Genomic DNA, 55,772 nt, shown 5'->3' on the forward strand with positions numbered 1-55,772 from the left:
AGAGATGTACTTTTGTGTGTTTTCATCTTTTTTAAATTATAATTATTATTTAATTATGACACTAAGGTTGATACATTTGACCCAAAAGGCTAAATTGTTGACTCACCACTCAACAAGAAAACAACTCCATTTTTATGTTGGTTTTAAATTTGTATTTTATTTCTATCATCATAAAAATAATAATTCTTTGTCATAATTAATGTCCATTTAGTTCATAATCAGAATTGAAATGGTCTATTCCCATAGTTTGTTTGATTCGTACAGGAATCGAAATGGGAATCGGAACCAACTGGAATGGGATCTCATTCCCAAGGAAAGGGGAGGGGATGGTCATTCCACTAGGAATGAGATTGAGATTCTGATTCTGCCCAACCAAATAGTTGGAATTGGAATGACTCATTTTGATTCTGATTCCAGACTCCACCTATTGCGCCCCAAAAATGCCCCACAACACATCTCAACATGCATTGGAAACATCTCCCATAATTGTCATTGGGAGATGTTCCCAATACGGATGGTATTGGTTGTGAGGCGTTTTTGGGTGCATTATGTGGGGTGCAGATGTGAATTCCGCTTATGGGTTCCAACTCCCATGTTTCTTAGTTCTCGCCAAGGTTTTAAAAACTGATTTAGAAATAAAACCATTTTTTGCCACTAGTTTCCGGATCAACAGTTCCATTGTCCAGGTCAAGTTGTCCAAACGTTTCAATTTTATAGCTCATCCTACCCTTTGGGTTGGTATATTAGGGTAGGATGGAATATAAATGTTATGAGAAAGGGGCATGAGAACAAGAGTGAAAGGAAGGTTTGTGATGTCTGTTGGCTCAAAGAAGGATGAAGAGGAGGAGGAGGAGGAGGAGGAGGGGGGAAGTAGAGGTGTGGGTGACTTGTAGCAACAACAGAGACCTACAATGGCAACGGCGACGTTGACTTGCAGCGATGGTGCATCTCTAAGATCTCTCTCTCTCTCTCTCTCTCTCTCTCTCTCTCTCTCTCTCGATCTCAATCTCAGATTTGAGACTGGTCATGCTTCTCTCTATTTTCCTCTACTTTTTGTTGTTTTATTTTTTTGAAAATTTTAAATAAGACATATTGTACCGCAAATCGCTAACTGGGTCGAATGGTTCAATGATTAGATTGTTCAGGTCAAAGAATTTGTTGACCAATTCAATGGTTATTAATAAAATAACGGTTCAGCACTAAAACGGAATTGGTACCTTTACCAATTTCTAATCCGAACAGCCCGCCTATTCGAGTCAACAATGGTTTGAAAACACTGGTTCTCACACAAGTGTGTATTGTATATTCGTCAGTGAGCATCAGAGCAATGCAAGAGTTCAGATTGGCGCCCCATACACATATCTCAGTGTGCATGAGGAGCATGCATCCCTTGTACTTGTCATGGAGAGATGTTTCCAATACACGGTTGGGTAGTGTCATCAATGAGTTGGGTCTAGGTTGGAACCAGTTGGAACCAAAACTGACCCAACATGATATGTTGAGGACTCATACCTGATAGGGTCTGTAATTTTTGGACCCAGAACCAAACCGATTGGTTCTCGGGACAATTAGGTATGACCCAACAAACCCAATTATAATAAATATTTATGTTTAATATACATTAAATATTCTATATATTATATGCACAATATATATATTTAATTAATTTGTTATTTAATATATTGTACACTATCTATCTATCTATATCAGGTTGGGTCTGAATCGGTTCGGGACTAAGTGGAACTGGTTTCGACCCGATAGTAATTAAGACCTATATGAGGACCCGGAACTGACCCGTCGGTTCCAGTTACTAAAACCAGAACCGGCACAATCAGGTTGGACCCGACCAATTGACAGTCCTACGGTCGGGATGTGCCATATTGTTACGGTTCAAAGCAGGCTTAGCCTTGCCTACGCTTGGCAGGCTTACGTTAGGGACATGCCCGTCATTTTCGCCTATAAGATTTTTGGGAGAACTAATGTCGTCTTCAGGCAGACCACCAAAAGCTTAACGTACTCTTTGAGGAGGGGTGGTCGACCTCCTTGAGTGCTTACCCTTGGCACTCCTAGACCATCATCCCCTTGCGGGGCGGCCCTGGTTAACGGCTAGCATGGCTACCAGGGTTCCTCATGGGCGCACATTTGCTCATGGGGACAGTGTTGGACCGGCACTGCGCTGCCGACACTCAAGGGAGGCTTGGCATGCGGGCCTGGCTCAAGCATGTCCCTTCACCTCGCCAGCCCCTTGCCCAAGCTGATTGAGCTATCCCGTTGCCCCTAGCGCACGGGTGTGTTCCGGCCTAAGCGGTTGCCTATCATCATGGCACACAGGTGCCTGTCATCATCGGCATACAAGAGACCCTACACATCGGTGCCAAGTCACCTCATCGGCGCATGGTCGCCTTCCATTATGGTTGTCCCCCTTTAGCACGTAAGCAGCGCATCCCATGGACCGGTCTGAGCCAGGAGAGTGCCCCGGCCATTGGACTTGAGGTCATGATCCAGTGCTACTGACTTTGGTGGAGCCATCCCATCGGGCAACTCATAGCCTCTAAGCGCATAAAGGCTTGTCCTGGCCTGCCTTGGCCAGGACGCCGCACGGGTTTCTTCCGCTGTAGAATTACCCCCGTGACAGTTGGTATCAGAGCAAGTTGACTAATTGCAACAACAGTTGGTTTTCAGCAGATTAGCCCAGAACCAATTGAAGCGGTCATTTCGACAAGCAGTATTTTGTGGGGTGCAGTCCCTAGTCACCTCCACCCAGGATCGAGCATAATTCAGATCAGACCTGGCAAGAGGCCATTTCATAGTTCGTGACCCCATTCCAATGACACTAAAACAGCTTCCCTTGCGGTTGCAGACGCTTTGGCTGCTGTCCTCATGCGGTGGCAGACGCGTGAGCCTTGATAGGAACGTGGGTACACTGCCCGAGCAGATTGTTTATGAGGCCTATCAAGAGGCCATTCAATGTTTGCGTTCCCATTCCAATGACCCAAAAACAGCTTCCCTTGCGGGTGCAGACGCATTGGTTGTTGTCCTCATGCGGGGGCAGACGCGTGGGCCTTGTTAGGAATGTGGTTACGCTAGCCGTTGGAGCATGGCGGCCCTACACCGGCAAAGTATCAAGTGGACATGCTCAGTTTTCAGGTTGAACACTTGCAGCAGCAGAAGCTCATCACAAGGCGAGTGCATGTTCGGCAACTCATGGGTAAAAGTTGCCACACTCGCGTTTGAAGCGGTCAGGTCTCCTTGAGGCAGCAGCAGTGGGGCCCCCTCGGAGTGAAGATGTAGCCCGAGTCGGCGAGGCGAAGCGTAGTTTCGAGGGCCCAGAGAGCATAAGCCATGGCTAGGTTTGAGTAACCTGAATCGGCGAGGTGAAGTCTGCAGGCCAGCATGGTGAAAGGGTACTCAGCATCCATCGCCAACATGAGGAGTAGACCTATCAATGTGTTCGGTAGCATCACTGAAAAGCTACCAAGAAGACGGTTGAGCCTTGAGGTAAGATGATACATGGGGCGGACCTCTGCGAAGCACCACACACATTTCTTCGAGGGCCCTTCCTTCACATTCAACGGCATAGCCATTGCGCGGTTTGAGTAACCTCGACACTGGGGGTGAAGTCCAGGCAGGCCGGCATGGTGAAATGGTTCCGTCCCCATAAATGGACACCAATATAGGCAAGACCCGGGTTGGCCAGGCGAGCCCCGAACTGGCTGAAGAGTGGATGGCGCGGGACTCAAACGCCCATTCACGGAAGGAGTCATTGTCGATGACGACAATGAATTGAGTGGGGGAGCCTGTTACGGTTCAAAGCAGGCTTAGCCTTGCCTACGCTTGGCAGGCTTACGTAAGGGACATGCCCGTCATTTTCGCCTGTAAGATTTTTGGGAGAACTAATGTCGTCTTCAGGCAGACCACCAAAAGCCTAACGTACTCTTTGAGAAGGGGTGGTCAACCTCCTTGAGTGCCTACCCTTGGCACTCCTAGACCATCATCCCCTTGCGGGGCGGCCCTGGTTAACGGCTAGCATGGCTACCAGGGTTCCTCATGGGCGCACATTTGCTCATGGGGACAGTGTTGGACCGGCATTGCGCTGCCGACACTCAAGGGAGGCTTGACATGCGGGCCTGGCTCAAGCATGTCCCTTCACCTCGCCAGCCCCTTGCCCAAGCTGATTGAGCTATCCCGTTGCCCCTAGCGCACGGGTGTGTTCCGGCCCAAGCGGTTGCCTATCATCATGGCACACAGGTGCCTGTCATCATCGGCATACAGGAGACCCTACACATCGGTGCCATGTCACCTCATCGGCGCATGGTCGCCTTCCATTATGGTTGTCCCCCTTTAGCACGTAAGCGGCGCCTCCCATGGACCGATCTGAGCCAGGAGAGTGCCCGGCCATTGGACTTGAGGTCATGATCCAGTGCTACTGACTTTGGTGGAGCCATCCCATCGGACAACTCCTAGCATCTAAGCACATAAAGGCTTGTCCTGGCCTGCTTTGGCCAGGACGCCGCACGGGTTTCTTACGGTGTAGAATTACCCCCACAGTGACAATACGGCGCCATGTTAATTCGCAAAGCGGAGGGGGAAATAGAGCTATAATGGCGATTTGAAATTTTGAACATTTAAAGAGAAATCAAACAGCTACCTTGAATCGGCCAGCAAACCATGACAGAAGATATACAGAAGAGGTTTCGTTCAATTACGGGCAAACTATTCCATGCTCCGAAGCCAAAGAAATCCCGCCAGGATCTTCTATTCTCTGGATCTCTCCTTTCTTTCATCGAATTCGTCTCTGTCAGGATGGTAAAGGCTGTTTCAATCACTTATAGTAGCTAAACCAAACACGGTTTTGATTAATCTTGCTTTGTTTCACTACTGGTAGCTCACATGGAATTGAACCTTCAAGGGGTAAAAAGCGCGGGAATCCGGCATTGACTACGTCGATGGCCGAACTGAACTCGGGAGAAGACACAGTGGGAGGACTCGAGCGTTCCGCCATCCATGTTGGGTCGGCGCAAGCTCCGCTTTGCAGACTGTGGCATCGAGGCGATCTTATGAAGAGGTTAGCTGCATTCAAGGCGATGACGTGGTTCGGCAAACCCAAGGTTTGATTTTTTATCAGTCTCTCTCGTATCTACTTTTATCCTAACAAGCGCAAAATATCAAGATGTTTATGATTATTAATAGTCTTTTATTTGTTGATCAACTGGTGTTGAATTAGGAGTTTAGGACTACGTTATGATGTTTTCTCAATGTCTTGCTTTTCCTATCCTACATTCATGCGAACACAAGAAATGGTGTGGAATTTTTAATCTTGGAGTCTCTCCAATTCAATTATGATACTCTACATTGGATTGGAGTTATACTGTTGAGTTGGATTGCCCAGTGCATTCGCAAGGTTATCTCGGGGGTGAAGGACATTTTCGTTTCAAGTGCAGTGTGGCTTGGGTTAAAGTGGAAGACAGCTGATTTCGATTGCATATTCACTTCTCGGTTAATGATAGAATTGGAGCTTGAACTTTGGCTCTGATGGGCGTATGAACTAATTTTGGTTTAGGACGATATAGAATTCTTGTAAGTTGATGTTAGTTATACTTGGGCCTTGTATGATGGTGGTGACTGGTGGAGAACATCATCAATGAATATGAAGGAGACCTTGGCCAGGAATATGTGGGTCATTTGTTTGCCTGAGGAAGCGTCACCTTAGGCATGGTAGTTAGGGCAGGTGAAGGCCAATGATACTGCATTATGATGGGGGAATTGGTGCGTTTTTTAGGAGATTATTATCTTTTTTGAGGTTTAAGGCTAAACCTGGCGAGTTTGACTCAACAAGTGGCAGGAACAATGGGCGTCTGTACCACACTGGATCACATACTGCGGCATAACAGATTCAGATACGTGATCGGTGAATAGAAAAATATTGAAGGCAATATTTTAATTGTGCAGATTACTTTAATACAGAACTTCTTATTGCTTAGCATACCATTGCATTTTTAGTTAGCAAACCATAGACAACTGAAGCAAGATCAAGAAGGGTTGAAATCCTATATCGATCCATGTTATGCTATTTTAAGTATATGTTGTTCACCACAGCAGTGATTGGTGTGGAGGTATCAAGCCGGAACTACAGAAACACCCACGGCCACACACATGCCGATGCGGGTCCGCGACGGAGTCCATAACGTGCGACGGACCTGCAATGAACCCATAACCCATCAAACACCCATGATGAGCTCGAAGCCATTGCGGACCTGCGATGGACGAAAACATCATCAACTAAAGTCGCTCGTAGAAGGACATCTAGCAAGACACGTCAGACCAGTCCTGACATTGCCCGTGCCACGTCAATACAGGAGACCCGCGAAAGGAAGTAGCACACATGTACTTTGAGAGTTCTCAGACAAAAGGAAACTTCGTCCTGGAAAGGTCTCATGAGACACATGGCAAACCCCCCATCAGTGTCCCCCCAACAACCGACACCAAATTGAAGATCCCCTTTCCAAATAGGAGTCAAACCCTTTTTGGCTCCTTCCCTTCAGGGCCTTGGGATATCCCCTTATAAAAGGGGGTGTGAATCATAACTAACACACAATTCTGTCAATGGAAGATCATAGTCTACCTTTGTTACCCAAGACTCTTAGCCTTTCTTTGCCCTTCAAGGAGATTGCTGCACTTAGCCTTATCACACCACTTACAGCTATAGTTAACAGCAATTAAAATAAAGAACAATAGATGCCATCAGTCTAGTTACAGAATATTCTAGCTGAACAAATATAGTCTCACAATATTCCTCTTAGGTTATGTATGGTTTGAAGGAAAAAATAGGGAAAGGTAAGGAAACCTATACCAACCAAACACAACATTAGTGTTTCTTCAACATTCTCATGAAATTTTTCAGAAGGGTCAATAAGAGTTATCTATTTGACTAGGCTATCAGCGTTGCATTTCAACTAGAGGGTCTGGACCAACAGTATTTTTTATGGTGTCACTTTCTAGTAATCCTGTTTGGAGGGAGAAAAGTGATAAAGAAAGAGTTGACTGTCTACTCAACTTCTTCTATTTTTTTCTCTTTTCCATAGTTAAGTTCTTTAGGTGCACTGTTTTTATCTGATGGAACAGTTAATGATAATATTTTCCATGTTACACAGGTAACAAGTGCTGTAAACTGTGCCAGGAGAGGTTGGATCAATGTAGAGATGGACATCATGGCTTGTGAGGCATGTGGAGCATGCCTCCTCTTTTCTACTCCTTGGACACAGGAGCAAGGTATGGTGATACTGTTAGCTATTGCAAGCAGTATGACATCTGGAAAATGTACATCAAATATGGCTTGTCTGTTTACTTAATATTGAACTTATCATTTGTTCTTCCAGTTGAAAAGGCTGCTGCAGTATTCAGCTTAAAGTTGGATAATGGACACAAACTACTTTGCTTGTGGATTGGCAATGCCCGTAATGAGACACTAGTACAGTTTCCACTAAACCTGCTACAGCTTTGGTTGATGGGTACAGGAAACATTCTCATGCACTTTTGGGACTTTTAGCCCTTCATGTGGTTTCATATTCAGCTATTGGTTACATGAGGAACCCACAGTTGGAACACTTTCTGGAACAATATCCTATGTTAAGGGAATTGATGAGGAAATTTTGTTTTTTACCTACTTATACCATAGAGCTTCTTTGTGACTGATCATAGTGCTTCTGACTAGGGCTTCCCCTCCTTTGTGTGTGCTTTTTTGAGATGGATGGTAAAATAGATTTCTATTTGTCACCTAGACTGAAGTAGAAGATCTTCTTTTTTCATGTGAGTCACTATTTTCTTCATACTATTTGTTTGTTGTTAGCATTTCTATGATACAAGTAGTAATGTCTTCCACTTCATAGTTCATATTGACTTGTTTTTTAGTAGTTCTCAATAGACATACACAAGTACACAACCCTGTTTTGAATTACTGAGTTTTAAATTCTTACCATCTTTTTTGATAGTAAATAGAAATTTTATTGAAATAAAAAGAAAACAAAATCTCAGATGATGAGAAATCACTGATACAAACTGAAGTAAAAGAAGCATCTCCTACCACATCCCATCAGCACTGCAACTCAATACAACAATCTTCTACTTAATTATCAACAAAATACCACAGAACTCTTACCCATACAAAATAACAAACCATTCCACAAGCCAAACATTCCACTCCAATCTAAAAATCACCCCAACAGCCCAACCTACCTGATACGATCTTGGACCCTATGCATAACACCTCTGGAAAACCTGCACCCTCTCTACCCTCAACAACAATATTCTACTCTCCCCTTACCATCAATTAAAATAACCTTTAAATTCATATAATCTGGAGAAATTTCTAAGTTCTTATTTCAATAAAAGTGTCACGTGTATGTCCTTGACAATTTTCAACGTTATCCATTTACCATGGGCATTTGTGTTCATATTCTTGCATAAAACTTTCTTTGTTTTCTATTGCCTTTTTTTCTTTGAGTTGAAAATGGACTTGTGTTCATAGTCATATATATTCTTACATGACTGTTTTGTGTTATGTTCTTTACCTTCCCAAACAAAAATCTTTTACAAAAAAAGGACATGAGTAATGCATGTCACTGATAGTATTATCATGAAATCCATTTATCACCTTCCTCAACTAGGAAGTTTCTGATTTTTTTGGAACTGAATCTTCTTTTTATTGCTTGAGCTGAGACCTGCGTTATTTTGCACGCTCAAAAGCTCATCAGTTTATGTGGATGGGAACCTCGATCACTATCACTACCTTACATGGTTGAATGCAAGGATCTATCAACTCAATCTGCAAAAGATTTGGAGTCTTCTTACAAAATGCTAATAGACATAGTTCTAGGCTTCTAGCATTAATGTCTACCCACGATCAGGTCTTGATGAGGTTGCTGATGTGGTTAATAATTCCCCAACTATTGGTGGACATCTTTCTGATCCAGACTCTGTTGTTCTAAATTGTGGGCTTTGTGGGCCACTGTTGGACTATGGCTTTTGCTATGGTTCCACAGCCTTGGGAATTATTGAAGTTAGTTCGATGTTCAGAAGTCATATGCCGAAATTATTCAAGTAATTATGATGAAAATGCAATTAGTTATGTTATGGGGACTCCAACAACCCATCAAAGGAAAGATCAGCCAGTGACCTTAAATTTGGCAATTGCAGGAGGTCCCCCCACCAATAAAACAGAACTTCAGAGTAACTGTTTTTTTGCCCATTATTCACCTGACATTTAAGGGCTGAATTCTCTCCTAGTTGTGATGTTAGACATCATGTTTTATCTAAATCGTCATGCACAAATGAAGAAAATGTTCAATTCAATTCATAGAAAAATAATGTCACAGCAAGAAATAAGTGACATTGACATGCTCACTGGACATAATACTCAGCCAAAACTTTTGGAGACATCAAAAGACGAAAGAAATGACAATAGGAATCGCCTTTCAAGCGGTGGCATTCAATTATCATGTTTGAATCAGGAGTCCAATGAAGTTGGGGTTGCACCTGCCGATGAGAATAATCATGACATATCTCCAGAAGATGCTATTGGGGAAGTACTTCCTTCTGTGCAAGAAATTAGTCCATCCAAGGATTCCAGGATGGGCGATGCAATTGAGAACATACAAAATTTACCACCTGATGGAGATAGACATGTTGTCTTGCCCAGGGATACTGAAGATGTGGGAATAATTAATTCAGAAAGAATGGTTAGCATTAGCTCTGAAGCTAGAGTATCCATTACAACTTCAGATGCTAATGGTACGGCCGAAACAAATAAATTAAAAAGAATAACTCATTGATGATGGTTGCAGCTGAGGAGGAAAATGAAGTTTTGAGCCACGGTTTTGGCAAGTCAAGCTGTTCTCATTCTCTTGTCATCACATTTCATGAATTTGAAAATGCTTCCATTCTCTTTGTTATGCTGTGAATTCATGCTTTTTTAAATCTTAACTTGTGACATTTTCTATGCATCATCTGTAAGCCAATAGAGATAAGGATAGCCTAAGAGTCTTGAAGCGGATCAGAAAATGCTTTAATAGCCAGAGAAATAGGTTACAGAAAGGGTGTTGAAAGGAGGGAGGAGGAGCTTCAAGCTGCAGGAGAGGAGGTTGAGTCGATCCTGATAAAAGAAGATCTAGAGGTCAGGACGGTGTCAGGGGATGAGGAGGAAGGAAGCCAAGCAGATGAGAATAGTCTCATTTTGTCTCAACAAGCTGATAAAAAAAGGAGGGGAACAAAGTGGAGCTTATGAGTTTGGAAGATATGGAAGTTAGTATTGGAAACAATTTAGGTCTTTTCTTTTGGGGAGGTGAAGAGTTTGCTAAAGAGCTTTCAAAGTCTTTGAAAAGAAGAAAAGGGAAGAGAGAGCAAAAGAAACTAGGACGGAAGCATGATTTAATTTGGGATGAGGACGATGATGAATTTGATGAGGCGTTTGATCCTGAAGACTAGACAATGTATGTGTTTGGTTCCATGGGCATTTATGGATAGGCTGTTTATACGTACTTTTTCACTTTAAACATTTATTTGTACTTTTCCACTTTAAACGTTTCCCGTTTTTGTTGTTTGGTTGGGCTTCACTTTAAACGTTTTTTACTCTCCACCTCAGATTAATACCCATTAAAGTGTGCCACATCAGCATTTAGTTTCAAGAAACGCTGGGGTGTTGGGGGAAACAAGAATTTGACGTTTCCCCAAATGCCCCATGCACAAAAATCAAAGCGTTTCAGTTTTCTACCATTTATTTGATAGACGGTGAAACCAAACAGTTGTTTCTTTTTGCTTCATATGCAATAAACACCAATGCCTATGTGGCGCTGATTTGGCGGCGTTTTTTCAATAAACGCCCACGGAACCAAACACAACCAATGTGTAAAGTGGGGTCCCCTGTTTTCTTTTGTTAGTTTTTGTGTCTTGTAATCTCTTGTTGCGGTATTTGGTTTGGGTGTATTCTTAACACCCCTGTTTGGGCTGTATCTTGTTTTCTTTTCTACCTATATATATATTTTTTTCATTTTATTCTTCAAAAAAAAAAAAAAGGTTACATAAAGGTTTGGAAAAATAGCTAAGTCTGGAAGAGGTTGGAGAACTGATGGGTTGCAAGGATTGAGCTCAAAAGGAATCAGAAAGAATGTGTAAGTCCTAGGGATGGCAATTCTCCCCATCCCCAATGGGGACCCGACTTTCCCAACCCGATGGGGTTGGGGATGGGAATTGAAGCCCCTGCTCTGCCCCAACCCCGATTATATATATTAAATATTATTTATTTAAAACATTATTTATAATTTATGTTTATTTTAAGTAAATTTATTTTTCAAAAAAATATTATTATCTAAAAAATTTTGTGGATTTGGGTCCCTACGGGAGCTTGTCCCCGTCAGGAATCGGGGATGGAGGACAAATTTTATCCCACGCGAACATGGATGGGATGAAGGTTAATTTTAGAATTGGGGTCAGGGACAGGGAATATGATCACTGCCCCGTTGCAATTCCTAGTAAGTCCCCCAATGCTTGGCTTGCTTACCTATTTATAGAATCTACAAGGCAAGCTTCGTGCATGGCGGTGCAAGGGTTGGGACATTCTTAGCCTCAACTGCAACTGTTGGGAAAAACATATCCCATCTTTTTTACATGTCCCTGCGGACCACATGATTGTTAGAGTACTTTTGCCTGAGATAGCAATCACGCATCTGACACCTTCGGAGAGGCTCTCCAGTACAAAAGCTTTGTCTTGGCCTCATGAGATCGAATGTCTTCACGAGATCAACAAGTTGTCTAGCTACCTTGCACTAGGTTGACGAGGTCCTGCCTTCAGTGCCTTGCGAAGTGCTTCTTTGTAACTGGGGAGGTCCAATCCCACTCAGCCTCGTGAGGTTTATTCATGAGCATGGAGCAAGGCTAGTCCAGTGAGGTAGTTTTCACCCTGTTTGTGAGTTCTCTTTTTGCGATGTCCCTGCAGTGCGATTAGTATTGCTTGTGCGCCAGCCTCGTTACAGAATTGGCCATCACTTGCACTAAGCCTGCAGTATGGCTGACCTTGCATATGTGTTTTTGGCTGCAAATTTACGTCTTTGCCCTATATATAACAGAAGTTGTGCAATTCCGTTTTTTGATTCATCACCATAAATCACTTGTCATCATTTCTTGGATCTTTGAATATATTGAACATTTTCAGTTTATCACCATAAATCACAACTTGCCATTCTTGGACAAACGAATGTATTGCTTATTTGTTTTTTCTGAAATACATCCTGGCAAGTTTATGATATCAAATAGCATTGCTTTGAGTTTAGCAATCTAGCAAGGTCTGAGTATTAAATAGAATTTGGTTCGAGGGGGGCTTCTTTTATCATCATAATCTTCTTTGGCATTGAATTAATGCATTGTTCTGGGTAAAATTTTATATTTGAATGTGTATTTTTCCCTTACAAATATTTCTTAGCAACCTTATTCTATTTAATAGCATCGTCTTGTGTTCAGCAATCTAGCACTGCATGCATGAACAGTGGGTTTTGATAAGGGACTAACTCTTTTCTTAGCAATCAACTAATCATTAGAAGGGAAAACCCAACCATGAGGGGTATTAGAAACTGTGCATATGAAGGGATTCATCATGGGAAAAAACAAAAACCAAATGTCAGAGGGAAAAAGGAACAGAGATTTGGCAGGCAGGTGTTATTTATGCTTTGCTGGTGGGAAGGATGTTTTCCATTTATGCTTTTGTTGTTGTTTCTCAAAGTTCATTTGGGACTACTTCAGCCTCTTCAAACTGGATATATGGATCCCAAGATTGCAAAAAGAAGTTTTTATGGCTGGTTTTGCATGGGAGCAGGAAAGCAAAAATTACTTGGAGCCATATTCCTTTCGTGACTTGTTGGGAGATTTGGAAAGAGCAAAATGGGAGGATCTTTGAAGGCCAATCAAAGAGCAAGAATCAGTTTAAAAGAATTGTTGACTGAATTTTAATCTTTCCAGAGTTTGCAGGCGTTGATAAAGTGTCCTTTGGGAAGTTCTGGAAATGTATTAAAGGATGTTTATGTTAGAAGGTTTCCTTGTATTGTATATTCATTTTGTGTTCTGGATTTGGGTGATCTCTCATTACCAGTTGTATTCCTTTTTACCAGTTAATCAATTTTTTTTTATTTATTTAATACCCAAAAAAAGGAATGCAAGAATTTTTTTTTTGGAAAAAGGTAATGTAATATTTATTCAAAGACAGCACATACAAGCTGTGATCAGACCCAGAAAGGCAGACTGATCGACACAGCAATTACATACTCCACCAAGAACTAGACAAATTACAATTTCTAAACTCCTCAGAAACTGGCACCCAAGAGATTAACTTGCCCATAGCTTTCTGAATTAAATCTTCTGGACTTAAGGCCTTATTATAGAAAAGCCTACTATTCCTTTCAGACCAAATGGACCATAAGACAGTGCTAGGAATAGTCTTCCACACTAACTTCCTTTTCTTATTAAGACCTTTGATGTTCCAGCAACACACAAGCTCTTTAACCGATCTTGGCACGTTCATGGAGCAGAAAAAGTGATTCCACAACTGAGAAGAGAACGGGCAGTGTATGCACAGATGGTCAGTAGATTCAGAATTGTTCCCACACAGGCTGCACGAAAGGTCCAAAATTTGAATGCCTCTTCTCACAAGATTAGCTCTAGACAGACATTTATTCAGAACCATAGTCCAGATCAGAAAGTTGGATTTAGATGGGCTAATAGGATTCCACACCTGAGAACATGGGAAATCAGTGGCACCCTTTCTACAAAGTTTGGAAGCCAATGAATTGGCAGAGAAAAGGCCATCTAGATTCCACTTCCCGTACCACTTATCTTTTGAGCAGAAATCGACCTTTTGATTCTGAAGAATAGTCAACATATTCATTATCTCTTCAAGCTTCCAGTCAAAAAGATTCCTTCTAAAAGTAGGGGACCAAATACTGAATCTCCAGACAAGCTGCAACACTCAGCAATAGAAGCCTCTTGATTAGATGCACACTGAAAAAGGAGAGGAAAAGACTCAGCAAGAGAACCATCGAAGCACCAAGGATCCTTCCAAAACTTGGTTCTACTACCATTGCCGACCTTAATTGAGATCCCATCAGCAAGAACAGAGAAGTTCTTCATTATCCCTTTCCACAGTGAGTTTCCCCAACTGGGAGGAGGATCCCTAGTTCTCCGGTTGCCCCACTCCACCCCATATTTAACAGCAATGAGGGATCTCCACCAAGCATCATTTTCACTCGCAAACCTCCAAATCCACTTACAAAGAAGGGCAGAATTAAAAGTTTTCAACTTTCTTATACCTAAACCACCTTCATCCTTAGGGAGACAAACTTGATCCCAACTAACAAGATGAATTTTTTTCTCCTTCTCCCAACCCCTCCAGAGAAAATTCCTTTGAAGTTTTTCAAGCCTTCTTGCAACTTTATTTGGGATAGGGAAAAGGGAGAGAAAATAGGTAGGTAAATTGGATAATGTGCTCTTAATCAAAGTCACCTACCCCCAAAAGAAAAATATTTTGCCTTCCAAGATGCCAATTTTCTCTCAATTCTTTCAATAACGGGTCCCAAATTGAAGACAGCCCATAACTCGCCCCCAGATGAAGACCCAAATATTTAACTAGAAGGGAATCAATCTGACAAGCCAAAATCTCCACACAATCAACTAAGTTGGAAACCTGAACCACTGGAATGATTTGACTTTTATTCCAATTGATAGATCCAATTGCAGCACCAGAGACCACCTCAAACTATGTTAAGAACCCAAGAACAAGGTCCACTTGAGAGGGAGAAGCATCCACAAAACATAATGTATCATCTGCAAATTGGAGAATGTTAACCTTCTCCCCCTCCGGAGCAATTGCAAAACCTTCCCACTCACCAGATTCAGCAGCCTTCTTACAAAATAGAGTAAGAATCTCCATTACATAGATAAAGAGTAATGGAGACAAGGGATCACCCTATTTAAGACCCCTGGAACTATCAAAGAAGCCTGCAGACTGCCCATTTATTGAAACAGAAAATTTAGGAGAGGTGATACATACTATAATCCAGTTCCTCCATTTCTGCCCAAAATTCATGTGCTGCAACACACATGAGAAGATGCCCAAAATTCATGTGCTGCCAGAATTTTTATTGAAGAAAGACGACACTCTATAGAGAGAATGACAACTAATGTTTTGGGAGCTAATATTCAAAGCATGGGAATCATCTATATCTCACAAAATCAAAGTTAATTTTGATTGTTGCAGCCTTGTTAACTTAGGCAATTCTGGTATTGGAGAGATATTCAGAAATTCAGCAGGTATAACCCTTACAACCTATGCTGGCTCAAATGGAAATGGTTACTCTAACTATGCTGAATGACTTCTGCTTTTTTACCAAAAAAAAAAAAAAGATCCATGGCTATATACCCATAGCATGTGGGAAGTAAATCACTTGGCGTCCAGATTGATTATTTCAAAAGGAGCTACTAGGGTTGTCTCTTTATTGAGGGTCTGACTTGGGAGGCAGACTGTTGTTCTAGAGTCACTATTATTTTCTTGTATGTGCTTTCAACCTGCTATTTGATTTCAGTTAAGCATGTCAATTTTCTTTAAAAAGAAACAAAATTTCCTATCTCTTATCAATAAAAAAATAGCTTTCTACTTCTGTACTTTATATGATGCTCTTGTCAGTTTTCAGCAAGCCTGTTTCTGAAAAGTAGAAGGGGACACTTAGGGGAGGTTTGGTTCGCTATAGATAAGTAACTTTTCTACTGATATCAATCGATCATCAGTAGAAAATTACAAAAAAGTATGTTTAATTCCCTTATCTAAAAGACCTTTCATAAGTAAATTTAAGAAATTGGGCTAAGTGGAAGAAACTTCATAACTGACAATAGGCAACTTATGTGATAAGTTTACATAAACCTAGCAACAAACTAAATACTACCTTCGAAAGTGCCATTCCACCTGTGGAAGCAACTCTGGAGAAAAAAGCCTGCCTAGCTCCATTCATGGAGCCCTTTCCTTTTCTTATCTTATTTTTTATTTGTTTTCAAATTTGAATATTCCATGGCATAATCCTCTCCCTTCTTGTTGTTATTGACACACTGCATACTCTGTGTCTCGTACATGTTTTTGGGTAGTTGCAGCATACATAATCCTCTCCCATGAGATGCTGGATTTCATAATCTTGTGCTTGTTTCTGGTGATTGATGTTTCTATGGAGGTATTCTCGTTGCTGGTTGCCATGAGATAATATTTTTTTTCTAGTTTATATAAGATTATTAGCCAATTGCAGGGAAGGATCTAAAAAAGGAGCAACTAGACCAAGACATGAAGTTTGATCACAGGCATTTTTGCCATTGGATTGCCTCATCAGGCAATGTAATGCCAGTATGGCAACAACCACTTTCTGCTTTAGATCGCACAAATCCTTTACTTGCGGATTTTCCATCTTTGGCCATGTCTAAGGTATATCGTGTGTGGATGGATATAATTGTTGTGAATCCGCTGGAATAATTTAATAACTGTCACTTCAAGTAGGTTCTCATGTATGCACTTGAACAGGTGGATGATCTCATTACTTCTGACCAAAAGCTTTTCATGTCTCCCTCCATGAAAAGGATGAAGGCCAATCTTGGGTCAAACTAATAGATCATTGAGCACCAGGAGTTGAGTTTTTGGAATTGGGAGAGAAATGGACAAATGAATAAATGGAATCTTCAAAGTGGAACAGTGCATTCCTAGAGTTGAACCACCTTGTTGGTAATGTAGTAGAGAAAAACATGATTTTTTTATGCTCCGTCAATATCCAGCCTAAATATTATAGCTGTTAGCGCTATGTTTGAGAATTAAAAGTTGGATAACCAGAACTTTGGATTATGGAATGCTCAATGCTGATTCTCTGGCTATTATAGAAATGCACTTCCTTTCCCTTGAGATACTAAACAATGGTCTGTACTCTGAACATTTGTACTAGGTTTACTTGAGAGATTAACCAGAACCAGATTGCACGAGAAAATCAATTCGATATCATTGGATGATACATTTAACTTTTCTCTCTTTCTGTCAACAAAATTGGGATAGAAAAAATAGATGTAAAAAGTGTAGCATGCTGGCATGCTAATCCAGTAATCCACAGTTAGTGACAATCACCTTCGAATAAGGACGATTGAAACCTCTCTCTGCTACAACAGCCCTCTTGTCTCCAATCAATTTTGCCACCCTTTGTACCACACAAGAAGACATTCCATAAACTTGTTAGTCTTCAGTCAAAATGGAAGTGTGAAAATAAAAACGATCGAATTCATAAGACTTGATGGCTAGCTTACCTGAAATAAGGAGAGCTTGTATTCTCTTTGACAGTCTTCACTTGAGCAATCCTTTCAACTACGTCCATCCCACTCAAGACTCTTCCAACAACCAACGAAGAGGCATCCAGCTCCGGAGAGTCTCTTGTAGCAATTACAAACTCTGTTCCATTGGGGGCCGTTCCCACCTCCTCGTCGATCTCCAGCTTTCCTTTTCGTGCTACAAGCTTCAACTTTGGAGGCCGCTGCAATGGGTCCCTCACAATTATGCCTACTGACCCTACCAAGTTCTTGGTTCCCGAGCATATCTCATTCACTCTGTTCCATTCCGCTAGGAGATTATCAGCGTCCAGATTTCTACCCGTCTTCTTTGCAAGATCAGCGTCCACACCATATGATCTCACTCCTCCGTGCTGCACATAATTTGGCATTATTCTAATGAATTCCTTCCTTCTGTAACTGATGCCCGCTGCTCCACTTACAAGTTTGGAGAACCTGGTAGTACCGTTAGGAACATCTTCGTCGTAAAGGCCGACAATAATGCGGCCTACTGGTTCCCCATCAATGGAGATATCAAGGAAGGCCTTCTTTGTCGGAGTTTTGTCTGTGCAGACATTTGCCTTGGGGTTCTCTTCATGTTGGTCACCTTCAGCTCTTGCCTTGGAGAGCTGGAATGGCTCAATTATGTGGGTGCCTAAGAGAAGTGAGAAAGAGCTGCCTCGAATGGTAAGCTCCCGGCGTGAGAGCTTGCTGTTGTGTTTGAGAATTGGAGGGCAAGGGCAATGGGATGTAGGTGTGAGATGGTGGATGGGATTGGTTTGTATTTGTAAAGGAGATGCAGATACTGATGGCGGTGCAGGGAGTTGAGGGAGTTGGGCCGAGGATGAATGCAAGGTTTGTAGGTTGTTCCACATTTAGAAGAGTTTGTTTGGTGCAGCAATCCCAGTGACACAAGTCGGGCAAACTCGTGAAACGATCAGTTGAGAGAGACTAGAGAGTGCATTCATAAAACATAAGTGTTGAGACTTGAGAGAGAGAGGACATGGTTCTGGATAAGAATAAGATAGCTTCTCGGTTCTCCACCGCATTTACTGATTCGTTCTTCTTATTCTTAGAATATAGAATCCAACTCTTCGTGTTCAGCACGGGACAAAATATCTGTTTAATGAACAATTGGATTTTATAACTATTAACCTTTAGAAAAAATTACAAAAAATGGGGCTTGCTAGCTGAACATCACCGACCAGAGAGCTGCCTAGTAGCAGTAAATGTGTGTTGAATAGTTCAGACGGTTCACCGTTCACCTGGTGAAATTATCAAATCAAAATCATAGAAAACCCGGTCAGTTCTCTGATCAATTTAGTATTGGGACGATAAGGGATTGAAAACAGTGGTGCGAAGCCAACTTTAGATGCCCGGATAGTTTGTGCTTACACCATTAAGACTTTGAACCCATGGCCCAGCTGCTTCAGTAAGGTTGAACTCCAATTCTGCTCAATTATTATTTTGTTTTTGATAGATTGAAAAGCAAGGTTTTTAAAACTGAATTGGAAAATGAACCAGTCAGGGTCTGGTTTCTCAAAAATCGAACGAATGGCCCGTTCTGACAAAAAAAAATTAAAAACTAAAAACCAGCCAAACTGTTAAACGGTTTGATCACCTGAGTCAGTGGTTTGTTGACCAAATCAATGGTTTTTAGAAAAATAACGATTCTGAGGTAAAACGAACTGATTCTGATTTTTCCAGTATGACCGCCCAGTCCAGTCTGGTTTTGAAAACCTTGTTGAAAAGTTTATATAGTTCATTTTTAATCAGTTCACATGTTATTTGTTTTTCATTGGTTCATGTTTTACAAGTGTAGTTATCACTAAAGATTTTAACAATGTTAAAAATTCAATTGTAACATGTTTTATCACCTGCTCGAAAGTGGAATTCATGCTCCATAAATTTTGCCAAAATTTTAACTACAAACCCAAAGAGAATAATCTTGGAGTCTAAGGCTCATAAATTGGCATTCATAAAGTGTTTGAAACACTGCACCAAAAGCCCCCAACCCCCCACCCCCAAATAAAATAACAAACCACAAAAAAAAAAAAAAGCAAACTTGAACAACTGTTCATGGTCCAGCCCAGCCCAACCCAATCTAAGTCGGGCTTGGACAAGATTTCAGGCCCACGGGCTTGGGCTTGGATTTAAAATATCAAGCCAGGCTTGGGCTTTCTTAAAAAACCTGGCCCAAGCCCGAATCCAATTTGATAACATATTATATAATAAAAAATATAAATACAATATATTTTTTCTTTACTTTTCTTCTCTTTTTTTCAAGTAATAACAAAATCTTTCATTAATTTTTAGGTTTTGAGGTCTTTTAATATAAATAAAATAATTTTTAATTGAATAAAAAGGAAAACAAATCCTTTTCTTTTTAAATTTCTGACCAAACTCAGGCTCAGGCTCTCGGGCCTGAACATATTCTCTTAATGTAGACAAAGCCCGGCCTGACCCAGCCTGTGAACAGGTCTCCTACACCTTAAAGCAAGAAACTTGAACCAATGATAAAACAATGCAGCATAATTAAATGTCAGCCCAAAAGCCAATCAAGGTTTTCAAACCATCCTCGACTTGGATAGTGGGACCTTTCAGCCCAATAACCGATCAAGGTACCGGTTCTGTTTCACCCCTGAACCACTATTTTCACCAAAACCCTTGGATTGATTAATGACCCACTGGTCCAGGCGGTCGAACCAGTGACTAGTTCAATACCTGTTTTGGAGCAAAAATTTATTCTAATTATTTTCTCTTAAAAATTAAAATGTCATGGAACGATCTGTTCAGACCGGATGATTGAAAATTGGTGGCCAAGGCAATTCCAATTTTGGGTCGGCTTTTAAAACATTGGATAAATAACATGTGACATCTTTAACCTGATGGATCGAAATTTTGATTTGACGTGCAGTAAATATTCAAAATACACTATAATCGAATTTTGGTTAATAAACTAAAAATAGATAAAAATCAATAAATGCAATTAATATCAGGCACCGGTAGGAGCCGTTTACTAACTTCTTAATTATGACGGATGCTTTTTAGACCCTTGCTACACAACATTTTAAGCTGCTTCTCACCTTGAATCTTGTCTCAAAGAAAACAACAGTGGAAGCAGAGTAAGTATCAAGTAATGTTGCAGAAAACCAAAATGTCAATCTAGAGTTTCAGAATCTAACCTACTCTAATACAACAAAACTTTGGGCGTCTTGTCTCATCTTTTACATAAATCAAATATAGAATGTGATTGAACTCCATATTCATGTTGTTTGTCAGTGGATTACGGGCTTGAGGGGATGTGCTCTCAGTTTCGATAGGTCTAGACTTGCATCAAGCTCTTCATCTAGTTCCCCCACGATACTTCTATTACAAGTCAAAGAGAGGGAACATGCACGAATACGTAAGATAATGCATGGTTAACAAATATCCAAACCATCAAAAAATGACCATTAAGAAGTCTTACATGTTATCACCCCTTATGATGTATAAGCCCAATACAAGTTGCTGAACGCCCTCCTGCAAAATGGGATAAAATACGAATTTGAGCTAGTAAAGAACAATTCTGAACTCAGACAATCTGAAAGAAAAATGGAGAAGGATAACTATGCATTGTCTTCTTAATTTGGTAATTCATGTAAAGTGCCATAATAAGTGCAAACAAAAAAGGCAGAATTAACATATTTTGTACACTAACAGCCACCTCAAGCAATGTTGTCAAGACTCGGACTGGTCAACCTGGGAACCAGAAAGCATTCTGGTTTTTAAAAGTCCCAGTTCTCATTTTTTTTTTTCTGAGAAACTGGTGGTACCTGTCAAAACCCAACAGAACTGTTGAAACCTAGTCAGGTTAGAACAATCCAACCGGTTTTCCACAACCGGCCCCGGATCATAAAATGGCTAGAAACTTTAAAATGAGTATAAGAATATTTGAACTTGAAACCTCTTAGATGCATTTGTTAGCTTTCAACCATTAACCCCTTATGTCCCTTGTGGTTATTTATTTTTCTTTTTAATGAATACATATTGATCAAACACGTATAAATACTGAATAAAATGCAAGTTGTAAGACTTGACCCAACAGTCAAACCATGCCACCAGCGGCAAGCATTCCAGATTTTTGTCTGGTCCAAGTCTTGAAACACTAACCTCAAGGTCTCGTCATTTAGTTATTTTGTAAAATAAAAGATGGCAACAGCACTTAAGATCTGTCAACTTGGATTCCCATACTCTCAGCACATTAGAGCAAGAAATAGCCAAGTTTATAAGTTTTAAATCATGTTGCGGGTGACAAATCACTTTTCTTATTCTGAAAAACTACTTAATAAAGATCCAGGTTGTGTTTCAGATGATGGTGACAGGTTATGAGGACATTTTCTTAGTCATTCTGCATAATATATTGGTAGGCCTTAACAAGAAACAACAAAATGCCTTCTTGCAAAAATAATAGATAAAGAAGGCACCAAAAAACATCATTCAAGGTATTCATAAGGATAAAAGTTAAATCAAGGACAAGTGTACAAACCGTTGTGGAGTAAACCCGTTCATGAGATTCGTCAAGGATAATATTTGTAGCTTGATCAAAACCTTTTAACACTCCCTGAGTGAAAGGAAATAAAAAAACAAAAACAAAAACAAAAGATCAATACGAATGTAACATTTCCAGTACATAATTCACCACTTTCTGGTGATTGTATCCTAAAACTTACCACTATATTGCGCCCATCATTTGTTATAACTGATATTTGTTCTGCATAAAGGAACACCAAGGTGAATAAATGGTGCGACTAGTAGATTTTACCAGCAATAAAAAAATTCCTTAAATTAACTTTTTTGGTAATACTAAAATAGGTATTAGATATGGCTCAAGCCAGTCATGATGGTCAAAACACAAACAGGGTTCAGAGAGATGGCAGGAGCAATAGTTTAGGGGATGGTTATACAAGTTCTGGTGAAGTCTACTGTTTATGACAATTGAGATTGTTTTCAAATATCATGATGTTGGAAGGAGGGAGAATTTCGTCAAACAAAGCCCCAATATCACCAGTGCAGGACTTGAATAAAAAGCAAATAATTACAAATGTAAAGCAGGGTTTAAACGAGAAACTAAGGATATTGAAGGAGTGTGGCTGACCAAAGGATGGAAGTGGGATGATTTGAGATGGGACTTTCTGTTTGGAGTGGTATTAGTGTATAACTAAGGTTTTGAAGAGTTATAACTATAGATGACAGTTTTTCATGGCTAAAAACCCCAATTAGAAAAGATGAAGTTGATATAAACATAGAAATAGATTGAATTATTTCTTTTCAGGGTTAATGATAAAAAAAAAATTGAATTATTGTAATCTACTGAAGAGAGAGCGTGAGAGAGAGAGAGAGAGAGAGAGGTGAACATAGGTGGTTACTTGGTTAGGTTTAGCTTCAAGTTCTAGGCTATCCATATAGATGAGCTCATCTTATAGATGCTAAGTAGCCTCCTCAATGGGATGACAGAGAGCCTGTGGCCCATCCTTAGTTGATCGCATCAACTTGATTATTTCTTAAAGAGTCACCTTCCACTAGCACATTGTTCTCCCCACCCTAAAAATCCCTTTTCATATAATCTTTTAGTTGACCAAGAACTTCCACTAGTAATAAGAAAAGGATGGAGAAAAAGGGTGTCACCCTGCCTGAACACTCTTTCGTAGGGAGATGCTCCTTTTTCTCATCAGCTTCCCATATTCTTCACATTGTTAGATTCAAACTCTTAGATTGCTTCTTGTGTCCCCAACACCTTGTCTTCCCTCTCTTGTAAATTGGGTAATTAGATTTTAGAAGAGGTTTAAGGGATCATGAAGCAAAGGAAGTGGTTGGATTGCAAGGAGTTTTCCACCTTGACGGAGGTTCTAATAAAAACCTGAGCTGTTGAGTGGGTCCTTTTTTTTGTGCTTTCTATCCTTGAAGTCATGTTCCCTCTTTCACATATTCAGGTGTTTCCATCCAAGGCAATTTGGTTGGGTACCACACCCAAAATCAAGATTATTTTTTGATAGGAAGTGTTTCTCTTAAAAATAAATATACCTACAGACGCTTCAGAGAAGACAACCCTTGTGGTCCTTGACACCTTGTCTATCCTAGATGTATCCTCTTCAAGACAAATGGTGAAACCATTTACCACTTGCTAATGTCCTGCTCCACAACCAATATAATTTGGGAGTACTGACTATTTGGTTTTAGGTGGACACCTGTTGGATATGAAAAGTCCATCCAAGTTCCCCCTGCCACTGCCACCGAAAGAGAGGTAAGATACTATGGAGGTGCCTCAGAGACACTGTCTTTTGAATTATATGGGAAGAAAGGAACACCAAAACTTTGAAGAAATACACTCTATAGAGAATGGTTGATTTGATCATAGTAAGAGTTTCATTGGATACAAACAAGGGAAGCATTCTCCCCTTTTAATGCTGATGACATCATGAGAGGATGTCAAGTAATATCTTTGTCTTCCATATCAAGAGCTATCATTCAAGAAGTTTAGAAACTATCAGCATCTTACAAAATCAAACTTAATTGTGGTTCCGTCCTTGCTAACCCGGCAAATTCTGGTATTGGAATTATATTATAAACACAGTAGTAAGCAGCTGAAATTCTTACAGGACTGGCACGAGTGAAATTTGTTCTCTCTAACTATCTTGAATTGCATTCTGTTTTACAAGGTATGGGATTAACTGTCTTTGGATTACGTAGAATTCGAAGTGGAAGGGGATTCAAAAGTTGCAATTGGGTAGCTAAATGTTGATGAGTCAGTTCCTTGGTTTTACACCCTTGATGTCCAGATTGAAAATCTTATGTTATACCCTTAGAATCCAGAAGTGGCTGGTAGACTTATATTGGGGGCTGACTTGGGTGGCAGAGTGCTTTACTAGAGCCACTATTATTATGTTTTCTTGTATGTAATTTTGACCTACTATCTGATTTCAACAAAGCATGCCAGTTTTCTTTAAATTGCAAAAAAAATTCCTGAACTATTACCAAAAGAAAGACCATCTAACTGATCCATTTACTCCCAAAAGCCACCTTAGATGAATGCCCCAATTCACATGGTCAAATCCCCTTCTTTTCAGCTTTAATATCATTGCTGCCTTACTTGCAACCAAAATTTATTCTAAGTGTTTGCTGAAAGGTTATAGCTGAAGTAGTAGAAGAGAGGTGAAGGCAAACAAGTGCTGAGAATGTCGAAATGAGTAACCGAGTCAACAGTACTATTATTTATAATAGATTACAATACAGTGTTACATGAAATGTCTGGAATGCCCCTGATTAGTGATGGGACACCCAGACTGCTCAAAACACTAAACAGACTTAGGCCCAATAACAAAGGCCCAGTACCTAACAGCTTAAAACCCAATACTAACATGTACACTTATCAGCCGAACCAACAATACATAAAAACGGTCAACTTAACACTCCCCCTCAAGCTAAGCATGGATGGCAGTCATGTTTAGCTTGCCAAGAAGGTACAAGAATTTTGTTGCAGCCAACCCTTTAGTCAGTACATCTGCAATTTGCATCTCGGATGGAGTATAAGGAATGCAGAGTTCTCCCGAGACTAATCTCTCTTTAACAAAATGTCAATCAATCTCAATATGTTTCGTCCTGTCATGTTGCACTGGGTTATTTGCAATGTTGATGGCAGCCTTGTTGTCACAGTACAGCCTAAGAGGACCCTCAGCTTTTATGCCAAGCTCACCAAGAAGGGTCCCAAGCCACAAAAGTTCAGCAACACCATGAGCCATAGCTCGATATTCAGCCTCCGCACTTGATCTAGCAACCACATTCTGCTTCTTACTTCGCCATGTGACCAGGTTCCCCCAACAAATGTACAATATCCTGAAATTGATTTTCTGTCCCCAGCAGAACCGGCCCAATATGCATCAATATAAGCTTCAATTTCAATTTTTTTGTGTTTTCTGAACAGAATTCCCTTTCCTAGGCAAGTCTTCAAGTACCTAAGAATCCTTTCAACTGCTCTCATATGAGGGATCTTTGGAGAGTGCATGAACTGACTGACAACATGCACAACATAAGCAATATCTGGTCAGGTGAGAGATAGATATATCAACTTCCCTATCAATTTTTTGTATCTCTCTTTATCATAATAGTCCTCCCCTACTGATTCCTGTAGACCATGGTTCAGTTCTATTGGAGTATCTGCTGGTCTACACACTATCATGTTTGTCTCTTCTAGGAGGTCAAGTACATACTTCCGCTGACATATATAGATCCCCTCTCTTGACCTAGCAATTTCAATCCCAAGAAAATATCTCAAATGGCCCAAGTCTTTGATCTCAAATTCATAAGCTAAAAACTCCTTTAGTCTTTTGATCTCTTCCAGGCCATTCCCAGTAATCACCATATCATCCACATAAACAATGAGTGTTGTAAGTTTGCCATCCTGTCTCCTTATGAACAAGGTATGGTCTGCACCACTCTGAGTGTACCCCACTTTCTTCATGGCCCCACAAAGCCTCTCAAACCATGCACAAGGAGACTGCTTTAGGCCATATAATGCTTTCCTCAGTTTACACACCTTTCTATCAAAGTCGTAGCCTGGTGGAGGGTCCATAAATACCTCTTCATGACGATCACCGTTTAGGATGGCATTCTTCACATCCAACTGATGGAGTTCCCATGAAAATTTTGTTGCTAATGACAGTAAAACCCGAATTGTGTTAAGCTTCGCTACTGGAGCAAAAGTTTCTTTGTAGTCAATCCCTTCTTTTAGAGTAAACCCCTTTGCCACAAGCCAGGTCTTATACCTTTCAATGGACCCGTCCTCCCTATGCTTTACAGTGAACACCCACTTGCACCCGACAATGCTCTTCCCTTCTGGCAAATCCACTAATTCCCAAGTCCTTGCTTTCATTAAAGATTTCATCTCTTCATTCATAGTTTCTTTCCACCTTGGGTCAGACACAGCCTCTGAGAACCTAGAAGGAACATGTACAGAGGAAAGAGCAGACACAAAGGAGTGATAGGATGGAGATAAATGTGAGCAAGAAACAAAATCAGCAATGGGGTGTCGAGTAGTACAAGAACAAATAGACTTACGAAAAGCAATAGGAAGATCCAAATAAGAAGTATGTGTGTTGGGATTACCTTGGATTGCGGAGACAGATTGATCCGAGTCCAACTGGTTGTTGTCATGAGTTTGAGGGCCCTTTTTTCTTCTATTGTATGTGATTCTTATATCTTTATGTTACCTACTAGAGCCCTACAAGAACGAATAGACTTACGAAGAGCAATAGGAAGATCCAAATCAGAAGTATGTGTGTTGGGATTACCTTGGATTGCGGAGACAGATTGATCCGAGTCCAACTGGTTGTTGTCATGAGTTTGAGGGCCCTTTTTTCTTTTATTGAAGGTGATTCTTGTATCTTTATGTTGCCTACTAGAGCCCTCAAGAACATCTGCAGTATCAGGAGAGGTCAAGCACAGTGGGAGCCTCACTAGGTTCACCCAAGATGCCACAACTAGGAGTAGAAGGAGAGAATGGAAGGCCCGAGGCAGATAGAGGAACAAAAAAGAAGGGAGAATAAGAATCATCTTCCATCCCACTAGTCTCCCCTTGAAGAGGATTCTGGGAAAACTGAAAGTAGGGTTGAGAATAAAAAAAGACCACATCTCTGGTGACATACTTTCTCTTGGTGACAGGATCATAACACTTGTAACCCTTTTGTGTAGAAGAGTACCCCAAAAAAATTCCTTTCGTAGCCCTAGGATCCAACTTGGTCTTCTTTGGATCCTTTACATGTATAAAACATACACAACCAAAGACCCTAGGAGGAAGAGGAAAGTCTAGAAGGGTTAGGACACAGAACAAAGAAAGGGGTTTTCATAACCAACACCTTAGATGGCATCCGATTTATCAGATATGATGCAGTAAGAACTGCTTGAGACCAGTAATGCTTAGGAACCTTGTGCTGGAATAGTAAGGCTCGAGTTGTCTCCAATAGATGTCTATTCTTGCGCTCAGCAACCCCATTCTGTTGAGGGGTATTAGAACAAGATGATTGATGTAGCATGCCAGCATCTTCCATGAACAAGTTCAAGAATTTTTCAAAATATTCAGCAGCATTATCTGACCGGAATTGCTTAATCTTCTTGTCAAATTGTGTTTCGATCATTTTGCAAAATGCCATGGTTATCCGTGGCACTTCATCTCGTCCTTTTAACAGGTAGATCCATGTGCATCGAGAGCAGTGATCAATAAAACTGATAAAGTAACGAAAGCCATCAATAGAAACAATAGGTGAAGGGCCCCAAACATCAGAATGAACCAAATCAAAAGGAGCTTGAATTTCATTATTGGAAATTGGATAAATAGCTCTACATTGTTTTGACAGTTGACATACTTCACAGACTAAACTCTGACTTTAAATGCCCTTAAACGATTCGGGAAACAATACTTCCAATGAAGAAAAAGGTAAATGACCTAGCCTAGCATGCCATAGATGCAACCTAGCTATTGACTCCACATTCTCCGGACCACTAGCAGCAGATGCTTGTAAGGTTGAACCGATGTCTGCATCAAAATAGTAGAGGCCTCCATACTCATGACCACTCCCAATCGTTCTCCTCGTCAATCTGTCCTGAAAGACACAATGAGTAGGAAAAAAGGTTATGCTACAATTCAAATTTTTGGTAAGTTTTGAAACAGACAAAAGATTTGAGGTAAGACTACGAACATGAAGAATTGATTTAAGAGAGAGGCCCTAGCTTAGGTCAACCACCCCTTTTCTAGAGATGGTGGAGAAAGACCCGTCAGCAACTCTCATCTTATCCTGACCAGACAACAAGTGATATGAAGAGAATAAGGAGGACATATGTGTCATGTGGTCAGTTGCACCGGAATCAATAACCCAAGAAGTAGAGTCAATATGAGGACTAGTTGCACTAAAGGCAGAGACTATACCTGATCTGGAAAGAGAGGTGGAAGTAAAAGAGTTATTCCTTAGCCGGGCTTACCTCTACCTCACCAGCAGTGAAGCCCAAGGTACTGGCTCCAGAGGAATTAGCTCGGCTAAGGACCTCTACCTCACCAGCAGTGAAGCCCATGGTACTGGCTCCAAAGGAATTAGCAACATGCCCCATGGAAGAAGAAGCCATTGTTGGTATACTCTGTGAGCTATCACCATTGTTACTAGTGACAAGGTTCCCACTTGCCGCTTGACCCTTCTGTTGCTTCTTGTCTTTTCTCAATGCAACTGGCTTCAGGTGAGGATACAGGAACCAACAATTTTCTTTTACATGTCTTTCACCTCCACAATGAGTGCACTTAAGATGCCTTTTGTCTAGATATTTGTTCCCCTTTTGATTTGTAGAAATCAGGGTTGAATGTTCTACAAATTGTTCAACTGGTTGCATCTGAGTGTCAACTTGCATCTCCTTTCTCCTGACCTCTTCATTCCGTACCAGATAATAAACATGATGTAACTCGGGCATTTCATCTCTTCCAAGAATTTGTGACCTTATGCCCTCATACACTGGGTCCAGGCCAACCAAGAACTTAAAGGCTCTGCTCTCTTCAATCTGCTTATCATGTTTCTCCTTGTCCCTGGCATTCTCCCAATCCAGAATCAAGTGATGATCAAGTTCTTCCCACAGTCCTTCCAGAGTTGCAAAATATGTTGCAACTGTCATATCCCCTTGCCTTAAAGCAGCAATGTCTTGGTTCAACCTGTAAATTCTAGCATTGTTTTTCTTTTGTCCATAGGTTTTTGACACTTCTTCCCAAATCTTAGCTGTTGCAGGAAAGTGTTGAACAGTCCTGGCAACTCATGGAGTCATAGAAGCAAGTAGCTAGGACATAATTGTGGCATTCTCCTTGTGCCACACTGCACACTCCACACTGCCAACTTTGGGTTCCTTCTTCTTCCCATCTAAATAACATGTGAGTTCACGGGAAGTAATAAAAAGCATTGCAAAAACAGACCACTCCCTGAAGTTGTATTCATCCAGCAACACACTTGTAATCTGCAAGCTGTGCAAATTCGGGTTCTCCAAATTTGAAGACCTCCCACCAGGTCTGTTATCCCTAGAAGAGACCTCTCCGGATATTGAAGACATCTTGGTTGCAGATTGTGTAGATAACACTGTTTCAAACTAGCCGAAGTGGTCACAGTTCTGAAGTGGACCAATTACAGCAGTAAGAAGAATTCTGTGAGCTAGTAACCGACCTGAAACTGAGAGCTCTCCACCACTGCACTATGTAGACTTCTCTTGGGCTTCGACTTCTGCTACTGTAGAGAGTGCTCACCCCTACGACCAATACTAGGACTGCTGAAATCAGTCCTCAACCTAGGTCTGTCCTATACAGACCTCTCTTAGTAGCCGAATAGCTACAAACTACTAGAAGCAGTCTAGTAGGACATCAACTTCTGGGTCTTACTTCCCTTGTGCCCTACAACCAAGGGAAACCCTAAGTTCGAACCTTGTTTTCTTCTACGACAACCACCTTAGGGTTTCTCCGCAGCAACCAGGATAAAAAAGAGAGAGAGAGAGAGAGAAAGCAAGAGAGAAGAGTTGGTGTCGGCTGTAACCAGAAGATCGCTCAATGCTCTAATACCATGTTTGCTGAAAGGTTATAGCTGAAGTAGTAGAAGAGAGGTGAAGGCAAACAAGTGTTGAGAATGTCGAACTGAGTAACCCAGTCGATAGTACTATTATTTATAGTAGATCACAATCCAGTGTTACATGAAATGTATGGAATGCCCCTGATTAGTGATGGGACACCCAGACTGCTTAAAACACTAAACAGACTTAGGCCCAATAACAAAGGCCCGGTACCTAACAGCTTAAAACTCAATACTAACTAACATGTACACTTATCAGCCGAACCAACAATACATAAAAACAGTCAACTTAACACTAAGATTCGTTTTCCTTCACAAAAGTACCTTAAAGTTGGGACACTGCAATCTCCAATGCTTCCCTTGGTATTAGACATTGGTAATGATCCTACTCATCAAAATAACTGAGCAGCAATGATTGGGTATGAGGCACCCCGAATCCTAGAGATCTAGGAAATCAGTGTCAGATTTATCCCTTAAATAATCCTCCTCTACTATAAAATTCCTTAACTGCATTCATCAGATCCCAAAGGATCACCTCCCAACATTCATGATATAAGACCAAAGTGAACCTATCAGGTCTGGTGCCTTGTAGATTTCAGAGATGGCTGCCCTCACCACCTTCCTTACAAATGGCCTCACCAATTACATATTCTAAGATCCTATCCCAATTGGACCCTCTAAAAACTCTTTGAGCTTCAACCCCCACTATTTTCACATGTCTATTTCTTCATAAAACATGAAAACCAATCATTTATATACCATTTGCAACCACAGCATCATTCCTTCAACTTAATCTACATAAACTCTAGCTTCCTTCCCACCCTTTGTTCTCTATTTGGATTTGGAGGACCAAAATGTAAAAGGACCACACACCCCTTAAACCAGTGGGTTTTGAATGACTAAATGCACCCCCCCCCCCACCCCACAAAAAAAAAAAAAAGCTTTCAAATGTCTGTCAATGGACAACCTCGTGACAGGGCAGATATTTTTATCAAACCTGTCCATACATTTTGAGGTGCAAGAGATACGCAAAACTCTCCCTATGGACCCATTTCCTCAATATGATTGGCACTAGAAGGTGGTTCCCAGTAACTTTCAAGGAAGCCTTTGAATGGTTGCATGCAAGGAAGTTAAGCCACAAAGAAATGCAAAGGTTTTCAACATCAAATCCTTTTTGTGAAGACTGTTTGGTTGAACTAGCTCGCAAGGTGTCCTCTTTGGCCTTCATCTACAAACAGTTCAGGGAAGTACCCTATTCCTAGTTATTTGTTTCTTATACATGGTATATGCCATATCTATAAAACCATGTAAGATATTATGTCTTATGTGGATGCCTATTGTCTGGCTGCCATGGTATAGCATCTTATTATACATGGGTGAATTGTATATGGCTTTACCTTTTGATATAGTAATACAATCACAATTTACCTTTTTCAGGGAAAACCAAGCCACTGTTTTAGGGTTTTACTCAGCCCTATTTTGCAGCCAAACAACAACATCTGAAAAAGTGGTGGAAAGTGGAAAACTCCCTCTTCCACATTTGATCTGGATTTGGCAGGCATAAATATAAACATCGGGTGCAAATATCCTACTCATCCCTCTATTGATGGATAGCCCATTGCCAGCAGATATGAAATGAATGTTAAGAGTTTAAGCTAGAAATAGAAGAGATCAGTGAGAGTTCACATACGATCCACAAGAGACTCTAATCCAGGCCCACTTGACATTGTTCAGCTCTCTTTCACAAACTGACTAACACACCCGAATAATTTTTGCTGCAGAAGAAATGAAACAATCCTGGTCAGATCCAACTGCATATCTAAAGCATTATGAACCAGAAGAACTGTAAGCATGCTGATAACTAGGCATTAGTCAATACTATGATAACAAGTATAAAATGTTAGAACAGCAAGCTAAAATAATGCAATGCATTACAAGGAAAACAGATGCTTTCATCAAGAAACTGTTCAGTCTCCAGAGCTCCTTGAAGGACTTGCTAAAAATCAACAGAAACAAACACATGGCACAACAATATACATTTTTATTGGTACACCACAAAAAATATTCTTTCCTACATGGTAGCTAAAGGCACTATGAGGTTTGATGCATAAGCATAAATAAAATATGGTTGTACCCAAGGTTTTAAGAGCTAAAGGTGAAAGTGAAGTGGTTAGGTCTACAGAGACTAAGCATAGGCCTTAAGGTGTTTCAATAGGTAGGCATTAAAAAATCACAATTATCATAACCTGTAAACAACAAAAGGCATAAAAAAAAAATGTAGCCAAATTGCTAACGCAGTCTTGTAGCTAAGTTGGTAGACTAGTGATCTAAGGACAAGCATTTGTGCTTTCGAGCCCCTACAGTATTGTTTTTCTAAACATATAAAAACAATGCTACAATCAGAACAAATAAAGAACAATCCATCAGGTTCCAGAATCTAAAAGAAAATAAGAACATAAATTTCAGTGATATGATCAAAATAACAACTTATTCTAATATATATGAAAAATAAATTTATTATATGGTTTGACATTCTCAGAGAATCTCGTAAATCCAATATAAAGACTGATGCGAAATGGAAAAACAAAACGGTGGAAGTTGCCTTTTTTGATTGATAGGCATCTGCTTTTGTTTAGAAAAACAAAATCACGAATATTGGAAATCACCAAACCCCACCCCAAAAAATAAATAAATATGTATTTTCTTCTAATTTATCTTTTGATTCCTTTTCTTTTTGTTAAAGAAAAAAAAATTCTTATTGATTTTTGCTGTGGCAGTTATTCTTGTATTGAAAAACAAAACCATTCACATTGACCACCACCCCCTTAATTTTGCTTGCAAAGATCCAAAGATACCCTATATCATGCTAGAAAGTGATCCTTTATTTTTTTGAAAGAAGGTAATGTATGATTGTATTAATATACGGTCCTGTGTACAAAGAGAAGCTGTACAAAATGAAGGACCTCAAAAAAATATGATCAGATATACTATCTCTAAAATCATTATGTATAGACATCCAACTTCTCAAAACCTCTATTGCCAAGTTAATGGCCTCAGCTTCAGTAGTAGATTTTTCCTCAAAAATCCTGTTGTTCCTTTCTGACACCACAGCCCACATAACTGCCAGAGGGATGGAAGCCCAGCATAACTTTCCTTTCTTTGACAGCCCCTGAATATGCCACTCCTCTAGCAGAGCTCTAAATGAGGCTGGCATGCACCAGCTTAGATTCAGGGATTTGCAGAAGTGTGACCATACTGCAGAACTAAACTTGCAATGAAGGAAGAGATGCCCATAGGATTCCATTTGCATATTGCAAAAACAGCACCTCCAATCTGGCAGATTAAGACCTTTATTAAGCAGCATTTCTTTGGATAGACACCTCTCCAGCGCTGCCACCCAAACAAAAACTTGATTTTTGGAGGAGCCAAGTTCCCCCAAGTGGCCTTGCTGGGAAAGGGGGCTTCAGTCCTTCCCACCATAAAATTGTACAAGGATTTGACTGTGAATTCTCCAGATTTTGACCATTTCCAGACTGTTGAATCATGCTCTTGAAAACTTAGCTGTTGGTCTTGTAACAGATTAAGAAAATCTGCCATCTGCTGAATTTCCCAATCATTGAAACTTCTCCTAAAGAGAGGAACCCAGCATAGCCTGCCTTCCTGGAGACACAGAGAATAGGCCACTAAGGCTTCCTTATCTACAGCCACATTATACAGGGCCGGGAATAGCTCTTTTAGGGTGTTGTCACCAGCCCACTGGTCTAACCAGAACCTGGTTTTTCTTCCATCTCCCACTTTAAATTTAACACCACTGCTGAACTGCCTGTAAGCCTTACAAATTCCTTTCCACACCCCACAACCATAGGTGTCAGAGGGAATACCAGCACCACATCCATTGTTCCTTAAGCCATATCCTCAATCACCTTCCTCCAGAGTTTGTTTGGTTCTGATGAAAATCTCCACAGCCAACTTCCCAATAGGGCAAGGTTGAAAAGCTTAAGGTTTCTAATTCCAAGCCCGCCTTGGGTAGGGTTTGCAGATTTGCTTCCAGCTCACTAAATGATACTTGCGAGAATCATTCCAGCCTTTCCAAAGAAAATTTATCATCTTTTTTCCCATTTCCTTTGCTACCTCTGAGGGAATGGGGAATAGGCTCATAAAGTAGGTTGGAAGGCTAGCTAGCACACTTTTGATGAGTGTGACCTTACCACCTTTAGAGAGATACCTTGCCTTCCAAGAAGCCAATTTTTGGTCCATCCTTTCTAGCACTGGAGTCCAAATTGCTTTGGAGATACATTTAGCTCCAAGGGGTAGACCTAAATAAGTTGTAGGCAGACTACCCACTTTACATCCCAATATATCAGTCAAATTTTGAACGTTAGGCACTTCTCCTACAAATAATAGTTCACTCTTAGTTAGGTTCACCTTCAGTCCTGAAATTATCTCAAACCAAAATAGTAGATACTTCAGATTAAGGATTTTGTCCTCTGAAGTACTGCAGAAAAGGAGAATAGCATCTACATATTGTAGGATGGGGATTTTTGTTCCATTAGGACTTACTACAAAACCCTCTAGAAGATTCAGTTCTGAGGCCCTGTCTACCAACTTGCTAAGACCTTCCATCACTAAGAGGAAGAGCAACGGAGATAGAGGGTCTCCTTATCTCATCCCTTTTGAGCTTTTGAAATTTCCTTTTGCTGACCCATTTAGCAAGATTGAAAACCTTGGAGTAGAAACACAGACTTTTATCCAATTTCTCCACTTTGATCCAAAGTGCATTCTTTCCATCATATAGTCTAAAAAAGCCCAGTTTACATGATCATAGGCTTTTTCTAAGTCTAATTTGCAAACCAGCCCGGTTTTTCCACTTCTCTTCCTTGAGTCAATTAACTCATTGGCTATAAGAACTCCATCATGGATTTGTTTGTTGTGGACAAAAGCGCCTTGGAAGCTAGAAACCAAAGAATCCATTACTCCTCTTAGTCTAGTTGCCAGAATTTTGGCTAGTATTTTGTACATACTACCAATTAGACTTATTGGCCTGAAATCCTTCAACTCTTTAGCTCCTTTTTTCTTAGGTATTAGAGATAAGAAAGTGGCATTTAAACTTCTCTCCAGAGCAGCTGACTCATGAAAACCTTCTAATACCTTTAGCATATCTGCTTTAATTAAATTCCAGAACAACTTCAAGAAGAGAATAGAAAACCCATCTGGCCCTGGAGCCATTTCCCCTTCCAAGCTGTTAATGGCCTCTCCTTTACCTTTTCTTCTAAGAAGGGCTTTTCTAACTGCAAATCCTGCTGATCTGAGAGTAGCCCGAACAGTAGACCATTCAGCTTTGGTCTAATCCTACAAGGGTCACTGAAGAGCTTTTTAAAGTAGCTTTCAAAGGCTTCAGCAATGTCCTTCTCATGAAACACAGTCCTCTCCCCCAGCTCCAAATGATCTATTGAGTTGACTCTTCTTCTAGCATTGGCCACTTTGTGAAAGAAAGCTGTATTACTATCACCAGCTTTCAGCCACACTGCCCTTGCTCTTTGCCTCCATTTGATTTCATTTTGGTAGGTTAGTGAGTCATAATCTTTTTTTTGCCCCTGCTCTTTTCCTTCTATTAGCTTCATCCAGAGGACCTGCTTCCTCCTGCGCATCTAACTGCAATTACAAATACATTATTTCCTCTTTTCCTCATCCTTCTTTGATCTTTCCTTCTGCCAAATCTTTAATTTAGATTCCAGCCGTTGTAGTGTTTTGAAAAATACATGGCTGGCTGTGCCTTCAAAGGAGGCTTCAGCCCACCACTGTTGAATACTTGACCCCAAGTCCTCTGAGTCCAGCCAACAGTGTTCAAGTCTGAAAGAAGGTTTTTTTCTCAAACCACCAGTATCTAACAGTATTAGAATGTGATCAGAAACAACCCTTGGAAGAGCTTCTTGTTTCGAGTTGGAAAAGGCCTCTTCCCATTCTGGAGAAATCAAGAACCTATCTAACCTTACTAGAGAGGGATTGTCTTGATTATTGGTCCAGGTATATTTTGCACCAGACAGTGGTATATTAATTAAATCCCAATTCTGGATAAATTCCTTAAAAACCTTCATGCCTCTATTAACCCTTGTGCATCCTTTCTTGTCTTCTGGGTTGATAATGGTGTGGAAGTCCCCCCTATCACACAAGGTTCCCATGCTCTTCTAACTGAATTTAGCTCTTCCCAAAAAGCATCTTTCAGACAAGAGTCCACAAGTCCGTACATCCCTATAACCATGGTTTTCAAAACCGGACCGGACGGTCGGACCAGAAAAACCGGAAACCAGTCAGGTGACTGGATTTTCCCACAAAACCGGATTTATAAATTCATTATTTTTTGTGTGAGAACTAAGAATTTAACACCTAACATGGACTTGTTTGGGCTTGCCTCGAGGGGCATGACACAAAGGTGGCTCATAGAATCAGGAATGTAATATGTTTTACATTACATTAGCTACCTGAAGTAATGCAATTGAGTGAAAAAAGAGATTAGAGGTTTTACATGCTTGAAAATGTTTTATATGTTTGATTTTATTTTTAAATCCTCCTTTGAATATGCTTTACATCTTATGTTTATGTATTTTAATTTTAGATAATAGGTTTTATAAAACATTTCTTTTAAAATTTAAGTTTATATTTTTTATTAATATTATGTTGAATATTTTTTGCATTTTTTGAATTTTCTGACATTTTTTAATTTTTCTGGCATTTTTTTGTATTTATGCGCCTTGCTTCAAAAAGGCGTTCGCCTTGCCTTGCACCTCAAGCACAAATTGACCTCTGCGCTTTTTTTGCGCCTTGCGCTTTTAAAACACAGATACCCCCAACAGTATTTACTGTTGGAATTTCAAGCCAATCACAACAGCCAAAACCCCAAATGCTCCTCACCGCTCTGAAGGTCAACTTCTGCAGTTTTGTCTCTTGCAGTAATAGGAAATCGAGTTTTTTGTTTTTTAAGAAACCACTTATAACCAATCTTCTTATGCCTGAGCAGAGACCTCTAACATTCCAGGATAAAACTTTAATCATTTCCATTTCTTAACTTCTTGACCTTTTATCGTTTCGTCTCGAACCCCCAACATTGTCATTTAATCCCTAGGCCAGCCTCAACAGTTCTTTCAACTGCCTTCGGTTTTTCTTACCTTTTTCCACTAAAAACCCATTTTCAAATTTCAATTGCAACTAGCAGGGCTTTTGTTTCCTCTTCTAGCCCCTTGAAAGACACCCTTAAAAACTCCCCAAAGCTTAAAAATTTAGAAAGAAGCCAATTAGAAATTTCATTCTCTTCAACATACCTCATTTTCACCTGAAGCGAATGGGTCTGTGGAACTCCTTCAGCGGGAAAGCTTCCTCTACGTCGTCTTCCTCTAAGGTTGAGACAACTAGTGCCAAACCTTCCTGCATCTCCGTCCCTGTTAATGAGCTTCTTCTCGGTTCTTATAATCCTCCGACCACTTCTGCAAAGGACTTCATTTGGATGAGGACCCTTGGACCTACTGAGCTTTCTCCTTCTTTTGGAATCTCCCTGGACTTCCTTTCTACCTCAAGCAAGCACCCCTTACCTACAAAATCACTGTTGAAAAGAGGTATGATGCTTTTATCACTATTACAACAAGAATCTATTCTCTAACTCTCCCGATGACTCGATCCTTCTCCGCCATCTGCGAACTCTTCACTCTCTGAGGAGGCAAACATCAAGTCGCCTTCTTGGGCTGATGCTTCTTCTTTTCCTTTGGAGAAGTTGGGACCGGGCTTCTTTCGAAAAGATTTAGCTGGGTGAGCCTAGGTTACAAAGTGGGACGGCCTTTCTATTAAGGTCGTGTGCTACTAGGCCCATCTCTTTTGAATTCACTTGGTTTTGAATTCTATCCACCACCGCCTCAGCCAACCTATCAACAAATGCCACATCAGCCTCCTTAAAATTTAGGAAATTTAAATTTTGAAACCGCCTTGCCCTTGAGCCCTTTCCCACCTCACCCTCAGCTCTATCTTGGCGGTAGGATTTCTTTGGAAACCTATGGCTGGGATTTTATCTTCTTCTTTTCCTATTCTCCACTTTCTTCCAACCTTCTTCCTCCTGACCTCTAACAGATTGTGGACTCGCAGGGTGGTCGTCAGAGTGAGCTTTGGGGAAGATCACCAACCCTCCTTTCTCGGTAGTCTCCATTGCCGACCAAAACTCTCCTTCAGCCAACACACTGGCTAACACTCGAGAGATGAAATCCTTGCCGATTGGAATAGCATCATTATAATTCGTCAAAACCACCATTCTTTCTGATTTGATCTTCGACCAAATCGTGACTGTGTACATCACTTCGCCTACCACTATGTTAGCCGAACGAGGGGGTAAACCCACCCGACAAACCTTCAACCGCATACATTCAAAGGACTCCCTATACTTCTTTGAATCGTCTACTTCCAGAAAACTACCACAAAGGTCGCTAATGATCCTACCAATTTCGTTGCTCCACAAATGTAAAGGAAATCCAAATACTCTAACCCAAAAATGGTCTGGAACCTCTTCTTTCTTCCACCAAACAAAACTCCCATCGATTCCAACTAAGGTTCAAGATGTAGCAAGGCTCCTTTGAAACACCTCGAACCCGTATTTAGAACTCTCCGAGCTTCTTCCTCTGAGGGTAGGAAGAACACCCATCTCTCACTGCCAAGACATCTCACATCGACCCCCTGCGAGCAGTTCTAGACTCTTGAAGACCACTTTCGAATACCCTCTAGCTCGAATCCTTTCCAATTGAAACTTCCTACCAGGCAAGATTGTAGGAAGACCGATCTCTCCGTCGTGCTTTCACTATCCAGATCCAGAAAGAAGGATCTGGAGTTCGCTTTAACAGAGATCTTCCCATGAGCTGGCCATTGCAGAAAGTGTGAACTTCTCGCATCTTGTCTACCCTCTCCCCTAGGTTATTTTGACAGCCGCCCTTAAATGGGCGGTGGCCCCTCTTAAACCGAATACCTCAAAAATCGGCAGTTACCTCCGGCGATTCCCCTCAAGTTTTCATGGCAAGAACATCATGCAAACAAGTTGATCATCTTGTTGTAGATACAAGTCTACAAAAGCAAATTCTATTGTGGATACAATTCTACAAAAGCAAGAACACCTATCATAACTTTTACGACACCCAGTAGTTGAGTGGATATTGTGAGCATAAGGCACATCCGATATTACTAGCAACTGATATTGCTGAAAGTCCAGACCTTTGCTAGGTCATTTTGTTCCATGGAAATGTAAAAGTAAGTTGGTACTTTTACTTTTTAGTTCAATGCAGAACTTTAACAAGCAAAGTACACGCACAGGAGCATTTCGAATACATTCATGAATTAATAAGTAAATTAGCTTACTTTGCAATCAGAAAACAAACTTTCTTCTACCCAACTATCGAGGAAATCCGGATGCTGCTTTTCGTACTAGAAAAATAAAGAAGATAAGGCAAGCAAAGCCCCTGTTTTGATCATAGAGAACAGAGGAAGAATATGAAGGGAAGAACAGAGTTACCCTATTCTCATTTTATAGAACAAAAAAGAAAGAGGAAGACGAAAGGGGGCGGGGACGAAAAACCCAGCTTTGTCTTACAGATAAGAGGAAGAGGAAGAAACACCAACCGGCCCAACCCTTTTGTCGGAGCTGTGTTGAAGTTGTTCTTATCCAGTCTCAACTCTCAACTCACACGATCAAACCAACCCTAGGTCAGTCCTTAGTCTTCTCCTCCTCTTCTGTTACGACCTTTACGAGTGCAAGTCGGCACGGGGTACCTGACTTAAAGAATTCATAATCAGAGTGCATTCGACCCCATTCAAATTGCAGTTACATGCTGTACCAGCTCTTATCGTAAAACCCTAGCTCTCTGCGTGTCAGCGAGACGTGGAAGCTTCCTAATCAAACCAGGCAACACGGATTTACAAATGTGCCCTTACCAAAAGTCCAAAACCCCTCTTATGCTTCTACTTGACTACATCCCTCCAAGCCCTCGTAATCTTTTACTATCCTCTCCAAAAACAAAAAAAAACGTAAATTTGTTTGCTTATTCTTCTTAGAAAATCATCTTATATCATATAAACTACTGAAATATCATTAAGTTGTGGCCCCATTTGCTCTTTGAGAAGTTATTTATCGGAATAAATGCATTTATTTATGTTGTTTTATTTTTCAGGTAAATAATACAATGAAGGTTTTAGGCTTTTAGCTATAAAAGGCTATTATTAAAAGGGATAATTTTGTTTCATCCAAATAATTACCCACCTCATAAATAGTGATACCAGAAAAAACAAACAAATATTCCATAGATCCCACACAAATCTAAAAAAACATAAATATCTTGATCAAATGGGAACCAAAACCCCATTAACTAATTTCCCATCTTCTCAAAATCAAAAAAAAAGGAACGATCCTTATATGTATAACCACCTGAGTGTGAAATTACATGATGTTTAAGATGTATGATGAGAATCATGTTGTATGTTATTGATATAACAAAACAAATCATGCTGCAAATGGATTGGATCCAATCAGAATACTTGAGGCCCAAATTTGATTTGGAAATGAGACTAAGGTTCAAAAAGTATGAATAGGATACTTCTTATATACAAGTATGTAATAATCTTATCATCTTGGAGTTACCGAAAAGATAATATATATATTAACGCCTAACCACATTTAAACGTCAATAACCGGGGTAGAGACTAGAGATGCTCTGGTTCAATTGCTGATATCCCATATACAAGTTTGCATCTTGTGACCTTCTATATCTTGCTTTGTGGTTGTGATTGGGGCAACGATGGGCAGGTCTTAATCAAGAGATAGATCATCCTTGATATAATGTAACAGGAACAAATACATGATATTTCTATTAAATGCAATTCTAGTAGTTGAGCTCTGGTCACTTGCACAGTTTGACACCCAGAATGTTGGAAGTTGGAACTGCGGCCAAACCAAATCATATAGAAAATGAGATAGACAAGTGATTATACAAAAATAATTTGTCTAAAAAGCATGTTCGTTTTGGATTAGGAGGTTCCCCACAATGACTTCATTTGGAAGACAAGACTTGAGCCATAGCCAAATCGCATCTTCTTTCTTCCCAATTTCCAACGAGGTAAAAATAGTGCACGCTATAGAAAGACAATACGAAGACCTCTTAAAGGAATTAAACAATGAATTCATCTAATCCTTCATGTTAACACTTTTCCAGTCAAATGCAAGCATGTAAGCATTGTTTCATGCCTTCATTTTCAGTGTATTGCTAATTGTTAGTTTGTCATCTTCATTTCTGAGCTTTAACGATTGTCATTTTCAATCTCTGAAGTTTGAACCACTGCCTCATTCTCCAAATATCCTTTCAGTAATAGCCAACACTTCTCAATTCCTTTTGTGTTGGTTGCGTGGCATCACCATCCTTGCTGAGAAATAGAAAACGACCTGCAACATATTGAACTCACAAGTAAATTCCAAAATTAAACTATACCCTCAATTAACTTGCATGCCTCCTTTGTTCACCACACAACTACAGAATAACAGTTAGTTTTCCTTGTTGCTAAAGCAAGAATCTAACAAAAATCCCATTTGTGTTCAAAATTTTATTAATTATGAACAAAAATTAAAAAAAAAATAATGCTTATTTATATTCTTTCTCCCTGTTATTAGAAATGAATCTTGGTTAGTGATTATATGTTGTCCAAAACCCAAATAGATAAATGATTAATTAAATAAAATTAAAGTACAAAAATAAGGGGAAAAATAAAACAAAAAAGCATTTGATTTTTAGTGAGGATCTCCTAAATAAATAATAACAAGCAATAGAATGCTGGTGGATGTCTAAAAGCCATATAGTGCTGCTTGGTTCAAAGATTTTAAACATAATTACCTATTTCATATAACCCACACGAACCATGAATTAATGTGTTATGTAGCCAAATTAGACACTTTTTCTCATGGAAAAAACAAAGAAGGATAAAAGGAATCTAAATTTCATAACTTGTAAATTGAACCATAACCGCAACTAGATAATTATAAAATGGTTTTATATGGCTATTATAGCTTCTAAGCAGCATTATAACAGTACAGACCCATAAAACCAATCATAAATGATCTTCCTTGCATGTAACAGTTGTATTGCTGTTAATATCAAGACATTATTATGTCTGAATATGGTCATGACAAAATAACTTTGAACATTGTTTTCTGTCAAATTGAATACATAAAATAAAATATCTTAATAGTAAAATAATTTGAAAACATTAGAAATATAGAAAACATACCCATCATTATAAGAACCCTTGAAAATGTACAAGGTATTCGGTAGTGTATTCATTAAAAAAAAAAGGTACTCAGTCATGTCAGACTTGTAAGTTCCATCGCATAAAACTTTGTCCAGTTCTATTACAACACAGTGAAAGTTAATATGTACTATATATAAAAATGTGAATGTAGTGTGAAACTTTTTTGGACTAAAATTACCCTCTATTTCTTTGTTTGAGAAGGGGTATAAAAGTCATTTTATTATAACTTTAATAGCTACTATAATGGCCATATTTGTGCATTGAACTGGTTAATCCATCTCTAATTGTAAGGGTTGAAAATATAATTTCAATTATTACTTTCCACCTAATTTAATCCCCCCTCATTAAGTCTTATACTTAAAAGTATTAACTCTCATTTTCTCTTATTAAATCCTATATTTAAGTTATTCTTCACCAATAAATGGTAGTAATTAAATCTATCTCAATATTTTTAACAATATAAAAACAAGAACATTTTTTATCCAAGTGATGGCTGAGCAATTCAGCCATTGGAATCAAATTGATAAACCTATGAAGTCATAGTTAGATAATAAAATTTTTAAAATATAAATAAATATAGAAATTTACAAAATGTAAAAAAAAGACACATTTATGATAATTTTATTAATAAATTAAAAAAAAAATGTGTAACAAAAAGAATTATTTTTATTGATAATGAAAATGAAATACATACTTTAGAACTGAACAAAATTGAAATCATTTTACTACTTAGCAAATATCAAAAGTTCAACCTTTGGGTCAAATGTATTAACATTTAATGTCATAAATAAATAATAAAAATTATTAAAAATAAAAATACATAAATGTTGCAAAAAAAATTCAGGCACATCTATAATATTAATTAATTATCATATTAAACAAAAAGCATGTGTGACATAACGGAATTATTTTTACACAGAAATATAAAACAAATATAGAAAAAATTGAGTATATCTATAATTCTATATTTACACTTTTATTAAAAACCGACCCAAAAACGGAACGCTTTGGCTTCCAGTTTCTTAGCCAGTGGTTCAACCATCACCACGACACTACTTGCCCTCTTCTTACATCTCTCTCATCTCTCAAATATCTCTTAAATCCCAGGTCATTTGATTTATTGGTGTATCCTATATTTTAATATAAGATCGGTGTTTGATCTCTCATCTCTTGCATCAATTTTTCAATTTCTTCATTGAAGTTGCCATTATTTTTATGTTTCAACTTAAAAAAAAATCACAAGAATTAGAAAACTCAAAATCAAAATGGAATAACTAAAAACCCTAACTAATTTTAGCCATTGGGAATAATCGAGCAAGATTTTGATATATAAAAGTTTCTTTTATAATTTTTTATTTTATAATTTCTATCTTTAAAATAAATAAAAAATTGGAATTAGTTTCAAAGCAACCCAAGAACCGTTAAGTGGGTCAAACATTTTAACGATTAAACTATTCGGATAAATAATTCTCTAACCATTTCAACAGTTTTTTTTTTTTGTAAAATAGCGGTTCAGAGCCAAAACAAAACTAGTGACCTGACCAGTTCCCCAGTCAAAGCAGTTCAACTATTTGATCTGGTCTGATTTTTAAAACATTTAATAGAATACTCATTTTTTAATTTAATCCCTATTTAATTGTAAGGTTTAAATTGTAAATTGAACTACTACTTTTCATGCCATTCAATTCCCTATATTTAAATCTTACATTCTTCTGATAAATGAACAAAAGAAAAAAAATATATCTATACTATATATAAAAGTGTGGATGCAGAGTGAAAGTTTTTTGGACCAAAATTGCCATCTATTTCTTTGTTTGATAAAAGGTATGAAAGTCATTTTATTACGTATTTAATGCCAACTTTTAATGGCTACTAAAATGCCCATATTTGTCTATTTATTACATCTTTGATGTAAGGGTTGAATATGTAACTTCAGTTATTACATTCAACCTCATTTAATATCCTTTCATTAAGCCTTATACTTAAAGGTATTAACTCCCATTTTCTATTAAATCATATATTTGAGTTATTTTTCACCAATAAATTTACTAATTAGATCTATGTCAATATTTTTAACAATATAAACCCATATATTTTAAAATTGGCTAAAAAACAAAAGCATTCTTTATCCAAGTGATGGTTAATCAATCCAACCATTCGAATTAAATTGATAAACCTATGAAGTCATAGTTAGGTAATAAAATTTTTGAAATATAAATAAATATAGAAATTTACAAAAGTGTAGAAAAAACTGGACACGTTTATGATACCTTTATTAATCAAATTAAAAAATAAGTGTAACAAAAAGAATTATTTTTATTGATAATGAAAATGAATTATTTTACTATTTGGAAAAGATAAATAGTTCAACATTTGGGTCAAATGTATTAACATTTAATGTCATAAATAAATAAATAAAAATTAATAAAATATAAAAATACATAAATGTTGCAAAGAAACATTCAGGCACATCTATAACATTAATCAATTATCATATTAAACAAAAAGTAAGCGTGACATATCGGAATTATTTTTACACAGAAATATTAAGAAAATATAGAAAAAAAAATTGAACACATCTATAATTCTATATTTACACTACTTCTAAAAATATAAATAAGATTCTGTAACTTTCTCTTAACTAAAATACTCATTTTTTAATTTAGCATATATTTAATTGTGAGGTTTAAATTGTAAGTTGAACTACTACTTTTCACCTCATTCAATTCCCTCTATTTAAATCTTACATTTTTTTATAAATGAACAGAAAATAAAAGATACTTGAGACTTCACAAATCGATCCGATTATCATATATAGGTGTTTATGTAATCAGATTTGGATTTTGCAATATGTATCTGATTAATAATAAAAAGCAAAAAATATATAAAAACAAAAAATAAAAATACGTATTTATAGAGATTTTTGGATTCATTATTACTATCACTATCATCATCTAGTACCATGTACAAAGCACGTGCAAGCTTGCTATTAAAGCATAAAGAGTAGTTATTTATAAGCCACTCTACCAGCTAGGCAACTACTATTGGCTCCAGCTATAAAACCCGTTTCACTGAATGTTGGATTAAATAATTTGGTGACAGATGGTTTTTCCAATAATGCAGAATATGGAATGGAAAATTGGAGAAATGTAGTTGGTCACTTCTCCCTTTGCAGTTCATATTGGTCAGCAGGGTCTGCCCCCTCGTCTTTTTCAACCAAGTCCTGCTCACTCTCTATTGTGATGCTATCCCTTCTCTATGACTAAACTGGCTTCTATTCCTCATCCCACAAAAAAAAAAAAAGAAAATAACAAAAAGAGTGTTGGTTTGACACATGTTCAATCCACTTCATTATTTAAGAAAGTCAAGACCTTTTTCTACTTTACAATTCGGGTCCTAATTGATTGAACTAAGGCCTAACTGCCTAAGATTGGCCCATGAACTACACTTGGCCAAGGCTACATCCAGTCCAACCTGGGATTTTGAAATCTGAATAAACATCTTACAGAATATTCAAGAGCTGTACAGTGTGCAAAATGAAAATAGCAGAGAAAAGCTAGTATGTATCACATCAAACCAAATGTCAAAAGGAAACTAGAGAACAAAATTCAAGCAACCTGGGTCAACAAAAAACACTGAACAGAAGAGAGTGGCATCTATACCATCTTGACGAATCGCTATCTCTCTTATTCGCCTAACAATTCCAGTTAGTGGATCACTAAAGATTTTGGTCTCCAAGTTCCCCTCCAAATATAATATAGACCTACAAAACCATAGACCATAAGAACACTGTAGGAATCAATTAAAGCATTAATTAAAAAAAAAAAATCAATGCTAGGGCTAAGGAGTAAAAGTATGACAAATGTCCAATATGACTCTAGAGCCTAATTCCATTCAAAAGGTCTATAATTGGAGCATATAAACAGAATTACTCTTCAAACCAAGAAGATAGGAAGCATATATTATGCATTACGGCCAAATCCATAGAGAGTACAGGTGTCAGAAACTTTTGTTAAGGGTTTTCGACAACTCAATAGAGAGTACACATGAACTTGGATTGATTATTTATATAATAACAAGTTCGCGTCAGTTGTCTTCTTTGGCAATTATTGCACTAACTCTGAAATATTAGCTGCCAGGACTATAAATGAAGTACATCTGCATGAGATAGAAGATAATAGAAGATAAGCATTACTCAAAACATAGTAGAACTATTCCTTGCAACATGAAGTGGATTAAGTCAAATTTAGATTTTAAAAAAAAAAAAGCATTCCAAAGTTGCTTCCTCAGCTGAAACAGAAATAAAAACATCCAAAAATGCATGGTGACAGTGAATATAAACACAGCTTAGCTTAGGTAATTAATGTATGCTAGGGCAACTGAGTAAATCAATTAAAAATAGGGCAAAATGCACTCTGTTTTATGGAAGATAAGCAAATGAACATCGAACAACACTTGGATAGATGCTTACAATAAACCCAGTCGATTAAAAACTAAGGAACTGAATGTCTCTCACCCAGGTTTAACGTGCTTAAAGACAAGTCGGCCCAATCTCTCAGGGTGGACGGCAACTCTGTGCCATTGAAGGAACCAATTAAAACATTAATTAAAAAAAAAAAAAAAAACCAATGCTAGGGCTAAGGAGTAAAAGTATGACAAATGTCCAATATGACTCTAGAGCCTAATTCCATTCAAAAGGTCTATAATTGGAGCATATAAACAGAATTACTCTTCAAACCAAGAAGATAGGAAGCATATATTATGCATTATGGCCAAATCCGTAAAGAGTACAGGTGTCAGAAACTTTTGTTAAGGGTTGTCGACAACTCAATAGAGAGTACACATGAACTTGGATTGATTATATATATAATAACAAGTTCGCGTCAGTTGTCTTCTTTGGCAATTATTGCACTAACTCTGAAATATTAGCTGCCAGGACTATAAATGAAGTGAAGATAATAGAAGATAAGCATTACTCAAAACATAGTAGAACTATCCCTTGCATCATGAAGTGAATTAAGTCAAATTTAGATTAAAAAAAAAAAAAAGCATTCCAAAGTGGCTTCCTTAGCTGAAACAGAAATAAAAACATCCAAAAATGCATGGTGACAGTGAATATAAACACAGCTTAGCTTAGGTAATTAATGTATGCTAGGGCAACTAAGCAAATCAATTAAAAATAGGGCAAAATGCATTCTGTTTTATGGAAGATAAGCAAACGAACATCGAACAACACTTGGATAGATGCTTACAATAAACCCAGTCGATTAAAAACTAAGGAACTGAATGTCTCTCACCCAGGTTTAACGTGCTTAAAGACAAGTTGGCCCAATCTCTCAGGGTGGACGGCAACTCTGTGCCATTGAACAGCACAGCGATCGGCGTATTGCCTCGGGTCCTCATCCTCGAATGGCCTCCGATTGTTACGGATTCCACCAGTCCCCAAAGAGAACATAGTAATAAGCCGACCGCTACTCAACCGCTTCTGAACCGGGCTCTGCCCTGCCTGCCCAACCAAAATCGCCTGGAAAGAGTACACTGCTAGCTAATAAATCAAAAGGGGATAAACGGGGAAATGAAAGAGCTTACGTCAACACGAGAACAATCCTAATAGTTCTCGCATGAATGTACCTTGTAAACCCCAATATCTATGCCGTTCTCTAGGGGCCTTTGCTGTGCAGGTCGTCGCTGGTTCGAGTCCGTGGAGGACGACGATGACGACGGCGAGGAGGAGTTTCTGTCAAATCCGGGGCTGGAATCTTCCAGGTTAGGTACATCATTGGAGGCAATATTTGTGCAGAAACTCGTTGAATGCTGAGAGGGTTTTGCAGTGAGTATAAAAGAACGAGACAGCCTTCTCGATAAGGAAGCCATGGAGGACTACGCTGATGGTTCTTCTTTGCTGGTTCTCGCTTTGGCGTTGGCCTTAAACCCTCGAACACTCGACGTGTTGTCTCTCTAATAGCAAGAGCCCGTGCACAGCAAAGGAGAACACGGTGCCGCACTCGAACCGCGCTAAAACGAAAGAGAGCTCCACTAGGGCAGTGTGAGGTTAGGCTTGCTGTGATCGCCACATAGGCATTGGCGTTTATTGAAATTGTTTAGTTTCATAATTTATCAAATAAATGATAGAAAATTGAGACGCTTTGATTTTTGTTCACGGGGCATTTATGAAAATATAAAATTATTGTGATACATTTTAATATGTATTAATCTGAAATGAATAATAAAAAATGTTTAAAGTGAAACCCAATCAAACAATAAAAACAATAAACATTTAAAGTAAAAAGTATAAATAAATGTTTAAAGTAAAAATGTACAAACAAACGACCTATCCATGAATGACCACCGAACCAAACACTACTTTGTATATCCAAACTTTCAAGCGTGTGATTGCAATATCTAAATTTTCTATAAAAGTGTTAAATTGATCCTGGTTGTTAAACGACCGTTAGTTATCTATTCAAAATGTCAAAACTATTCTTCAAAATAAGACATTATTCATTATCTTCTGCCTTGATATTGGACCAATTATCTTCAAAGAAAAAAAATATGAAATATAATAAAGTGAAACAATGATTGGAAGCAAATAAATAACTAAACAATAATGTGTTTCAAATCTAAAGGTATAACACAATGACTTCATTAATCTAGAATCCTAAACACCTCAACCGGTTCAATCTCAATGTATAAGATAATGAATATTGTCTTCTTTTAAAAAATAGTTTTAACATTTTCAATAGATAACTGAAAGTTGATTAACGGTAATGACCAACTTGACACTTTTTTGAAAATTTAGGTACTGCTAGTGACACATTTGAAAGTTTAGGTAATAACTTGGTGGTATCCCAAAATTCATGATACTAATTAGAATTTTCCCAATATATATTATATTATTATGAAATTAGTGTTATCTCCATCTAGTAAATGGAATATACTCGTGCGAGTATATCAATTGTCTCGCATGCAAGCATTTAGTGTGTATAAAATGACCTCAAAATAAATAGGTGCAATGTGTAAAGTAAGCTCTTGACATGTGCAATCTCTCTCTCTCTCTCTCTCTCTCTCTCTCTCTCTCTCTCTCTCTCTCTCTCTCTCTCATACACACACACACACAATTGGCAAGTCAAAGCGTCAATGGCACAAACCACACCCAACAACCAGGATTGGAGGGCCGACCAATCATTGGAACCGAGTATAGCTAATGTCAAGTAGTGCCAGGTGGAACTAGCATAACCATGATTCTCAATGCCCCCTTCACAACAACCTCCTCATTATCGGCTACTGTTGTTGGTGGCTTTTTGGCTCTCGATTGTTGTCGCTTTTCATCGCTTATGTTTTTTTTTCCAATGATGATGCACGATCTGGAAGCTCCTAGTTGAAGGTCTACTTGTATGTACTTGCATGTCAAGCTGGATCAATCTGTAAAACAGTGCTCAGAGGGACTAGGGTGGAAGACCTGGTGAGGTCGCTCCGATGCTTAAGTCAGTACTCGGTGTGTTTGCAAGCTAGTATGAGTGCTAGAGAGCTTGAATGCGAGTAATCGCGCGTACCTGGACCCTGGAGGGGTTAATGCCCTTATATAGCTGAGTTATCATGGGTCTCGTGAAAACGGTTCCGAGATTTTTAGCATGAGTGGATGAGATCCGTTTCCGCTTTAGTCGGGGGGTAACATGCCAGTCAACAAAATTTATCGTCGCCACCCGATCTAGGCAGGGAGAGGATAAGGCCTGTCATTACGCAGCGTGATCCCGTGACATTCGGAGTTTGCTGGGAAGCTTCTGGAGTCGATTATGTGTCACTTCAATTCCTAGGCCCCAAACTGGATTAGGCACCAAAGTGCCTTTATCCCAAGGTGATTTTATGTTGAGGTGGCTTTATGCCGAGGTGGTCAAACATCCGAACTCAGTAAACTATTGACTAGGCTTCCCTTATTAAGTTGTCATTCTATGGGCAAATCGCATCCACGTGACATTTACTTACTAGGTTGTGCCAAATTACCCCTCATCAATTTTCCCCCACTCCTCGTGCCAGGGGTCCTGACCCGGTGCGGGGAGTTCATGACAAGCCTAGGTGGATTTGGCATGAAGTCTAGGTGATGTGGAGGGCAGATTGTTGGTCGGACTTGTTCGACTATTAGGCTCAACCAATAAGTGACCCAGATCGCATATCAAGTATGCACGGACGTTAAGCCTATTATAGTCTCCGCGGATGTCAAAGCGCGCGCTAAACTGATTTCAACCTCAAGAGGCGTGCAACCGGTTTTCCTAGGAGTCGTTGGATCATGTATATATTGATCGTTGATTCCTGGATATACTAGTTATAAATAGGGGCCAAAGGGCCCATTTTCTTTGCCACAAAACTATGAATCCAAAATCCTTGAGGTCGCGTTCATGTATCCCAGTTCAATGTCAGTTATTCCCGGGTCTGAGGTCGTCTCGCTTTCTTCGGTCTTCTTTTGGTGAGTTCGTCTCCCTTTGCTTTTTGAGTCCGTTATCCTTTCCATTAATATGTCTAGCCTTAGCTTAGATAGACTTATAGATGGGAGCGGTGAGTCCGTTAGGGCTGAGGTGGGTACCTCGACACAGACCGTGGAGCCTATCCTGCCGAAGTGGGCACTTCAACATAGGATGCTGACTCCAATCCATCAGAGGCAAGCTCACCTTGGCGAGAGCGAGAAGCTTCTGGCAAATCAACCTCCACCTCACACCGAGGTCATTTGCCAGACAGTTTCGGTTTGTCTACAATGACAGTGGATAGGCTTATATCCTTAGTAGCTCGGTACAAACTCCCCAATGACTTTGTAAATAACATTCCCTTAGGGAACTTTCCTTGGGATCATGGTCGCAACGAGATCGTGGTCTTCGAAGAGCAGCTCGTATCCGGTCTGCGTCTTCCGCTCCACCTTTTTATAGTCGAAGTTGTTAAATTATTTGACATTGCCATATACCAACTACACCCGAACTCCATCCGTAACATCGTAGGTACCATTTCCCTTTTCCACGATTACAACCGTCCCTTAGACCTTGACATATTCTCTTCGATATTTTCCGTCAAGAAGAACTCATCCTATGTTCTACCCGAGCACAGGCGAAGTTACTATTTGTCCCCTTGCCCCGAGTACAAGTTGTTGCACGAGCTCCCTAATAAGGTCCCAACTTGGAAGAGGCACTACTTCGTGGTCCGTAACACTGATGGGTGCCCTTTCCTGACTCATTGGAGAGTAGCCATCCAGGACCCCGATGTCAGACTAGACCCAAAGACAAGGGAGTTTGAAAACTTCATGACCGAGGAGAAACTCGTGCAAGCCTGTCTAAGCCCTCCTGGTAGGTCGCTACTTGTTGTACTTTTTCTTTTATTTTACTTTAGTGTGGTATTTGACTTAGTTCGTTACTTGTCGCAGTTGCCATGGATGACATCCCTGCCGATGAGCTCTTCGGAAACATGCAAAAGGGGAAGAAGAAAAAGAGGGCCTCCAAGAAGGCTTGCCTCCATACTGAGACTACCACCATTGAGGTCGCCACCTCTGCGCCCGAACACCCACCCGTCACTGAACAACCTCCCGTAATAGATTTGGTTGATGAGGACCCAGGCAAGGCCACTCCACCCCGCGTACCAATGACCGCCACCTCTTTGGGCAACGATACTTCAGTCTAGAGCATTTTGACTTCGAAGTTTGGCCTTCTCAAGAGCAAGGACGCGGTGTTTTCCGATGAGGTCGCTCATTGGGCTGACTTGCTGGTTGCTCAGCTCGGGCCCCGAGCGGCCACGCATTGTATGGTGGTATGTACTTAAACTTAGCCTTTAAGTTGCCTTATACTTGGATTTTTCTGCATACTAATGCTTGTGTTTCTTCTTTTGGCAGGTGAACTCCTCTATCCACACCTTGGCCTATCAATCCGAGGTGAACATAAAGCGAGCTCTCGACGCCGAAGAGTCCTCCTGTAGTGCCCACTATGAGCTCAACTTAGATCGCAACGAGATCAACAAGCTGAAAAATGACGCATGAGCTAAGAATGAGCTACTGACTCTATTGATGACAGAGAAAAAGTAGTTCGAGGAGCGCGAGGCAGCACTGGAGAGGGAGAACGAGAACCTCAACTCACGTGAAAGAGTGAACAGAAATCCTGCTTCAGGTGATGGAGGAGGCAAAGGTCAAGGCGGTTGAGGAGTATAAGTCTTTGGCGGAGCTTCGAAAGAGATTGGTCGTGGTTGGGACAGCGGGCTACCGCAAGGGGTTTAAGCTTAGTAGGTGGTTGACCCGGCGTGAATTTCCCCACCTTGACCTCAGTGCCATCACCACGTTCAAGATCACTAAGGAGATAGCCATTGAAGCCACCAAGGATCCGGACTCTGAGGTGGAAAGCGACGACGACCTCGATGACCAGACGACGGGAGAGGGAGAAGAGGCTGATGCCGCTGAGGATCGTATGAAGAGATATCCACCTACTAAGGCCTCCATTGGGGATGAGGAGGCCCGAACTAACCGATGCCTCTTTTCTTGGACCCCCCTTGTAAATACTTGATGTTTTGAGCCTCCAAGCTCAGCTAAACAGTTGTGATCTTTTTCTCTCTCTCTCTCTTTTTCTTTTTCTTTTTACCATGTACTCAAAGCATTTTATCAATGGAATACAAGTACTTTGCAAACTCCTTGTGTACAAAAATTTTCTGAAGTATAGATTTCTCCTGAACTCGAATAAGAACAATCATTATTGTATGTCGGGGTGAGCAAACGCTGTAGGGTATGCATGCCTGACCTGTCTGTGCTCGGGCTAATTTGTCCTACCTATGCCAAAGCGACTGGGTTTTAATGAGCCCATGCTGGAGAGGCGATTGGGTCATAAACAGTCTACGCCGAAGAAGCGATTAGGACTTCTCTGCCCAAGCCGAAGAGGCAACTGATACGGAGTCTACCTATGCCGAAGAGGCGGCTAAGACTTATTGTAGTGTCGAGATCTTCTATTTGCTTAGCACCAGCACCGTGACCCTTAGGCTTATGGGAGTGACTCATAATCCTCTCTCTAGCTTGTCGTCTTCTTGACCAGTTCGGTGGTCCCATGGACTTGGGAGAATTCTACCTTGGAGTTGTAGACTCATAAGTAATACCTTCTTAGGTTGTTGATGTTCCATGCTCAAAGTACATTCTTCCCTTTCAAAGTCTCGAGCTCATACGTGCCTTCCCCCAACACCTGTTTTATGCGGTATGGGCCTTCCCAATTTGATCCGAGCTTACCCACGCCAGGTTCAAGTACCATAACTTTTTGGAGGACTAGATCATTGACAGGAAACCATCGCTTCTTGACCCGGGCATTATAGTACCAAGCTACTCTCTACTGGTATGCCGTAGTCCGGGTGTAGGTTAGGTCTCGCACCTCCTATACTAGGTCCAGGTTAGTACGAAGCTCGTCATGTTTTTCTTTCTCATCATAAGCCTCAAGTCGCAAAGTGGGTACCTGGATCTCTATCGGGATCACTGCCTCCTGTATAATATGTGAGGTTGAAGGGGGCCTCACCCATCGCGGTCTTGATGGTAGTTCGGTAGGCCCAATGAACAAACTGGGCAACTCATCCACCCACAACCCTTTTCTTCACCTCGGCCTGCCCGTTTGCTTATGGATGTGCCACCGAAGTGAAGTTTTGTTGAATCCCCATCTCGGTGCATACGCCAACTTCTCAATGTTGGGGTATCTGGTCTCTACATCTTGCAACACTTTACTTACATAGTAGATAGGTCATTGGACCCGGTCTACTTCTCTTATTAGTACAAAGTTGACTACCTCGTCACTCGCGGAGAGGTACAACTACAATACATCTCATTCCTCAGGTTGGGTTAAAACCGGGGTTGTACTTAAGCACCTTTTCAGCTCATAAAACGCGAGCTGATACTCTTCAGTTCATTCAAAAGTCTCATGTCTTTTTAATTTCTTTAAAAAAGGGGAAGCACTTACCTGCCAATTTAGACATGAAACGACTTAGGGCTGCTACCCGGCCAGTCAGCCTCTGGACTTCTTTTATTTTCTGATGTGGTCTCATATCTAGGATTGCCTTTATTTTTTCAAAGTTAGCTTCGATACCACGTTGGTTGACTATGTAGCTTAGGAATTTACCCAAAGTGACTTCGAATACACACTTATTCGGATTTAAATTCATATTATATTTTCATAAAATTTGAAAAACAACATCTAAATCGTTAATTAAAGATCTAGAGAACTAGGTCTTTACGACCATGTCGTTAACAAAACACTCCACTTTATTGCCAATCAAAGGATTGAGAATTTTATTTACAAGTCGCTGCAAAGTTGCTCTAGCATTTTTCAATCCAAAGGGCATAACTTTATAACAGTATAGCCCAAGTTCGATTACAAAAACAGTTTTGTCTTGGTCAACTATGTATCCTAATTTGATTATAGCTGGAGTAGGTGTTCATGAAACTCAACAACTCGTGCCCTGAGGTCGTGTATATCAGGCGGTCAATTCTGGGCAGGGGGAAGCAATCCTTTGGGTAGCCTCTAATTAGGTTGGTGTAGTCGACGCACATGTGCCACTTGCCATTGGCTTTCTTCACTAGCACAAGGTTTGCGACTCAGCTCGGGCAGTGGACCTCCCTGATGAAGTTTGCGGCAAAGAGCTTCTCGACCTCCTCATTGACTACCCTCCACCGCTCCGGGGCGAGGTAGCGTTTTCTTTATCTGGCTGGCCTAAGTAGAGGGTCCACATTAAGTTTGTGAGTTATGACGCTAAGGTTAATTCTGGGCATTTTGACGTGGACCAGGCAAAAACATCTAAATTGTTAAGTAAAAAACTTACTAGCTATGTTCGGAGCGGTTCGCTTACTAGTGCACCAATCTGGAGAGTCCTGGTCGGTTCAGTCTCGGACACCGTTATGTGGACCATCTCTTCCATCAGGGCAGCTTGCTCCTCATTGTAGTTTGTTGGTCGCTCCAGTTCGACGTCTTCTACCAATTTTGCCTTTCCTTTAAGGGCAACCTCATAACACTTATGAGACTCGAGCTGGTTGCCTCGTACTACCCCCACTCCGTAATCCGTTGGGAACTTCATCGCGAGATAGTAAGTTGACACTATTGCACATAAAACATGCATAATAGGATGATCTATGATTGCGTTGTTGGGGGATGGAGTCGTGACCACCAAGAATGTTTGCTCAAACTGGACAATATTCGGCCACGTTCCCGCCTCCACTAGTACTGTAATGTGACCTATAGGCATGGCTTCCTCTCCGTTGAACCCTACTAGTGGGGCATCTACTGGTTTTAGATCGCTCTACTGTAGTTGCAACTTGTCAAAGGTTCCTTTGAAGAGGATATTGGTTGAACTGCCTGAGTCCACCAAGATTTGCTTTACTTCAAAGTCATTGATGATCATCTTCACGACTAAGGCGTCATCATGAGGATATTGAATCCCACGAGCATCGTCCTCGGTAGAGTAGATTGGTTCTTTGGGTGG

The 55,772-nt window shown here is 39.8% G+C and overlaps 4 protein-coding genes across 9 annotated transcripts; 1 reads left to right on the forward strand and 3 right to left on the reverse strand.

Annotated features, from left to right (window-relative positions):
* The first annotated feature begins 4,513 nt into the window (after positions 1-4,513).
* LOC148854699 (uncharacterized) lies at positions 4,514-17,048 on the forward strand. 2 transcript variants are annotated; one of them, XM_088982700.1, is made up of 6 exons: positions 4,514-4,806; positions 4,910-5,108; positions 7,152-7,269; positions 7,377-7,508; positions 16,326-16,498; positions 16,595-17,048. In XM_088982700.1, the coding sequence occupies exons 1-6, from the start codon at positions 4,721-4,723 to the stop codon at positions 16,676-16,678; spliced, it is 792 nt and encodes a 263-aa protein (XP_088838826.1). In that variant the 5' UTR covers positions 4,514-4,720; the 3' UTR covers positions 16,679-17,048. The 2 variants fall into 2 exon arrangements, with proteins under 2 accessions (XP_088838826.1, XP_088838825.1); XM_088982699.1 differs by having other exon boundaries at positions 4,610-4,806; positions 4,886-5,108.
* On the reverse strand, positions 17,036-18,641 carry LOC148854700 (Cyclophilin-like peptidyl-prolyl cis-trans isomerase family protein). The gene is made up of 3 exons (XM_088982698.1): positions 18,582-18,641; positions 17,359-18,495; positions 17,036-17,252 (listed from the first exon to the last, which is right to left on the reverse strand). The coding sequence occupies exons 2-3, from the start codon at positions 18,249-18,251 to the stop codon at positions 17,150-17,152; spliced, it is 996 nt and encodes a 331-aa protein (XP_088838824.1). The 5' UTR covers positions 18,252-18,495; positions 18,582-18,641; the 3' UTR covers positions 17,036-17,149.
* A 1,719-nt stretch (positions 18,642-20,360) lies between these two features.
* Positions 20,361-40,097, reverse strand: LOC148854701 (sm-like protein LSM8). 4 transcript variants are annotated; one of them, XM_088982704.1, is made up of 7 exons: positions 39,607-40,097; positions 39,375-39,475; positions 31,684-31,768; positions 22,089-22,129; positions 21,905-21,979; positions 20,846-20,898; positions 20,361-20,745 (listed from the first exon to the last, which is right to left on the reverse strand). In XM_088982704.1, exons 3-7 carry the CDS (start codon positions 31,718-31,720, stop codon positions 20,655-20,657), a joined length of 297 nt encoding a protein of 98 aa, XP_088838830.1. In that variant the 5' UTR covers positions 31,721-31,768; positions 39,375-39,475; positions 39,607-40,097; the 3' UTR covers positions 20,361-20,654. The 4 variants fall into 4 exon arrangements, with proteins under 4 accessions (XP_088838830.1, XP_088838831.1, XP_088838827.1 ...); XM_088982705.1 differs by having other exon boundaries at positions 39,636-40,052; XM_088982701.1 differs by lacking the exon at positions 39,375-39,475 and having other exon boundaries at positions 39,636-40,046.
* Positions 40,098-40,935: 838 nt separating this feature from the next.
* LOC148854702 (single-stranded DNA-binding protein, mitochondrial-like) lies at positions 40,936-48,388 on the reverse strand. Of its 2 annotated transcripts, XM_088940946.1 has the most exons (5): positions 47,940-48,382; positions 47,606-47,832; positions 46,825-46,881; positions 45,971-46,071; positions 40,936-41,448 (listed from the first exon to the last, which is right to left on the reverse strand). In XM_088940946.1, the coding sequence occupies exons 1-5, from the start codon at positions 48,180-48,182 to the stop codon at positions 41,369-41,371; spliced, it is 708 nt and encodes a 235-aa protein (XP_088797072.1). In that variant the 5' UTR covers positions 48,183-48,382; the 3' UTR covers positions 40,936-41,368. The 2 variants fall into 2 exon arrangements, with proteins under 2 accessions (XP_088797072.1, XP_088797073.1); XM_088940947.1 differs by lacking the exon at positions 46,825-46,881 and having other exon boundaries at positions 47,940-48,388.
* Between the last annotated feature and the right edge of the window lie 7,384 nt (positions 48,389-55,772).

Source organism: Nelumbo lutea, chromosome 4, assembly GCF_056320005.1.
Source record: "Nelumbo lutea isolate HS-2025 chromosome 4, American lotus-T2T, whole genome shotgun sequence".
NCBI classification, from domain to species: domain Eukaryota; kingdom Viridiplantae; phylum Streptophyta; class Magnoliopsida; order Proteales; family Nelumbonaceae; genus Nelumbo; species Nelumbo lutea.

Coding starts and splice junctions, on each gene's coding strand:
- LOC148854699 (XM_088982699.1), top strand. CDS start 4,721: ATGCTCCGAAGCCAAAGAAATCCCGCCAGGATCTTCTATTCTCTGGAT. Junction 5,109..7,151: donor CGTGGTTCGGCAAACCCAAG/GTTTGATTTTTT, acceptor CATGTTACACAG/GTAACAAGTGCTGTAAACTG. Junction 16,499..16,594: donor CATCTTTGGCCATGTCTAAG/GTATATCGTGTG, acceptor GCACTTGAACAG/GTGGATGATCTCATTACTTC.
- LOC148854700 (XM_088982698.1), bottom strand. CDS start 18,251: ATGTGGAACAACCTACAAACCTTGCATTCATCCTCGGCCCAACTCCCT. Junction 17,253..17,358: donor ACAAGCTCTCCTTATTTCAG/GTAAGCTAGCCA, acceptor TGTGGTACAAAG/GGTGGCAAAATTGATTGGAG.
- LOC148854701 (XM_088982704.1), bottom strand. CDS start 31,720: ATGTCAAGTGGGCCTGGATTAGAGTCTCTTGTGGATC. Junction 21,980..22,088: donor ATGATGGGCGCAATATAGTG/GTAAGTTTTAGG, acceptor CCTTTCACTCAG/GGAGTGTTAAAAGGTTTTGA. Junction 20,746..20,845: donor ATCATAAGGGGTGATAACAT/GTAAGACTTCTT, acceptor GACTTGTAATAG/AAGTATCGTGGGGGAACTAG.
- LOC148854702 (XM_088940946.1), bottom strand. CDS start 48,182: ATGGCTTCCTTATCGAGAAGGCTGTCTCGTTCTTTTATACTCACTGCA. Junction 47,833..47,939: donor TAGATATTGGGGTTTACAAG/GTACATTCATGC, acceptor TACTCTTTCCAG/GCGATTTTGGTTGGGCAGGC. Junction 41,449..45,970: donor GATAGCGATTCGTCAAGATG/GTATAGATGCCA, acceptor AATATGTTGCAG/GTCGTTTTCTATTTCTCAGC.